This window comes from Rhipicephalus microplus, unplaced genomic scaffold (assembly GCF_043290135.1).
Source record: "Rhipicephalus microplus isolate Deutch F79 unplaced genomic scaffold, USDA_Rmic scaffold_13, whole genome shotgun sequence".
In the NCBI taxonomy this organism is placed as follows: domain Eukaryota; kingdom Metazoa; phylum Arthropoda; class Arachnida; order Ixodida; family Ixodidae; genus Rhipicephalus; species Rhipicephalus microplus.
In genome coordinates this window covers 1,050,825-1,122,913 of record NW_027464586.1, presented here as the reverse complement: position 1 = coordinate 1,122,913, position 72,089 = coordinate 1,050,825, and the positions used below count along the sequence as shown (strand labels likewise).

At 52.6% G+C, this 72,089-nt stretch overlaps 5 non-coding genes across 5 annotated transcripts; all 5 read right to left on the bottom strand.

Moving 5' to 3' along the window:
- Positions 1 to 35,252: 35,252 nt before the first annotated feature.
- On the bottom strand, positions 35,253 to 35,326 carry TRNAN-GUU (transfer RNA asparagine (anticodon GUU)). Its single transcript has one exon. It is a non-coding gene; the product is annotated as a tRNA-Asn (tRNA).
- Positions 35,327 to 36,574: 1,248 nt separating this feature from the next.
- TRNAN-GUU (transfer RNA asparagine (anticodon GUU)) lies at positions 36,575 to 36,648 on the bottom strand. The gene has a single exon. It is a non-coding gene; the product is annotated as a tRNA-Asn (tRNA).
- A 2,584-nt stretch (positions 36,649 to 39,232) lies between these two features.
- TRNAN-GUU (transfer RNA asparagine (anticodon GUU)) lies at positions 39,233 to 39,306 on the bottom strand. Its single transcript has one exon. It is a non-coding gene; the product is annotated as a tRNA-Asn (tRNA).
- Positions 39,307 to 42,182: 2,876 nt separating this feature from the next.
- TRNAN-GUU (transfer RNA asparagine (anticodon GUU)) lies at positions 42,183 to 42,256 on the bottom strand. The gene has a single exon. It is a non-coding gene; the product is annotated as a tRNA-Asn (tRNA).
- A 1,249-nt stretch (positions 42,257 to 43,505) lies between these two features.
- Positions 43,506 to 43,579, bottom strand: TRNAN-GUU (transfer RNA asparagine (anticodon GUU)). The gene has a single exon. It is a non-coding gene; the product is annotated as a tRNA-Asn (tRNA).
- Between the last annotated feature and the right edge of the window lie 28,510 nt (positions 43,580 to 72,089).

Sequence of the window (72,089 nt, the reverse complement as noted above, 5' to 3'; positions counted from 1 at the left end):
CAGAACATATCTTCAAAGCTATCAGCCCAAACAAAAAAAGCGCCATACCACCACCGGGTGGGCTCGAACCTCCGACCTGTTGGTTAACAGCCGATCGCGCTAGCCAATTGCGCCATGGAGACAGTCCTGCTCCACACTCACCACCATCACAACATATCTTCAAAGCTATCAGCCCAAAGAAAAAAAAGCGCCGCACCACCACGAGGTTGGCTCGAACCTCCAACTTTTCGGTTAACAGCCGATCGCGCTAGCCAATTGCGCCACGGAGACAGTCCTGCTCCACTCTCACCACCATAAGAACATATCTTTAAAGCTATCAGCCCAAAGAAAAAAAAGCGCCGCACCACCACCGGGTGGGCTCGAACCTCCGACCTTTTGGTTAACAGCCGCTCGCGCTAGCCAATTGCGCCACGGAGACAGTCGTGCTCCACTCTCACCACCGTCAGAACATTTCTTCAGAGCTATCACCCCAAAGAAAAAAAAAGCGCCGCACCACCACCAGGTGGGCTCGAACATCCAACCTTTCGGTTAACAGCCGATCGCGCTAGCCAATTGCGCCACGAAGACAGTCCTGCTCCACTCTCATCACCATCTGAACATATGTTCAAAATTTATACCGCAAAGAAAAAAGCAACACACCACTCTCGGGAGGGCTCGAAACTCCAACCTTTCCGTTAACAGCCGATCGCGCTAGCCAATTGCGCCACGGGGACCGTCCTGCTCCACTCTCACCACCGTCAGACCATTTCTTCAGAGCAATCACCCCAAAGAAAAAAAAAGCACCGCACCACCACCAGGTGGGCTCGAACCTCCGAACTTTCGGTTAACAGCCGATCGCGCTAGCCCATTGCGCCACGGGGACAGTCTTGCTCCACTCTCACCACCATCAGAACATATCTTCAAAGCTATCAGCCCAAAGAAAAAAAAAGCGCCGCACCACCATCAGGTGGGCTCGAACATCCAACCTTTCGGTTAACAGCCGATTGCGCTAGCCAATTGCCCCACGGAGACAGTCGTGCTCCACTCTCACCATCATCAGAACATATCTTCAAAGCTATCAGCGCAAAGAAAAAAAGCGCTTTACCACCACCGCGTGGGCTCGAACCTCCAACCTTTTGGTTAACAGCCGATCGCGCTAGCCCATTGCGCCACGGGGACAGTCTTGCTCCACTCTCACCACCATCAGAACATATCTTCAAAGCTATCAGCGCAAAGAAAAAAGCAACACACCACTAAGGGAGGGCTCGAAACTCCAACCTTTCGGTCAACAGCTGATCGCGCTAGCCGATTGCGCCACGGAGACAGTCTTGCTCCCCTCTCACCACCATCAGAACATATCTTCAAAGCTATCAGCCCAAAGAAAAAAAGCACCGCACCACCACCGGTTGTGCTCGAACCTCCAACCTTTCGGTTAACAGCCGATCGCGCTAGCCTATTGCGCCACGCAGACAGTCGTGCTCTACTCTGACCACCATCAGAACATATCTTCAAAGCTATCAGCGCAAAGAAAAAAAGCAAAACAACACTCCCGGGAGAGCTCGAACCTCAAACGTTTCGGTTTACAGCCGATCGCGCTGGTCAATTGCGCCACGGAGGCAGTCCTGCTCCACTCTCACCACAATTAGAACATATCTTCAAAGCTATCAGCCGAAAGAAAAAAAAGCGCCGCACCACCACCGGGTGGGCTCGAACCTCCAACCTTTCGGTTAACAGCCGATCGCGCTAGCCAATTGCGCCACGGAGACAATCGTGCTCCACCCTCACCACCATCAGAACATATCTTCAAAGCTATCAGCGCAAAGAAAAAAGCAACACACCCCACCCGGGAGGGCTACAACCTCCAACTTTTTGGTTAACAGCCGATCGCGCTAGCCAATTGCGCCACGGGGACCGTCCTGCTCCACTCTCACCACCGTCACACCATTTCTTCAGAGCTATCACCCCAAAGAATAAAAAGCGCCGCACCACCACCGGGTGGGCTCGAACCTCCACCCTTTCGGTTAACAGCCGATCGCGCTAGCCAATTGCGCCACGGAGACAGGCCTGCTCCACTCTCACCACCATCAGAACATATCTTCAAAGCTATCAGCCCAAAAAAAAGCGCCATACCACCACCGGGTTGGCTCGAACCTCCGACCTTTTGGTTAACAGCCGATCGCGCTAGCCAATTGCACCATGGAGACAGTCCTGCTCCACTCTCACCACCATCAGAACATTTCTTCAAAGCTATCAGCACAAAGAAAAAAGCAACACACCTCTCCCGAGAGGGCTCGAAACTCCAACCTTTCGGTTATCAGCCGATCGCGCTAGCCAATTGCGCCACGGAGACAGTCCTGCTCCACTCTCACCACCATCAGAACATATCTTCAAAGCTATCAGCCCAAACAAAAAAAGCGCCATACCACCACCGGGTGGGCTCAAACCTCCGACCTGTTGGTGAACAGCCGATCGCGCTAGCCAATTGCACCATGGAGACAGTCCTGCTCCACTCTCACCACCATCAGAACATATCTTCAAAGCTATCAGCCCAAAGAAAAAAAAGCGCCGCACCACCACGAGGTTGGCTCGAACCTCCAACATTTCGGTTAACAGCCGATCGCGCTAGCCAATTGCGCCACGGAGACAGTCCTGCTCCACTCTCACCACCATAAGAACATATCTTTCAAGCTATCAGCCCAAAGAAAAAAAAGCGCCGCACCACCACCGGGTGGGCTCGAACCTCCGACCTTTTGGTTAACAGCCGCTCGCGCTAGCCAATTGCGCCACGGAGACAGTCCTGCTCCACCCTCACCACCATAAGAACATATCTACAAAGCTATCAGCCCAAAGAAAAAAAAGCGCCATACCACCACCGGGTGGGCTCGAACCTCCGACCTTTTGGTTAACAGCCGATCGCGCTAGCCAATTGCGCCATGGAGACAGTCCTGCTCTACTCTCACCACCATCAGAACATATCTTCAAAGCTATCAGCCCATAAAAAAAAAAAGCGCCGCACCACCACCGGTTGGGCTCGAGCCTCCAAACTTTCGGTTAACAGCCGATCGCGCTAGCCAATTGCGCCACGAAGACAGTCCTGCTCCACTCTCATCAACATCTGAACATATCTTCAAAATTAATTCCGCAAAGAAAAAAGCAACACACCACTCTGGGGAGGGCTCGAAACTCCAACCTTTCGGTTAACAGCCGATCGCGCTAGCCAATTGCGCCACGGGGACCGTCCTGCTCCACTCTCACCACCGTCAGACCATTTCTTCAGAGCTATCACCCCAAAGAAAAAAAAGCGCCGCACCACCACCGGGTGGGCTCGAACCTCCGACCTTTCGGTTAACAGCCGATCGCGCTAGCCAATTGCGCCACGGAGACAGTCCTGCTCTACTCTCACCACCATCAGACCATATCTCCAAAGCTATCAGCGCAAAGAAAAAAAAGCGTCGCACCACCGCCGGGTGGGCTCGAAACTCAAACCTTTCGGTTAACAGCCGATCGCGCTAGCCAATTGCGCCACGGAGACAGTCCTGCTCTACTCTCACCACCATCTCAACATATCTTCAAAGCTATCAGCCCAAAGAAAAAAAAGCGCCGCACCACCGCCGGGTGGGCTCGAAACTCCAATCTTTCGGTTATCAGCCGATCGCGCTAGCCAATTGCGCCACGGAGACAGTCCTGCTCCACTCTCACCACCATCAGAACATATCTTGAAAGCTATCAGCCCAAACAAAAAAAGCGCCATACCACCACCGGGTGGGCTCGAACCTCCGACCTTTTGGTTAACAGCCGATCGCGCTAGCCAATTGCGCCATGGAGACAGTCCTGCTCTACTCTCACCACCATCAGAACATATCTTCAAAGCTATCAGCCCACAGAAAAAAAAGCGCTGCACAACCACCGGGTAGTCTCGAACCTCTAACTTTTCGGTTAACAGCCGATCGCGCTAGCCAATTGCGCCACGGAGACAGTCCTGCTCCACTCTCACCACCATAAGAACATATCTTCAAAGCTATCAGCCCAAAGATAAAACAGCGCCGCTGCACCACCGGGTGGGCTCGAACCTCCGACCTTTTGGGTAACAGCCGATCGCGCTAGCCAAATGCGCCACGGAGACAGTCCTGCTCCACCCTCACCACCATAAGAACATATCTTCAAAGCTATCAGCCCAAAGAAAAAAAAGCGCCGCACCACCATCGGGTGGGCTCGAACATCCAACCTTTCGGTTAACAGCCGATCGCGCTAGCCAATTGCCCCACGGAGACAGTCGTGCTCCACTCTCACCACCGTCAGAACATTTCTTCAGAGCTATCACCCCAAAGAAAAAAAAAGCGCCGCACCACCACCGGTTGGGCTCGAACCTCCAACCTTTCGGTTAACAGCCGATCGCGCTAGCCAATTGCGCCACGAAGACAGTCCTGCTCCACTCTCATCACCATCTGAACATATCTTCAAAGCTATTACCGCAAAGAAAAAAGCAACACACCACTCCCGGGAGGGCTCGAAACTCCAACCTTTCGGTTAACAGCCGATCGCGCTAGCCCATTGCGCTACGGAGGCAGTCTTGCTCCACTCTCACCATCATCAGAACATATCTTCAAAGCTATCAGCGCAAAGAAAAAAAGCGCTGCACCACCACCAGGTGGGCTCGAACCTCCAACCTTTCGGTTAACAGCCGATCGCGCTAGCCAATTGCGCCACGGAGACAGTCCTGCTCTACTCTCACCACCATCAGAACATATCTCCAAAGCTATCAGCGCAAAGAAAAAAAAGCGTCGCACCACCGCCGGGTGGGCTCGAAACTCCAACCTTTCGGTTATCAGCCGATCGCGCTAGCCAATTGCGCCACGGAGACAGTCCTGCTCCACTCTCACCACCATCAGAACATATCTTCAAAGCTATCAGCGCAAAGAAAAAAGCAACACACCACTAAGGGAGGGCTCGAAACTCCAACCTTTCGGTCAACAGCTGATCGCGCTAGCCGATTGCGCCACGGAGACAGTCTTGCTCCCCTCCCACCACCATCAGAACATATCTTCAAAGCTATCAGCCCAAAGAAAAAAAGCACCGCACCACCACCGGATGTGCTCGAACCTCCAACCTTTCGGTTAACAGCCGATCGCGCTAGCCAATTGCCCCATGGAGACAGTCCTGCTCCACTCTCCACCACCATCAAAACATATCTTCAAAGCTATCAGCCCAAAGAAAAAAAAGCGCCGCACCACCACCGGGTGTGCTCGAACCTCCAACTTTTGGGTAACAGCCGATCACGCTAGCCAATTGCGCCACGGAGACAGTCGTGCTCCACTCTCACCACCATCAAACATATCTTCAAAGCTATCAGCCCACAGAAAAAAAGCGCCGCACCACCACCGTGTGGGCTCGAACCTCCAACCTTTCGGTTAACAGCCGATCGCTCAAGCCAATTGCGCCACGGAGACAGTCCTGCTCCACTCTCACCACCATCAGAACATATATATCTTCAAAGCTATCAGCCCAAAGAAAAAAAAGCACCGCACCACCACCGGGTGGGCTCGAACCTCCAACCGTTCGGTTAACGGCCAATCGCGCCAGCCAATGGCACCACGGAGACAGTCCTGCTCCACTCTCACCACCATCAGAACATATCTTCAAAGCTATCAGCACAAAGAAAAAAAGCGCCCCAGCGTCACCGGGTGGGCTTGAACTTCCAACCTTTTGGTTAACAGCCGATCGCGCTAGCCAACTGCGCCAAGGAGACAGTCGTGCTCCACTCTCACCACCATCTGAACATATCTTCAAAGCTATCAGCGCAAAGAAAAAAGCAACACACCACTCCAGGGAGGGCTCGAAACTCCAAGCTTTCGGTTAACAGCCGATCGCGCTAGCCAATTGCGCCACGGAGACAGTCCTGCTCTACTCTCACCACCATCAGAACATATCTTCAAAGCTATCAGCCCAAAGAAAAAAAAGCGCCGCACCACCACCGGGTGGGCTCGAAACTCCAACCTTTCGGTTAACAGCCGATCGCGCTAGCCAATTGCGCCATGGAGACAGTCCTGCTCCCCTCTTACCACCATCAGAACATATCTTCAAAGCTATCAGCCCAAAAAAAAAAGCGGCATACCACCACAGGGTGGGCTCGAACTACCAACTTTTCGGTTAACAGCCGATCACGCTAGCCGATTGCGCCACGGAGAAAATTCTTCTCCACTCTCACCACCATCAGAACATATCTACAAAGCTATCAGACAAAAGAAAAAAAAGCGCCGCACCACCACCGGGTGGGCTCGAACCTCCAACTTTTCGGATAACAGCCGATAACGCTAGCCAATTGCGCCACGGAGACAGTCCTGCTTCACTCTCACCACCGTCAGAACATTTCTTCAGAGCTATCACCCCAAAGAAAAAAAAGCGCCGCACCACCATCGGTTGGGCTCGAACCTCCAACCTTTCGGTTAACAGCCGTTCGCGCTAGCCAATTGCGCCACGAAGACAGTCCTGCTCTACTCTCACCACCATCAGAACATATCTTCAAAGCTATTACCGCAAAGAAAAAAAGCAACACACCACTCCCGGGAGGGCTCGAAACTCCAACCTTTCGGTTAACAGCCGATCGCGCTAGCCCATTGCGCCACGGAAGCAGTCTTGCTCCACTCTCACCATCATCAGAACATATCTTCAAAGCTGTCAGCGCAAAGAAAAAAAAGCGCTGCACCACCACCGGGTGGGCTCGAACCTCCAACCTTTCAGTTAACAGCCGATCGCGCTAGCCCATTGCGCCACGGAGACAGTCTTGCCCCACTCTCACCACCATCAGAACATATCCTAAAAGCTATCAGCGCAAAGAAAAAAGCAACACACCACTCCCGGGAGGGCTCGAAACTCCAACCTTTCGGTCAAGAGCCGATCGCGCTAGCCCAATGCGCCACGGAGACAGTCTTGCCCCCCTCTCACCACCATCAGAACATATCTTCAAAGCTATCAGCCCAAAGAAAAAAAAAGCACCGCACCACCACCGGGTGGGCTCGAACCTCCAACCTTTCGGTTAACAGCCGATCGCGCTAGCCAATTTCGCCACGGAGACAGTCCTGCTCTACTCTCACCACCATCAGAACATATCTTCAAAGCTATCAGCCCAAAGAAAAAAAAGCGTCGCACCACCGCCAGGTGGGCTCGAAACTCCAACCTTTCGGTTAACAGCCGATCGCGCTAGCCAATTGCACCACGGAGACAGTCCTGCTCCAATCTCACCACCATCAGAACATATCTTCAAAGCTATCAGCCCAAAAAAAACCGCCATACCACCACCGGGTTGGCTCGAACCTCCGACCTTTTGGTTAACAGCCGATCGCGCTAGCCAATTGCGCCATGGAGACAGTCCTGCTCCACTCTCACCACCATCAGAACATATCTTCAAAGCTATCAGCACAAAGAAAAAAGCAACACACCTCTCTCGAGAAGGCTCGAAACTCCAACCTTTCGGTTAACAGCCGATCGCGCTAGCCAATTGCGCCACGGAGACAGTCCTGCTCTACTCTCACCACCATCAGAACATATCTTTAAAGCTATCAGCCCAAAGAAAAAAAAGCGCCGCACCACCGCCGGGTGGGCTCGAAACTCCAACCTTTCGGTTAACAGCCGATCGCGCTAGCCAATTGCGCCACGGAGACACTCCTGCTCCACTCTCACCACCATCAGAACATATTGCCGCGCGCTTGATCTGCCAGCGCAAAAGAGGCAGACGAAGTGGCAGTTCCCCTCGTGCCATTGTTCTGTTTTTGGCTGCGCTGAGCCGACCGCTCTTCGGACTTTTGTGAGGACGCCTTAAAAACGTCTCCTGTCTTTTTAACGTGACATTTTAATGGTGGAGGTGCTGGGTAACCTCACCTATGCAACAGACTCCTTCTAGCAGCCGGTACGTGACCCAAAACCCAGAGCTTACGCCGGTACACCGTTTCAGTCGGAGGATTCGAGGACTGTCCCCCGAGTTTGTGCCTCACAGTACAAGTACGTCGACTGGTATGGAGAATACTGTTGCTGTCACCGCTTCCCCTGCCGCTGGAGCCGCCGCTGCTCCAACCGCTGCACCCGCAGCTGCACCCACTCATTACACGCTGCAAAAACCACGTGTTCCGAGTCCCTTCCGTGGTGGCCTCTATGAAGATGTGGAAGATTGGCTGGCTGAGTACGAGTACGTAGCGGATTTCAACGGGTGGGACGAAGTAGCGAAGCTCAAGAATGTGTACTTTAGTCTTCTGGATGGTGCTCGCACATGGTTCCAGAACCGCAAGGGCCTCCTAACGTCGTGGCATGAGTTCTGTCACAGGCTCCGCGAAACGTACTCGAGTCTCGATCGTCGAGAGCGCGCTGAAAGGGCCCTCCAGTCCCGCATGCAGATGCCTAATGAAGGTGTGGCTACATACGTGGAGGATATGGTTCATCTGTTCACTCGCGCCGATCCAACCATGCCGGAAGACAAGAAGCTGCGACACTTGATGCGAGGTGTGAAAGAGCAGCTCTTCGCTGGACTCATTCGTAGTCCGCCTAGAACGGTTGCGGAGTTCCTCACTGAAGCCGTCGCCATGGAAAAGGCGCTGCAGCAGCGGAACCAGTACGATCGGCAAGTGAATGCTACCTATACCACCGGGCTAGGCTCGTTCCCGACCGACGTGGGAGCGCTTCGCGAGCTGATACGTTCGGTTGTTCGCGACGAGCTGCAGCAGCTGCAACAGCTGAACCAGGCGCAGCAGCAGCCTTCCACGAATTGCATCGCCACCATCATACGTGACGAAGTTCAGCATGCGCTCGGCACACCTCGTCGCGAGACACCAACGCAGGTTGCTGCACCACTTCAGGCGTTCGCAACTTCAAGTGAACCTCTAGGGGTGACCTACGCAGACGTATTGAGACGCACCGTTCCGTCGTCCACGACACCATCCCCAGTGAGTGGTTTCCAGCGCACCACTTATACCGACACGTTCGAACACAACGCACCTGCACCAGTCCCACTACCAGCCGCAACCCCGTACGCCACACTGCAGTCCGCACAGGTGGTCCCTTATTTTGCAGACACTCGACCCGTCATGCGTAAATCCGACATATGGCGCATGCCCGACCGACGACCGCTTTGCTACCACTGCGGTGAAGCGGGTCACCTCTACCGAGACTGCCAGTACCGCCGACTTGGGCTGCAGGGTTTTCCTGCCAATTCACCCCGCCCCCGGTTTGGACAGAGACCACCAGAAATTGAAGATTTTATCGCTCGGCAGAACGTCCCACTCAGGCGTCAGTCGCGCTCACCGTCACCGCGGTCGTCGTCTTATTCAGGCAACGGAAATCGAAGGCCGCAAGGACGGTCTCCGAGCCCCCGCCTGGAAAACTAACGCCAGCGACCTTTCGAGGCGAGGCCGCTGATTCTCGACGTGATGAAGACCTCGCCCTCCAATCGACGCGACATCGGACCAACGGAAATTCGACTACGCCGGCGCCTGTATCCCAGCTGAGCGACTTTTCAATGGACATACCTGTGATGCTCGACGGTCGCAATTTAACTGCCTTAATAGACACTGGTGCTGACTACTCGATTATTAGCGGACAATTGGCACGTACCTTGAAGAAAGTGATAATGCCTTGGACAGGATCGCATGTACGTACAGCTGGCGGACATGTTGTAACGCCGGTTGGTTTGTGCACGTCCAGGCTACAAATACGAGGCTGCACGTTTTTGGTCAGCTCCATCGTGCTACGTGACTGCTCCCGCGAATTAATTCTCGGCCTCGATTTTCTTCGGGAATATGGCGCCGTAATCGACCTACGGCGACGCTGCATTTCCTTTTCGACAGTCAACGCTACGTCAAGGGACTCCAACCGCCGTACAACCGCCCTCCGTGTTTCCGACGACAGTGTCACAATACCACCTCGTGCAAGTATCCTAATTCAGGTGACTTCCGAAGGAACCAGTGACGGTGAAACAGTGGCAGAGTGCAACGTCTCCCTGCTGCTGGCGCTTGGAATTTCTGTGGCACGAGGCATCATTGACATTCGGAACGGTACAGCCGAGGTCATGATTACAAATTTCACCAATGAGCATCGTCACCTTTTCCGGGGCACTGCGGTCGCCTACGCTGAAGCCTTGGAGGACGTCATTGAGTGTTTTGCCTGTGAAGACAGTAGCCGCGATGGACAAACCGTAATAGATGTTGACATGAACAGTGCACTGCCGGAAGAGAACCAGAGGGCCTTGCGAGAGCTATTGTTTGAATTCAGGGCGTGCTTTGCTCAGTCGTCTAAAGTGAGTCAGACGCCAATTACACAGCACAGGATAATCACTTACGACGACGCAAGACCTATTCACCAACAGCCATACCGCGTCTCGCCGACAGAACGCGCAGCTATCAAGCAGCAAGTGAAAGAAATGATCGACGACGGCGTTATCCAGCCTTCGAACAGTCCCTGGTCCTCACCGGTCGTTCTGGTTAAGAAGAAGGACGGTACGCTTCGCTTCTGTGTAGATTACAGAAAGCTCAACAACGTCACAAAAAAAGATGTTTATCCGCTGCCGCGTATTGATGACTCGCTTGACCGACTACGACGAGCGAAGTATTTTTCTTCCCTGGATTTAAAGAGTGGCTACTGGCAAATTGAGGTTGATGAGCGCGACCGTGAAAAAACCGCCTTTGTCACGCCGGATGGCCTCTACGAATTTCGGGTGCTACCGTTCGGACTCTGCTCTGCGCCAGCTACCTTCCAACGCATGATGGACACTGTGTTGACTGACTTAAAATGGCAAAGCTGCCTTGTGTACTTGGATGATGTGGTCGTGTTTTCAACCAGCTTCTCCGAACATCTGAAGCGACTACGACAGGTACTTGAGGCGATTCGGACGGCTAACCTTACGTTAAAGCCGCAAAAATGCCATTTCGGTTACGAAGAACTAAAGTTCCTTGGACATGTCGTAAGCGCAGAAGGCGTCCGTCCTGACCCTGAGAAAACCGCCGCTGTCGCAGCCTTCCCGACTCCTGCCGATAAGAAAAGTGTGCGGCGGTTTCTTGGTCTATGCGCGTACTACCGGCGCTTTATAGGCAATTTTTCGAAAATTGCCGAACCATTAACTAGACTCACTAGAGACGATACGCCGTTCGTTTGGAGTGCTGAACAAGAATCAGCATTCACAGAGCTTCGGCTTCGCCTGGCATCACCACCTGTTCTTGGACATTTCGACGAGGAAGCCGAAACAGAAATTCATACCGACGCCAGTAACGTCGGTCTGGGCGCGGTACTCGTCCAACGGCAGGAGGGAATTGAAAAGGTTATCGCCTACGCAAGCCGAACCCTAACACGCCCGGAGTCAAACTACAGTACCACGGAGAAGGAGTGCCTTGCTGTCGTGTGGGCAATTGCTAAGTTTCGACCTTACCTTTACGGCCGTCCATTCAGAGTAGTGACGGATCATCACTCGCTGTGCTGGCTTGCGAACCTCAGAGACCCCTCCGGACGACTGGCAAGGTGGAGCCTACGTCTGCAGGAGTACGACGTCACTATCGTGTACAAGTCCGGTCGTGCACACGAAGATGCGGACACGTTGTCACGCGCGCCAGTTGAGCCTGCCGCTCAGAGCTTCGAAGAGGACTGCCCTTTCCTTGGCTCCGTAAGCGTAACAGACTTGGCTTTACGGCAGCGAGCAGATGCTCAATTGCGACCTATCATTGAACATCTAGAGGGCCGCAACGTATCACTGCCCCAGCATATAACTCGCGGATTGTCATCCTTCTGCTTACGACAGGGCGTGTTGTACAAGAAGAACGCAGCCGCCAGCAACAAAACTTACCTGTTGGTCGTCCCCGCAGAGCTGCGTGAGGAAATTCTATTTGCCTGCCACAACGAGCCTCCATCGGGCCATCTGGGCATCACCCGAACCATCGCTAGGGTACGAAAGTCTTACTACTGGCCGAAACTTGCCGCTTGCGTTAAACAGTACGTTCAAGCCTGCCGCGAATGCCAGCGCCGAAAATCCCCATCTGTTAAGCCTGCGGGATTACTTCACCCTATCGAGCCACCCAGAACACCCTTCGATCAAGTCGGCATGGACCTCCTGGGTCCGTTTCCCTTGTCATCTTCCGGCAACAAGTGGATAATCGTCGCTACAGATTATCTAACCCGCTATGCTGAAACTAAGGCGCTTCCTAAAAGCACGGCTTGTGAAGTTGCTCAGTTTTTCATCGAGAGAATTGTATTACGCCACGGTGCTCCATCCTGTGTCATCACAGACCGAGGAACAGCGTTTACAGCAAGGCTCCTTGAACAAGTTTTTCAGTTAAGTTACTCCACGCATCGCAAGACAACAGCGTATCACCCTCAGACAAATGGACTGACCGAGCGGCTTAACAAAACGATGACTGATATGCTGTCTATGTACATAGACGTACAGCACAAGACGTGGGATGAAATACTGCCTTACGTAACATTCGCGTATAATACCGCTACGCAAGAGACCACACGATTCACTCCGTTTCGTCTTCTATACGGTCGGGACGTTCAGACGATGTTGGACGCAATGCTCCCATGCGACATTGACAACATCGAGGATCTCGACGAAGATGCTGAGTGTTTCGTGCAACGAGCCGAGGAAGCACGTCAACTAGCCCGCGTAAACATCAAGAAACAACAAGGCGTCGATGCACAGCGCTACAACCGCTGCCACAGACAAGTCGATTATAAACCAGGTGACCAGGTGTTAGTTTGGACCCCTGTGCGCTGCAAAGGTCTCTCTGAGAAGCTTCTCAGTCGGTATTTTGGCCCGTACAAAGTGCTACGACAAGTGAGCGACGTCAATTACGAAGTCCTTCCGGACGGAAGCCAACCACCCCGACGCCGACAGCTACGACCCGAGATTGTGCACGTGGTGCGGTTAAAACCGTACCACACACTGTGACAATGTCTTTTTTTTTACGATACACGCTTCGTTTAGCATCGAGGCGATGCTCTTCAGGGAGGAGGGGCAGTGCCGCGCGCTTGATCTGCCAGCGCAAAAGAGGCAGACGAAGTGGCAGTTCCCCTCGTGCCATTGTTCTGTTTTTGGCTGCGCTGAGCCGACCGCTCTTCGGACTTTTGTGAGGACGCCTTAAAAACGTCTCCTGTCTTTTTAACGTGACAATATCTTCAAAGCTATCAGCCCAAACAAAAAAAGCGCCATACCACCACCGGGTGGGCTCGAACCTCTGACCTTTTGGTTAAAAGCCGATCGCGCTAGCCAATTGCGCCATGGAGACAGTCCTGCTCCACTCTCACCACCATCAGAACATATCTTCAAAGCTATGAGCCCAAAGAAAAAAAGCGCCGCACCACCACGAGGTGGGCTCGAACCTCCAACTTTTCGGTTAACAGCCGATCACGCTAGCCAATTGCGCCATGGAGACCGTCATGCTCCACTCTCACCACCATCAGAACATATCTTCAAAGCTATCAGCCCACAGAAAAAAAATTCGCCGCACAACCACCGGGTAGGCTCGAACCTCCAACTTTTCGGTTAACAGCCGATCGCGCTAGCCAATTGCGCCACGGAGACAGTCGTGCTCGACTCTCAACACCGTCAGAACATTTCTTCAGAGCTATCACCCCAAAGAAAAAAAAGCACCGCACCACCACCGGTTGGGCTCGAACCTCCAACCTTTCGGTTAACAGCCGATCGCGCTAGCCAATTGCGCCACGAAGACAGTCCTGCTCCACTCTCATCACCATCTGAACAAATCTTCAAAGCTATTACCGCAAAGAAAAAAGCAACACACCACTCCCGGGAGGGCTCGAAACTCCAACCTTTCGGTTAACAGCCGATCGCGCTAGCCAATTGCGCCACGGGGTCCGTCCTGCTCCACTCTCACCACCGTCAGACCATTTCTTCAGAGCTATCACCCCAAAGAAAAAAAAGTGCCGCACCACCACCGGGTGGGCTCGAACCTCCGACCTTTCGGTTAACAGCCGATCGCGCTAGCCAATTGCGCCATGGAGACAGTCCTGCTCTACTCTTACCACCATCAGAACATATCTTCAAAGCTATCAGCCCAAAGAAAAAAAAGCGTCGCACCACCACCAGGTGGGCTCGAAACTCCAACCTTTCGGGTAACAGCCGATCGCGCTAGCCAATTGCGCCACTGAGACAGTCCTGCTCTACTCTCACCACCATCAGAACATATCTTCAAAGCTATCAGCCCAAAGAAAAAAAAGCGCCGCACCACCGCCGGGTGGGCTCGAAACTCCAACCTTTCGGTTAACAGCCGATCGCGCTGGCCAATTGCGCCACGGAGACAGTCCTGCTCCACTCTTACCACCATCAGAACATATCTTCAAAGCTATCAGCACAAACAAAAACAGCGCCATACCACCACCGGGTGGGCTCGAACCTCCGACCTTTTGGTTAACAGCCGATCGCGCTAGCCAATCGCGCCATGGAGACAGTCGTGCTCCACTCTCACCACCATCAGAACATATCTTCAAAGCTATCAGCCCAAAGAAAAAAAAGCGCCGCACCACCCCGAGGTGGGATTGAACCTCCAACTTTTCGGTTAACAGCCGATCACGCTAGCCAATTGCGCCATGGAGACAGTCATGCTCCACTCTCACCACCATCAGAACATATCTTCAAAGCCATCAGCCCACAGAAAAAAAAGCGCCGCACAACCACCGGGTAGGCTCGAAGCTCCAACTTTTCGGTTAACAGCCAATCGCGCTAGCCAATTTCGCCACGGAGACAGTCCTGCTCCACTCTCACCACCATAAGAACATATCTTCAAAGCTATCAGCCCAAAGAAAAAAAAGCGCCACACCACCATCGGGTGGGCTCGAACATCCAACCTTTCGGTTAACAGCCGATCGCGCTAGCCAATTGCGCCACGGAGACAGTCCTGCTCCACTCTCACCACCATCAGAACATATCTTCAAAGCTATCAGCCCAAACAAAAAAGCGCCATACCACCACCGGGTGGGCTCGAACCTCCGACCTGTTGGTTAACAGCCGATCGCGCTAGCCAATTGCACCATGGAGACAGTCCTGCTCCACTCTCACCACCATCAGAACATATCTTCAAAGCTATCAGCCCAAAGAAAAAAAAGCGCCGCACCACCACGAGGTTGGCTCGAACCTCCAACATTTCGGTTAACAGCCGATCGCGCTAGCCAATTGCGCCACGGAGACAGTCCTGCTCCACTCTCACCACCATAAGAACATATCTTTAGAGCTATCAGCCCAAAGAAAAAAAAGCGCCGCACCACCACCGGGTGGGCTCGAACCTCCGACCTTTTGGTTAACAGCCGCTCGCGCTAGCCAATTGCGCCACGGAGACAGTCCTGCTCCACCCTCACCACCATAAGAACATATCTACAAAGCTATCAGCCCAAAGAAAAAAAAGCGCCGCACCACCATCAGTGGGCTCGAACATCTAACCTTTCGGTTAACAGCCGATCGCGCTAGCCAATTGCCCTACGGAGACTGTCGGGCTCCACTCTCACCACCGTCAGAACATTTCTTCAGAGCTATCACCCCAAAGAAAAAAAAAGCGCCGCACCACCACCGGTTGGGCTCGAGCCTCCAAACTTTCGGTTAACAGCCGATCGCGCTAGCCAATTGCGCCACGAAGACAGTCCTGCTCCACTCTCATCAACATCTGAACATATCTTCAAAATTAATACCGCAAAGAAAAAAGCAACACACCACTCTCGGGAGGGCTCGAAACTCCAACCTTTCGGTTAACAGCCGATCGCGCTATCCAATTGCGCCACGGGGACCGTCCTGCTCCACTCTCACCACCGTCAGACCATTTCTTCAGAGCTATCACCCCAAAGAAAAAAAAGCGCCGCACCACCACCGGGTGGGCTCGAACCTCCGACCTTTCGGTTAACAGCCGATCGCGCTAGCCAATCGCGCCACGGAGACAGTCCTGCTCTACTCTCACCACCATCAGAACATATCTCCAAAGCTATCAGCCCAAAGAACAAAAAGCGCCGCACCACCGCCGGGTGGGCTCGAAACTCCAACCTTTCGGTTATCAGCCGATCGCGCTAGCCAATTGCGCCACGGAGACAGTCCTGCTCCACTCTCACCACCATCAGAACATATCTTGAAAGCTATCAGCCCAAACAAAAAAAGCGCCATACCACCACCGGGTGGGCTCGAACCTCCGACCTTTTGGTTAACAGCCGATCGCGCTAGCCAATTGCGCCATGGAGACAGTCCTGCTCTACTCTCACCACCATCAGAACATATCTTCAAAGCTATCAGCCCAAAGAAAAAAAACGCCGCACCACCACGAGGTGGGCTCGAACCTCCAACTTTTCGGTTAACAGCCGATCACGCTAGCCGATTGCGCCACGGAGAGAATTCTGCTCCACTCTCACCACCATCAGAACATATCTACAAAGCTATCAGACAAAAGAAAAAAAGCGCCGCACCACCACCGGGTGGGCTCGAACCTCCAACTTTTCGGATAACAGCCGATAACAGTAGCCAATTGCGCCACGGAGACAGTCCTGCTTCACTCTCACCACCGTCAGAACATTTCTTCAGAGCTATCACCCCAAAGAAAAAAAAGCGCCGCACCACCATCGGTTGGGCTCGAACCTCCAACCTTTCGGTTAACAGCCGATCGCGCTAGCCAATTGCGCCACGAAGACAGTCCTGCTCCACTCTCACCACCATCAGAACATATCTTCAAAGCTATTACCGCAAAGAAAAAAAGCAACACACCACTCCCGGGAGGGCTCGAAACTCCAACCTTTCGGTTAACAGCCGATCGCGCTAGCCCATTGCGCCACGGAAGCAGTCTTGCTCCACTCTCACCATCATCAGAACATATCTTCAAAGCTGTCAGCGCAAAGAAAAAAAAGCGCTGCACCACCACCGGGTGGGCTCGAACCTCCAACCTTTCAGTTAACAGCCGATCGCGCTAGCCCATTGCGCCACGGAGACAGTCTTGCCCCACTCTCACCACCATCAGAACATATCCTAAAAGCTATCAGCGCAAAGAAAAAAGCAACACACCACTCCCGGGAGGGCTCGAAACTCCAACCTTTCGGTCAACAGCCGATCGCGCTAGCCCAATGCGCCACGGAGACAGTCTTGCCCCCCTCTCACCACCATCAGAACATATCTTCAAAGCTATCAGCCCAAAGAAAAAAAAGCACCGCACCACCACCGGGTGGGCTCGAACCTCCAACCTTTCGGTTAACAGCCGATCGCGCTAGCCAATTTCGCCACGGAGACAGTCCTGCTCTACTCTCACCGCCATCAGAACATATCTTCAAAGCTATCAGCCCAAAGAAAAAAAAGCGTCGCACCACCGCCGGGTGGGCTCGAAACTCCAACCTTTCGGTTAACAGCCGATCGCGCTAGCCAATTGCACCACGGAGACAGTCCTGCTCCAATCTCACCACCATCAGAACATATCTTCAAAGCTATCAGCCCAAAAAAAAACCGCCATACCACCACCGGGTAGGCTCGAACCTCCAACTTTTCGGTTAACAGCCGATCGCGCTAGCCAATTGCGCCACGGAGACAGTCGTGCTCGACTCTCAACACCGTCAGAACATTTCTTCAGAGCTATCACCCCAAAGAAAAAAAAGCACCGCACCACCACCGGTTGGGCTCGAACCTCCAACCTTTCGGTTAACAGCCGATCGCGCTAGCCAATTGCGCCACGAAGACAGTCCTGCTCCACTCTCATCACCATCTGAACAAATCTTCAAAGCTATTACCGCAAAGAAAAAAGCAACACACCACTCCCGGGAGGGCTCGAAACTCCAACCTTTCGGTTAACAGCCGATCGCGCTAGCCAATTGCGCCACGGGGTCCGTCCTGCGCCACTCTCACCACCGTCAGACCATTTCTTCAGAGCTATCACCCCAAAGAAAAAAAAGTGCCGCACCACCACCGGGTGGGCTCGAACCTCCGACCTTTCGGTTAACAGCCGATCGCGCTAGCCAATTGCGCCATGGAGACAGTCCTGCTCTACTCTTACCACCATCAGAACATATCTTCAAAGCTATCAGCCCAAAGAAAAAAAAGCGTCGCACCACCACCAGGTGGGCTCGAAACTCCAACCTTTCGGGTAACAGCCGATCGCGCTAGCCAATTGCGCCACTGAGACAGTCCTGCTCTACTCTCACCACCATCAGAACATATCTTCAAAGCTATCAGCCCAAAGAAAAAAAAGCGCCGCACCACCGCCGGGTGGGCTCGAAACTCCAACCTTTCGGTTAACAGCCGATCGCGCTGGCCAATTGCGCCACGGAGACAGTCCTGCTCCACTCTTACCACCATCAGAACATATCTTCAAAGCTATCAGCACAAACAAAAACAGCGCCATACCACCACCGGGTGGGCTCGAACCTCCGACCTTTTGGTTAACAGCCGATCGCGCTAGCCAATCGCGCCATGGAGACAGTCGTGCTCCACTCTCACCACCATCAGAACATATCTTCAAAGCTATCAGCCCAAAGAAAAAAAAGCGCCGCACCACCCCGAGGTGGGATTGAACCTCCAACTTTTCGGTTAACAGCCGATCACGCTAGCCAATTGCGCCATGGAGACAGTCATGCTCCACTCTCACCACCATCAGAACATATCTTCAAAGCCATCAGCCCACAGAAAAAAAAGCGCCGCACAACCACCGGGTAGGCTCGAAGCTCCAACTTTTCGGTTAACAGCCAATCGCGCTAGCCAATTTCGCCACGGAGACAGTCCTGCTCCACTCTCACCACCATAAGAACATATCTTCAAAGCTATCAGCCCAAAGAAAAAAAAGCGCCACACCACCATCGGGTGGGCTCGAACATCCAACCTTTCGGTTAACAGCCGATCGCGCTAGCCAATTGCGCCACGGAGACAGTCCTGCTCCACTCTCACCACCATCAGAACATATCTTCAAAGCTATCAGCCCAAACAAAAAAGCGCCATACCACCACCGGGTGGGCTCGAACCTCCGACCTGTTGGTTAACAGCCGATCGCGCTAGCCAATTGCACCATGGAGACAGTCCTGCTCCACTCTCACCACCATCAGAACATATCTTCAAAGCTATCAGCCCAAAGAAAAAAAAGCGCCGCACCACCACGAGGTTGGCTCGAACCTCCAACATTTCGGTTAACAGCCGATCGCGCTAGCCAATTGCGCCACGGAGACAGTCCTGCTCCACTCTCACCACCATAAGAACATATCTTTAGAGCTATCAGCCCAAAGAAAAAAAAGCGCCGCACCACCACCGGGTGGGCTCGAACCTCCGACCTTTTGGTTAACAGCCGCTCGCGCTAGCCAATTGCGCCACGGAGACAGTCCTGCTCCACCCTCACCACCATAAGAACATATCTACAAAGCTATCAGCCCAAAGAAAAAAAAGCGCCGCACCACCATCAGGTGGGCTCGAACATCTAACCTTTCGGTTAACAGCCGATCGCGCTAGCCAATTGCCCTACGGAGACTGTCGGGCTCCACTCTCACCACCGTCAGAACATTTCTTCAGAGCTATCACCCCAAAGAAAAAAAAAGCGCCGCACCACCACCGGTTGGGCTCGAGCCTCCAAACTTTCGGTTAACAGCCGATCGCGCTAGCCAATTGCGCCACGAAGACAGTCCTGCTCCACTCTCATCAACATCTGAACATATCTTCAAAATTAATACCGCAAAGAAAAAAGCAACACACCACTCTCGGGAGGGCTCGAAACTCCAACCTTTCGGTTAACAGCCGATCGCGCTATCCAATTGCGCCACGGGGACCGTCCTGCTCCACTCTCACCACCGTCAGACCATTTCTTCAGAGCTATCACCCCAAAGAAAAAAAAGCGCCGCACCACCACCGGGTGGGCTCGAACCTCCGACCTTTCGGTTAACAGCCGATCGCGCTAGCCAATCGCGCCACGGAGACAGTCCTGCTCTACTCTCACCACCATCAGAACATATCTCCAAAGCTATCAGCCCAAAGAACAAAAAGCGCCGCACCACCGCCGGGTGGGCTCGAAACTCCAACCTTTCGGTTATCAGCCGATCGCGCTAGCCAATTGCGCCACGGAGACAGTCCTGCTCCACTCTCACCACCATCAGAACATATCTTGAAAGCTATCAGCCCAAACAAAAAAAGCGCCATACCACCACCGGGTGGGCTCGAACCTCCGACCTTTTGGTTAACAGCCGATCGCGCTAGCCAATTGCGCCATGGAGACAGTCCTGCTCTACTCTCACCACCATCAGAACATATCTTCAAAGCTATCAGCCCAAAGAAAAAAAACGCCGCACCACCACGAGGTGGGCTCGAACCTCCAACTTTTCGGTTAACAGCCGATCACGCTAGCCGATTGCGCCACGGAGAGAATTCTGCTCCACTCTCACCACCATCAGAACATATCTACAAAGCTATCAGACAAAAGAAAAAAAGCGCCGCACCACCACCGGGTGGGCTCGAACCTCCAACTTTTCGGATAACAGCCGATAACAGTAGCCAATTGCGCCACGGAGACAGTCCTGCTTCACTCTCACCACCGTCAGAACATTTCTTCAGAGCTATCACCCCAAAGAAAAAAAAGCGCCGCACCACCATCGGTTGGGCTCGAACCTCCAACCTTTCGGTTAACAGCCGATCGCGCTAGCCAATTGCGCCACGAAGACAGTCCTGCTCCACTCTCACCACCATCAGAACATATCTTCAAAGCTATTACCGCAAAGAAAAAAAGCAACACACCACTCCCGGGAGGGCTCGAAACTCCAACCTTTCGGTTAACAGCCGATCGCGCTAGCCCATTGCGCCACGGAAGCAGTCTTGCTCCACTCTCACCATCATCAGAACATATCTTCAAAGCTGTCAGCGCAAAGAAAAAAAAGCGCTGCACCACCACCGGGTGGGCTCGAACCTCCAACCTTTCAGTTAACAGCCGATCGCGCTAGCCCATTGCGCCACGGAGACAGTCTTGCCCCACTCTCACCACCATCAGAACATATCCTAAAAGCTATCAGCGCAAAGAAAAAAGCAACACACCACTCCCGGGAGGGCTCGAAACTCCAACCTTTCGGTCAACAGCCGATCGCGCTAGCCCAATGCGCCACGGAGACAGTCTTGCCCCCCTCTCACCACCATCAGAACATATCTTCAAAGCTATCAGCCCAAAGAAAAAAAAGCACCGCACCACCACCGGGTGGGCTCGAACCTCCAACCTTTCGGTTAACAGCCGATCGCGCTAGCCAATTTCGCCACGGAGACAGTCCTGCTCTACTCTCACCGCCATCAGAACATATCTTCAAAGCTATCAGCCCAAAGAAAAAAAAGCGTCGCACCACCGCCGGGTGGGCTCGAAACTCCAACCTTTCGGTTAACAGCCGATCGCGCTAGCCAATTGCACCACGGAGACAGTCCTGCTCCAATCTCACCACCATCAGAACATATCTTCAAAGCTATCAGCCCAAAAAAAACCGCCATACCACCACCGGGTTGGCTCGAACCTCCGACCTTTTGGTTAACAGCCGATCGCGCTAGCCAATTGCGCCATGGAGACAGTCCTGCTCCACTCTCACCACCATCAGAACATATCTTCAAAGCTATCAGCACAAAGAAAAAAGCAACACACCTCTCTCGAGAAGGCTCGAAACTCCAACCTTTCGGTTAACAGCCGATCGCTCTAGCCAATTGCGCCACGGAGACAGTCCTGCTCTACTCTCACCACCATCAGAACATATCTTTAAAGCTATCAGCCCAAAGAAAAAAAAGCGCCGCACCACCGCCGGGTGGGCTCGAAACTCCAACCTTTCGGTTAACAGCCGATCGCGCTAGCCAATTGCGCCACGGAGACACTCCTGCTCCACTCTCACCACCATCAGAACATATCTTCAAAGCTATCAGCCCAAACAAAAAAAGCGCCATACCACCACCGGGTGGGCTCGAACCTCTGACCTTTTGGTTAAAAGCCGATCGCGCTAGCCAATTGCGCCATGGAGACAGTCCTGCTCCACTCTCACCACCATCAGAACATATCTTCAAAGCTATGAGCCCAAAGAAAAAAAAGCGCCGCACCACCACGAGGTGGGCTCGAACCTCCAACTTTTCGGTTAACAGCCGATCACGCTAGCCAATTGCGCCATGGAGACCGTCATGCTCCACTCTCACCACTATCAGAACATATCTTCAAAGCTATCAGCCCACAGAAAAAAAATTCGCCGCACAACCACCGGGTAGGCTCGAACCTCCAATTTTTCGGTTAACAGCCGATCGCGCTAGCCAATTGCGCCACGGAGACAGTCGTGCTCGACTCTCACCACCGTCAGAACATTTCTTCAGAGCTATCACCCCAAAGAAAAAAAAAGCACCGCACCACCACCGGTTGGGCTCGAACCTCCAACCTTTCGGTTAACAGCCGATCGCGCTAGCCAATTGCGCAACGAAGACAGTCCTGCTCCACTCTCATCACCATCTGAACATATCTTCAAAGCTATTACCGCAAAGAAAAAAGCAACACACCACTCCCGGGAGGGCTCGAAACTCCAACCTTTCGGTTAACAGCCGATCGCGCTAGCCAATTGCGCCACGGGGTCCGTCCTGCTCCACTCTCACCACCGTCAGACCATTTCTTCAGAGCTATCACCCCAAAGAAAAAAAAGTGCCGCACCACCACCGGGTGGGCTCGAACCTCCGACCTTTCGGTTAACAGCCGATCGCGCTAGCCAATTGCGCCATGGAGACAGTCCTGCTCTACTCTTACCACCATCAGAACATATCTTCAAAGCTATCAGCCCAAAGAAAAAAAAGCGTCGCACCACCACCAGGTGGGCTCGAAACTCCAACCTTTCGGGTAACAGCCGATCGCGCTAGCCAATTGCGCCACGGAGACAGTCCTGCTCCACTCTCACCACCATCAGAACATATCTTCAAAGCTATCAGCCCAAAAAAAGCGCCATACCACCACCGGGTTGGCTCGAACCTCCGACCTTTTGGTTAACAGCCGATCGCGCTAGCCAATTGCGCCATGGAGACAGTCCTGCTCCACTCTCACCACCATCAGAACATATCTTCAAAGCTATCAGCACAAAGAAAAAAGCAACACACCTCTCCCGAGAGGGCTCGAAACTCTAACCTTTCAGTTAACAGCCGATCGCGCTAGCCAATTGCGCCACTGAGACAGTCCTGCTCTACTCTCACCACCATCAGAACATATCTTCAAAGCTATCAGCCCAAAGAAAAAAAGCTCCGCACCACCGCCGGGTGGGCTCGAAACTCCAACCTTTCGGTTAACAGCCGATCGCGCTAGCCAATTGCGCCACGGAGACAGTCCTGCTCCACTCTTACCACCATCAGAACATATCTTCAAAGCTATCAGCACAAACAAAAACAGCGCCATACCACCACCGGGTGGGCTCGAACCTCCTACCTTTTGGCTAACAGCCGATCGCGCTAGCCAATCGCGCCATGGAGATAGTCGTGCTCCACTCTCACCACCATCAGAACATATCTTCAAAGCTATCAGCCCAAAGAAAAAAAAGCGCCGCACCACCCCGAGGTGGGATTGAACCTCCAACTTTTCGGTTAACAGCCGATCACGCTAGCCAATTGCGCCATGGAGACAGTCATGCTCCACTCTCACCACCATCAGAACATATCTTCAAAGCCATCAGCCCACAGAAAAAAAAGCGCCGCACAACCACCGGGTAGGCTCGAACCTCCAACTTTTCGGTTAACAGCCGATCGCGCTAGCCAATTGCGCCACGGAGACAGTCCTGCTCCACTCTCACCACCATAAGAACATATCTTCAAAGCTATCAGCCCAAAGAAAAAAAAGCGCCACACCACCATCGGGTGGGCTCGAACATCCAACCTTTCGGTTAACAGCCGATCGCGCTAGCCAATTGCCCCACGGAGACAGTCGTGCTCCACTCTCACCACCGTCAGAACATTTCTTCAGAGCTATCACCCCAAAGAAAAAAAAAGCGCTGCACCACCACCGGTTGGGCTCGAACCTCCAACCTTTCGGTTAACAGCCGATCGCGCTAGCCAATTGCGCCACGAAGACAGTCCTGCTCCACTCTCACCACCATCAGAACATATCTTCAAAGCTATCAGCCCAAAGAAAAAAAAGCGCCGCACCACCACGAGGTTGGCTCGAACCTCCAACATTTCGGTTAACAGCCGATCGCGCTAGCCAATTGCGCCACGGAGACAGTCCTGCTCCACTCTCACCACCATAAGAAGATATCTTTAAAGCTATCAGCCCAAAGAAAAAAAAGCGCTGCACCACCACCGGGTGGGCTCGAACCTCCGACCTTTTGGTTAACAGCCGCTCGCGCTAGCCAATTGCGCCACGGAGACAGTCCTGCTCCACCCTCACCACCATAAGAACATATCTACAAAGCTATCAGCCCAAAGAAAAAAAAGCACCGCACCACCATCAGGTGGGCTCGAACATCCAACCTTTCGGTTAACATCCGATCGCGCTAGCCAATTGCCCCACGGAGACCGTCGGGCTCCACTCTCACCACCATCAGAACATTTCTTCAGAGCTATCACCCCAAAGAAAAAAAAAGGGCCGCACCACCACCGGTTGGGCTCGAGCCTCCAAACTTTCGGTTAACAGCCGATCGCGCTAGCCAATTGCGCCACGAAGACAGTCCTGCTCCACTCTCATCAACATCTGAACATATCTTCAAAACTAATACCGCAAAGAAAAAACAACACACCACTCTCGGGAGGGCTCGAAACTCCAACCTTTCGGTTAACAGCCGATCGCGCTAGCCAATTGCGCCACGGGGGCCGTCCTGCTCCACTCTCACCACCGTCAGACCATTTCTTCAGAGCTATCACCCCAAAGAAAAAAAAGCGCCGCACCACCACCGGGTGGGCTCGAACCTCCGACCTTTCGGTTAACAGCCGATTGCGCTAGCCAATTGCGCCACGGAGACAGTCCTGCTCTACTCTCACCACCATCAGAACATATCTCCAAAGCTATCAGCGCAAAGAAAAAAAAGCGTCGCACCACCGCCGGGTGGGCTCGAAACTCAAACCTTTCGGTTAACAGCCGATCGCGCTAGCCAATTGCGCCACGGAGACAGTCCTGCTCTACTCTCACCACCATCTGAACATATCTTCAAAGCTATCAGCCCAAAGAACAAAAAGCGCCGCACCACCGCCGGGTGGGCTCGAAACTCCAACCTTTCGGTTATCAGCCGATAGCGCTAGCCAATTGCGCCACGGAGACAGTCCTGCTCCACTCTCACCACCATCAGAACATATCTTCAAAGCTATCAGTCCAAAGAAAAAAAAGCGCCGCACCACCACGAGGTGGGCTCGAACCTCCAACTTTTCGGTTAACAGCCGATCACGCTAGCCAATTGCGCCATGAAGACAGCCATGCTCCACTCTCACCACCATCAGAACATATCTTCAAAGCTATCAGCCCACAGAAAAAAAAGCGCCGCACCACCACCGGTTGGGCTCGAACCTCCAACCTTTCGGTTAACAGCCGATCGCGCTAGCCAATTGCGCCACGGAGACAGTCCTGCTCGACTCTCACCACCATCTGAACATATCTTCAAAGCTATCAGCCCAAAGAAAAAAAAGCGCCGCACCACCGCCGGGTGGGCTCGAAACTCCAACCTTTCGGTTATCAGCCGATCGCGCTAGCCAATTGCGCCACGGAGACAGTCCTGCTCCACTCTCACCACCATCAGAACATATCTTCAAAGCTATCAGCGCAAAGAAAAAAGCAACACACCATTAAGGGAGGGCTCGAAACTCCAACCTTTCGGTCAACAGCTGATCGCGCTAGCCGATTGCGCCACGGAGACAGTCTTGCTCCCCTCTCACCACCATCAGAACATATCTTCAAAGCTATCAGCCCAAAGAAAAAAAGCACCGCACCACCACCGGATGTGCTCGAACCTCCAACCTTTCGGTTAACAGCCGATCGCGCTAGCCAATTGCCCCATGGAGACAGTCCTGCTCCGCTCTCCACCACCATCAAAACATATCTTCAAAGCTATCAGCCCAAAGAAAAAAAAGCGCCGCACCACCACCGGGTGTGCTCGAACCTCCAACTTTTTGGTTAACAGCCGATCGCGCTAGCCAACTGCGCCAAGGAGACAGTCGTGCTCCACTCTCACCACCATCTGAACATATCTTCAAAGCTATCAGCGCAAAGAAAAAAGCAACACACCACTCCAGGGAGGGCTCGAAACTCCAAGATTTCGGTTAACAGCCGATTGCGCTAGCCAATTGCGCCACGGAGACAGTCCTGCTCTACTCTCACCACCATCAGAACATATCTTCAAAGCTATCAGCCCAAAGAAAAAAAAGCGCCGCACCACCACCGGGTGGGCTCGAAACTCCAACCTTTCGGTTAACAGCCGATCGCGCTAGCCAATTGCGCCATGGAGACAGTCCTGCTCCACTCTCACCACCATCAGAACATATCTTCAAAGCTATCAGCCCAAAGAAAAGAAGCGGCATACCACCACAGGGTGGGCTCGAACTACCAACTTTTCGGTTAACAGCCGATCACGCTAGCCGATTGCGCCACGGAGAGAATTCTGCTCCACTCTCACCACCATCAGAACATATCTACAAAGCTATCAGACAAAAGAAAAAAAAGCGCCGCACCACCACCGGGTGGGCTCGAACCTCCAACTTTTCGGATAACAGCCGATAACGCTAGCCAATTGCGCCACGGAGACAGTCCTGCTTCACTCTCACCACCGTCACAACATTTCTTCAGAGCTATCACCCCAAAGAAAAAAAAGCGCCGCACCACCATCGGTTGGGCTCGAACCTCAAACCTTTCGGTTAACAGCCGATCGCGCTAGCCAATTGCGCCACGAAGACAGTCCTGCTCCACTCTCACCACCATCAGAACATATCTTCAAAGCTATTACCGCAAAAAAAAAGCAACACACCACTCCCGGGAGGGCTCGAAACTCCAACCTTTCGGTTAACAGCCGATCGCGCTAGCCCATTGCGCCACGGAAGCAGTCTTGCTGCACTCTCACCATCATCAGAACATACCTTCAAAGCTGTCAGCGCAAAGAAAAAAAAGCGCTGCACCACCACCGGGTGGGCTCGAACCTCCAACCTTTCAGTTAACAGCCGATCGCGCTAGCCCATTGCGCCACGGAGACAGTCTTGCCCCACTCTCACCACCATCAGAACATATCCTAAAATGCAGAAGCGTACGCATTTGGGCTGGTTGGTTCATGTTCACAGAAGTTAAAAAACAGCGCTAAAAAGACGGGACAAGAAAAGAAAGGACAACAGGACAGGGCGCTGACTAGCAACCAAATATGTTTATTTCTTCAGTCAGCATACATATATACCACCGCACTATCGCAAAAAACAGCCTACGCAGCGGCATGTGAGCCTGCGCAGAGGCATTCCAAAAAATTAGTTTGACAGAAAATTGATTTCCTTCGGAAGGAGGGAAATGGAAGGGAGGCTAACACATGCTTCACCACTGTTATGAATGTGAAAAGCTTCCGAAATGAGACGTGCACGTTCATCGTGGTAGTATGATAAGAAAATGGTATCTTTAAAAGATGGGTGGCAACCGCAGTTGTTACAGTGAAGGGAAAGCTGACTATCTGTAGCGCGATTATGAACTTTGTTTGAATGCTCGCGCAAGCGGTCATTAGCACAACGGCCCGTTTGCCCTATATAACACCGACCACAGGAAAGAGGAATCTTGTAGACAACGCCATGACGACATTTCACAAACTTGTGCCTGTGCTTCTTAGTACATCCTTTTTTGTACGGTGCCTCACGATTAACATGCTGGCATAAGCTGCCTAGCTTATTTTGGGCAGAAAATAGCAGCTTAATGCCTGCCCTGGCAACAACTTTTTTTAAATTGTGCGCTACCTTGTGCACATAGGGGATAACTGCTACGCTTTTTAGCCGGCTATTTTCAGACTGCACAGTGGCCGGGCGCTTGTCCTTACAGACTGCTACTAGGCTTTCAGCAATACTAGTCAAAAGCGTTGCAGGAAAACCTGCAAGCTTCAGGCGGTCAACTTGCGAAAAGAAACACTTTTCAACTTGGTGGTCACAGGACCTGTAGAGCGCCGCCTTCATGCAAGCTCTTGCAATGCCACGTTTAACAATTTTTGAGTGCGCCGAAGAAAAGGGAAGAAGGGCCTTTTTTGACCTGGGTGCGTAACCCCAACACACGTGGCTGTTTGAGAACGACAGTTCTAAGTCTAAAAAGCGCTCCCTCAGGAAGAAGTGTGTACTGAAGTAGGCTATTGCATAGACAGATTCGGGGTTCTTAAGTTCCAAAACGCCTGTGGAATCACTGTCCATCGGTTTTTAGCACTTTTAAAGTTTTATATGCAATCGACCTTCATCTGCCTGGATGATAAGCTTTTTATACAACGTAAAGGAGTGTGCATAGGGTCTTGCATCGCCCCCATTCTGAGTGACCTTTTATTGGCTAGCTTTGACCGCAATCTAGAGAGCAAGCTAGATCAGACGAGCACGGTAAAAGTGATGCGCTACGTGGATGATTTTTTAATTTTTTACCGCACTAACCCACCTGACGCGCAGCCTGCTGCTTCTAAAATAATTGACGTGTTCCGCGCAGAATTAAGTTCTTTTGAATTGAAGACTGAGCATCCTTCAAATAACAAACTACGCTTTTTAGACTTAGAACTGTCGTTCTCAAACAGCCACGTGTGTTGGGGTTACGCACCCAGGTCAAAAAAGGCCCTTCTTCCCTTTTCTTCGGCGCACTCAAAAATTGTTAAACGTGGCATTGCAAGAGCTTGCATGAAGGCGGCGCTCTACAGGTCCTGTGACCACCAAGTTGAAAAGTGTTTCTTTTCGCAAGTTGACCGCCTGAAGCTTGCAGGTTTTCCTGCAACGCTTTTGACTAGTATTGCTGAAAGCCTAGTAGCAGTCTGTAAGGACAAGCGCCCGGCCACTGTGCAGTCTGAAAATAGCCGGCTAAAAAGCGTAGCAGTTATCCCCTATGTGCACAAGGTAGCGCACAATTTAAAAAAAGTTGTTGCCAGGGCAGGCATTAAGCTGCTATTTTCTGCCCAAAATAAGCTAGGCAGCTTATGCCAGCATGTTAATCGTGAGGCACCGTACAAAAAAGGATGTACTAAGAAGCACAGGCACAAGTTTGTGAAATGTCGTCATGGCGTTGTCTACAAGATTCCTCTTTCCTGTGGTCGGTGTTATATAGGGCAAACGGGCCGTTGTGCTAATGACCGCTTGCGCGAGCATTCAAACAAAGTTCATAATCGCGCTACAGATAGTCAGCTTTCCCTTCACTGTAACAACTGCGGTTGCCACCCATCTTTTAAAGATACCATTTTCTTATCATACTACCACGATGAACGTGCACGTCTCATTTCGGAAGCTTTTCACATTCATAACAGTGGTGAAGCATGTGTTAGCCTCCCTTCCATTTCCCTCCTTCCGAAGGAAATCAATTTTCTGTCAAACTAATTTTTTGGAATGCCTCTGCGCAGGCTCACATGCCGCTGCGTAGGCTGTTTTTTGCGATAGTGCGGTGGTATATATGTATGCTGACTGAAGAAATAAACATATTTGGTTGCTAGTCAGCGCCCTGTCCTGTTGTCCTTTCTTTTCTTGTCCCGTCTTTTTAGCGCTGTTTTTTAACTTCTGTGAATATCCTAAAAGCTATCAGCGCAAAGAAAAAAGCAACACACCACTCCCGGGAGGGCTCGAAACTCCAACATTTCGGTCAACAGCCGATCGCGCTAGCCAATTGCACCACGGAGACAGTCCTGCTCCAATCTCACCACCATCAGAACATATCTTCAAAGCTATCAGCCCAAAAAAAACCGCCATACCACCACCGGGTTGGCTCGAACCTCCGACCTTTTGGTTAACAGCCGATCGCGCTAGCCAATTGCGCCATGGAGACAGTCCTGCTCCACTCTCACCACCATCAGAACATATCTTCAAAGCTATCAGCACAAAGAAAAAAGCAACACACCTCTCTCGAGAAGGCTCGAAACTCCAACCTTTCGGTTAACAGCCGATCGCGCTAGCCAATTGCGCCACGGAGACAGTCCTGCTCTACTCTCACCACCATCAGAACATATCTTTAAAGCTATCAGCCCAAAGAAAAAAAAGCGCCGCACCACCACCGGGTGGGCTCGAAACTCCAACCTTTCGGTTAACAGCCGATCGCGCTAGCCAATTGCGCCACGGAGACACTCCTGCTCCACTCTCACCACCATCAGAACATATCTTCAAAGCTATCAGCCCAAACAAAAAAAGCGCCATACCACCACCGGGTGGGCTCGAACCTCTGACCTTTTGGTTAAAAGCCGATCGCGCTAGCCAATTGCGCCATGGAGACAGTCCTGCTCCACTCTCACCACCATCAGAACATATCTTCAAAGCTATGAGCCCAAAGAAAAAAAAGCGCCGCACCACCACGAGGTGGGCTCGAACCTCCAACTTTTCGGTTAACAGCCGATCACGCTAGCCAATTGCGCCATGGAGACCGTCATGCTCCACTCTCACCACTATCAAAACATATCTTCAAAGCTATCAGCCCACAGAAAAAAAATTCGCCGCACAACCACCGGGTAGGCTCGAACCTCCAACCTTTCGGTTAACAGCCGATCGCGCTAGCCAATTGCGCCACGGGGTCCGTCCTGCTCCACTCTCACCACCGTCAGACCATTTCTTCAGAGCTATCACCCCAAAGAAAAAAAAGTGCCGCACCACCACCGGGTGGGCTCGAACCTCCGACCTTTCGGTTAACAGCCGATCGCGCTAGCCAATTGCGCCATGGAGACAGTCCTGCTCTACTCTTACCACCATCAGAACATATCATCAAAGCTATCAGCCCAAAGAAAAAAAAGCGTCGCACCACCACCAGGTGGGCTCGAAACTCCAACCTTTCGGGTAACAGCCGATCGCGCTAGCCAATTGCGCCACGGAGACAGTCCTGCTCAACTCTCACCACCATCAGAACATATCTTCAAAGCTATCAGCCCAAAAAAAGCGCCATACCACCACCGGGTTGGCTCGAACCTCCGACCTTTTGGTTAACAGCCGATCGCGCTAGCCAATTGCGCCATGGAGACAGTCGTGCTCCACTCTCACCACAATCAGAACATATCTTCAAAGCTATCAGCACAAAGAAAAAAGCAACACACCTCTCCCGAGAGGGCTCGAAACTCTAACCTTTCAGTTAACAGCCGATCGCGCTAGCCAATTGCGCCACTGAGACAGTCCTGCTCTACTCTCACCACCATCAGAACATATCTTCAAAGCTATCAGCCCAAAGAAAAAAAGCGCCGCACCGTCGCCGGGTGGGCTCGAAACTCCAACCTTTTGGTTAACAGCCGATCGCGCTAGCCAATCGCGCCATGGAGACAGTCGTGCTCCACTCTCACCACCATCAGAACATATCTTCAAAGCTATCAGCCTAAAGAAAAAAAAGCGCCGCACCACCCCGAGGTGGGATTGAACCTCCAACTTTTCGGTTAACAGCCGATCACGCTAGCCAATTGCGCCATGGAGACAGTCATGCTCCACTCTGACCACCATCAGAACATATCTTCAAAACCATCAGCCCACAGAAAAAAAAGCGCCGCACAACCACCGGGTAGGCTCGAACCTCCAACTTTTCGGTTAACAGCCGATCGCGCTAGCCAATTGCGCCACGGAGACAGTCCTGCTCCACTCTCACCACCATAAGAACATATCTTCAAAGCTATCAGCCCAAAGAAAAAAAGCGCCACACCACCATCGGGTGGGCTCGAACATCCAACCTTTCGGTTAACAGCCGATCGCGCTAGCCAATTGCCCCACGGAGACAGTCGTGCTCCACTCTCACCACCGTCAGAACATTTCTTCAGAGCTATCACCCCAAAGAAAAAAAAGCGCTGCACCACCACCGGTTGGGCTCGAACCTCCAACCTTTCGGTTAACAGCCGATCGCGCTAGCCAATTGCGCCACGAAGACAGTCCTGCTCCACTCTCACCACCATCAGAACATATCTTCAAAGCTATCAGCCCAAAGAAAAAAAAGCGCCGCACCACCACGAGGTTGGCTCGAACCTCCAACATTTCGGTTAACAGCCGATCGCGCTAGCCAATTGCGCCACGGAGACAGTCCTGCTCCACTCTCACCACCATAAGAACATATCTTTAAAGCTATCAGCCCAAAGAAAATAAAGCGCCGCACCACCACCGGGTGGGCTCGAACCTCCGACCTTTTGGTTAACAGCCGCTCGCGCTAGCCAATTGCGCCACGGAGACAGTCCTGCTCCACCCTCACCACCATAAGAACATATCTACAAAGCTATCAGCCCAAAGAAAAAAAAGCGCCGCACCACCATCAGGTGGGCTCGAACATCCAACCTTTCGGTTAACATCCGATCGCGCTAGCCAATTGCCCCACGGAGACCGTCGGGCTCCACTCTCACCACCATCAGAACATTTCTTCAGAGCTATCAGCGCAAAGAAAAAAAGCGCTGCACCACCACCAGGTGGGCTCGAACCTCCAACGTTTAGGTTAACAGCTGATCGCGCTAGCCGATTGCGCCACGGAGACAGTCTTGCTCCCCTCTCACCACCATCAGAACATATCTTCAAAGCTATCAGCCCAAAGAAAAAAAGCACCGCACCACCACCGGATGTGCTCGAACCTCCAACTTTTCGGTTAACAGCCGATCGCGCTAGCCAATTGCCCCATGGAGACAGTCCTGCTCCGCTCTCCACCACCATCAAAACATATCTTCAAAGCTATCAGCCCAAAGAAAAAAAAGTGCCGTACCACCACCGGGTGTGCTCGAACCTCCAACTTTTCGGTTAACAGCCGATCACGCTAGCCAATTGCGCCACGGAGACAGTCGTGCTCCACTCTCACCACCATCAGAACATATCTTCAAAGCTATCAGCCCACAGAAAAAAAGCGCCGCACCACCACCGTGTGGGCTCGAACCTCCAACCTTTCGGTTAACAGCCGATCGCCCAAGCCAATTGCGCCACGGAGACAGTCCTGCTCCACTCTCACCACCATCAGAACATATATATCTTCAAAGCTATCAGCCCAAACAAAAAAAAGCACCGCACCACCACCGGGTGGGCTCGAACCTCCAACCTTTCGGTTAACGGCCAATCGCGCCAGCCAATGGCACCACGGAGACAGTCCTGCTCCACTCTCACCACCATCAGAACATATCTTCAAAGCTATCAGCACAAATAAAAAAGCGCCGCACCACCACGAGGTTGGCTCGAACCTCCAACATTTCGGTTAACAGCCGATCGCGCTAGCCAAATGCGCCACGGAGACAGTCCTGCTCCACTCTCACCACCATAAGAACATATCTTTAAAGCTATCAGCCCAAAGAAAAAAAAGCGCCGCACCACCACCGGGTGGGCTCGAACCTCCGACCTTTTGGTTAACAGCCGCTCGCGCTAGCCAATTGCGCCACGGAGACAGTCCTGCTCCACCCTCACCACCATAAGAACATATCTACAAAGCTATCAGCCCAAAGAAAAAAAAGCGCCGCACCACCATCAGGTGGGCTCGAACATCCAACCTTTCGGTTAACATCCGATCGCGCTAGCCAATTGCCCGACGGAGACCGTCGGGCTCCACTCTCACCACCATCAGAACATTTCTTCAGAGCTATCAGCGCAAAGAAAAAAAGCGCTGCACCACCACCAGGTGGGCTCGAACCTCCAACCTTTCGGTTAACAGCTGATCGCGCTAGCCGATTGCGCCACGGAGACAGTCTTGCTCCCCTCTCACCACCATCAGAACATATCTTCAAAGCTATCAGCCCAAAGAAAAAAAGCACCGCACCACCACCGGATGTGCTCGAACCTCCAACCTTTCGGTTAACAGCCGATCGCGCTAGCCAATTGCCCCATGGAGACAGTCCTGCTCCGCTCTCCACCACCATCAAAACATATCTTCAAAGCTATCAGCCCAAAGAAAAAAAAGCGCCGTACCACCACCGGGTGTGCTCGAACCTCCAACTTTTCGGTAAACAGCCGATCACGCTAGCCAATTGCGCCACGGAGACAGTCGTGCTCCACTCTCACCACCATCAGAACATATCTTCAAAGCTATCAGCCCACAGAAAAAAAGCGCCGCACCACCACCGTGTGGGCTCGAACCTCCAACCTTTCGGTTAACAGCCGATCGCCCAAGCCAATTGCGCCACGGAGACAGTCCTGCTCCACTCTCACCACCATCAGAACATATATATCTTCAAAGCTATCAGCCCAAACAAAAAAAAGCACCGCACCACCACCGGGTGGGCTCGAACCTCCAACCTTTCGGTTAACGGCCAATCGCGCCAGCCAATGGCACCACGGAGACAGTCCTGCTCCACTCTCACCACCATCAGAACATATCTTCAAAGCTATCAGCACAAATAAAAAAAGCGCCCCAGCGTCACCGGGTGGTCTCGAACTTCCAAACTTTTGGTTAACAGCCGATCGCGCTAGCCAACTGCGCCAAGGAGACAGTCGTGCTCCACTCTCACCACCATCTGAACATATCTTCAAAGCTATCAGCGCAAGGAAAAAAGCAAACACCACTCCAGGGAGGGCTCGAAACTCCAGGCTTTCGGTTAACAGCCGATCGCGCTAGCCAATTGCGCCACGGAGACAGTCCTGCTCTACTCTCACCACCATCAGAACATATCTTCAAAGCTATCAGCCCAAAGAAAAAAAAGCGCCGCGCCACCACCGGTTGGGCTCGAAACTCCAACCTTTCGGTTAACAGCCGATCGCGCTAGCCAATTGCGCCATGGAGACAGTCCTGCTCCACTCTCACCACCATCAGAACATATCTTCAAAGCTATCAGCCCAAAGAAAAAAAAGCGGCATACCACCACAGGGTGGGCTCGAACTACCAACTTTTCGGTTAACAGCCGATCACGCTAGCCGATTGCGCCACGGAGAGAATTCTGCTCCACTCTCACCACCATCAGAACATATCTACAAAGCTATCAGACAAAAGAAAAAAAAGCGCCGCACCACCACCGGGTGGGCTCGAACCTCCAACTTTTCGGATAACAGCCGATAACGCTAGCCAATTGCGCCACGGAGACAGTCCTGCTTCACTCTCACCACCGTCAGAACATTTCTTCAGAGCTATCACCCCAAAGAAAAAAAAGCGCCGCACCACCATCGGTTGGGCTCGAACCTCCAACCTTTCGGTTAACAGCCGATCACGCTAGCCAATTGCGCCACGGAGACAGTCGTGCTCCACTCTCACCACCATCAGAACATATCTTCAAAGCTATTACCGCAAAGAAAAAAAGCAACACACCACTCCCGGGAGGGCTCGAAACTCCAACCTATCGGTTAACAGCCGATCGCGCTAGCCCATTGCGCCACGGAAGCAGTCTTGCTCCACTCTCACCATCATCAGAACATATCTTCAAAGCTGTCAGCGCAAAGAAAAAAAAGCGCTGCACCACCACCGGGTGGGCTCGAACCTCCAACCTTTCAGTTAACAGCCGATCGCGCTAGCCCATTGCGCCAAGGAGACAGTCTTGCCCCACTCTCACCACCATCAGAACATATCCTAAAAGCTATCAGCGCCAAGAAAAAAGCAACACACCACTCCAGGGAGGGTTCGAAACTCCAACCTTTTGGTCAACAGCCGATCGCGCTAGCCCAATGCGCCACGGAGACAGTCTTGCCCCCCTCTCACCACCATCAGAACATATCTTCAAAGCTATCAGCCCAAAGAAAAAAAAGCACCGCACCACCACCGGGTGGGCTCGAACCTCCAACCTTTCGGTTAACAGCCGATCGCGCTAGCCAATTTCGCCACGGAGACAGTCCTGCTCTACTCTCACCACCATCAGAACATATCTTCAAAGCTATCAGCCCAAAGAAAAAAAGCGTCGCACCACCGCCGGGTGGGCTCAAAACTCCAACCTTTCGGTTAACAGCCGATCGCGCTAGCCAATTGCACCACGGAGACAGTCCTGCTCCAATCTGACCAGCATCAGAACATATCTTCAAAGCTATCAGCCCAAAAAAAACCGCCATACCACCACCGGGTTGGCTCGAACCTCCGACCTTTTGGTTAACAGCCGATCGCGCTAGCCAATTGCGCCATGGAGACAGTCCTGCTCCACTCTCACCACCATCAGAACATATCTTCAAAGCTATCAGCACAAAGAAAAAAGCAACACACCTCTCTCGAGAAGGCTCGAAACTCCAACCTTTCGGTTAACAGCCGATCGCGCTAGCCAATTGCGCCACGGAGACAGTCCTGCTCTACTCTCACCACCATCAGAACATATCTTTAAAGCTATCAGCCAAAAGAAAAAAAAGCGCCGCACCACCGCCGGGTGGGCTCGAAACTCCAACCTTTCGGTTAACGGCCGATCGCGCTAGCCAATTGCGCCACGGAGACAGTCCTGCTTCACTCTCACCACCGTCAGAACATTTCTTCAGAGCTATCACCCCAAAGAAAAAAAAGCGCCGCACCACCATCGGTTGGGCTCGAACCTCCAACCTTTCGGTTAACAGCCGATCGCGCTAGCCAATTGCGCCACGAAGACAATCCTGCTCCACTCTCACCACCATCAGAACATATCTTCAAAGCTATTACCGCAAAGAAAAAAAGCAACACACCACTCCCGGGAGGGCTCGAAACTCCAACCTATCGGTTAACAGCCGATCGCGCTAGCCCATTGCGCCACGGAAGCAGTCTTGCTCCACTCTCACCATCATCAGAACATATCTTCAAAGCTGTCAGCGCAAAGAAAAAAAAGCGCTGCACCACCACCGGGTGGGCTCGAACCTCCAACTTTTCAGTTAACAGCCGATCGCGCTAGCCCATTGCGCCAAGGAGACAGTCTTGCCCCACTCTCACCACCATCAGAACATATCCTAAAAGCTATCAGCGCCAAGAAAAAAGCAACACACCACTCCAGGGAGGGTTCGAAACTCCAACCTTTCGGTCAACAGCCGATCGCGCTAGCCCAATGCGCCACGGAGACAGTCTTGCCCCCCTCTCACCACCATCAGAACATATCTTCAAAGCTATCAGCCCAAAGAAAAAAAAGCACCGCACCACCACCGGGTGGGCTCGAACCTCCAACCTTTCGGTTAACAGCCGATCGCGCTAGCCAATTTCGCCACGGAGACAGTCCTGCTCTACTCTCACCACCATCAGAACATATCTTCAAAGCTATCAGCCCAAAGAAAAAAAAGCGTCGCACCACCGCCGGGTGGGCTCGAAACTCCAACCTTTCGGTTAACAGCCGATCGCGCTAGCCAATTGCACCACGGAGACAGTCCTGCTCCAATCTGACCACCATCAGAACATATCTTCAAAGCTATCAGCCCAAAAAAAAAAAGCGCCGCACCACCACCGGGTGGGCTCGAACCTCCGACCTTTTGGTTAACAGCCGCTCGCGCTAGCCAATTGCGCCACGGAGACAGTCCTGCTCCACCCTCACCACCATAAGAACATATCTACAAAGCTATCAGCCCAAAGAAAAAAAAGCGCCGCACCACCATCAGGTGGGCTCGAACATCCAACCTTTCGGTTAACATCCGATCGCGCTAGCCAATTGCCCCACGGAGACCGTCGGGCTCCACTCTCACCACCATCAGAACATTTCTTCAGAGCTATCAGCGCAAAGAAAAAAAGCGCTGCACCACCACCAGGTGGGCTCGAACCTCCAACCTTTCGGTTAACAGCTGATCGCGCTAGCCGATTGCGCCACGGAGACAGTCTTGCTCCCCTCTCACCACCATCAGAACTTATCTTCAAAGCTATCAGCCCAAAGAAAAAAAGCACCGCACCACCACCGGATGTGCTCGAACCTCCAACCTTTCGGTTAACAGCCGATCGCGCTAGCCAATTGCCCCATGGAGACAGTCCTGCTCCGCTCTCCACCACCATCAAAACATATCTTCAAAGCTATCAGCCCAAAGAAAAAAAAGCGCCGTACCACCACCGGGTGTGCTCGAACCTCCAACTTTTCGGTTAACAGCCGATCACGCTAGCCAATTGCGCCACGGAGACAGTCGTGCTCCACTCTCACCACCATCAGAACATATCTTCAAAGCTATCAGCCCACAGAAAAAAAGCGCCGCACCACCACCGTGTGGGCTCGAACCTCAAACCTTTCGGTTAACAGCCGATCGCCCAAGCCAATTGCGCCACGGAGACAGTCCTGCTCCACTCTCACCACCATCAGAACATATATATCTTCAAAGCTATCAGCCCAAACAAAAAAAAGCACCGCACCACCACCGGGTGGGCTCGAACCTCCAACCTTTCGGTTAACGGCCAATCGCGCCAGCCAATGGCACCACGGAGACAGTCCTGCTCCACTCTCACCACCATCAGAACATATCTTCAAAGCTATCAGCACAAATAAAAAAAGCGCCCCAGCGTCACCGGGTGGTCTCGAACTTCCAACCTTTTGGTTAACAGCCGATCGCGCTAGCCAGCTGCGCCAAGGAGACAGTCGTGCTCCACTCTCACCACCATCTGAACATATCTTCAAAGCTATCAGCGCAAGGAAAAAAGCAAACACCACTCCAGGGAGGGCTCGAAACTCCAGGCTTTCGGTTAACAGCCGATCGCGCTAGCCAATTGCGCCACGGAGACAGTCCTGCTCTACTCTCACCACCATCAGAACATATCTTCAAAGCTATCAGCCCAAAGAAAAAAAAGCGCCGCGCCACCACAGGTTGGGCTCGAAACTCCAGCCTTTCGGTTAACAGCCGATCGCGCTAGCCAATTGCGCCATGGAGACAGTCCTGCTCCACTCTCACCACCATCAGAACATATCTTCAAAGCTATCAGCCCAAAGAAAAAAAGCGGCATACCACCACAGGGTGGGCTCGAACTACCAACTTTTCGGTTAACAGCCGATCACGCTAGCCGATTGCGCCACGGAGAGAATTCTGCTCCACTCTCACCACCATCAGAACATATCTACAAAGCTATCAGACAAAAGAAAAAAAAAGCGCCGCACCACCACCGGGTGGGCTCGAACCTCCAACTTTTCGGATAACAGCCGATAACGCTAGCCAATTGCGCCACGGAGACAGTCCTGCTTCACTCTCACCACCGTCAGAACATTTCTTCAGAGCTATCACCCCAAAGAAAAAAAAGCGCCGCACCACCATCGGTTGGGCTCGAACCTCCAACCTTTCGGTTAACAGCCGATCGCGCTAGCCAATTGCGCCACGAAGACAATCCTGCTCCACTCTCACCACCATCAGAACATATCTTCAAAGCTATTACCGCAAAGAAAAAAAGCAACACACCACTCCCGGGAGGGCTCGAAACTCCAACCTATCGGTTAACAGCCGATCGCGCTAGCCCATTGCGCCACGGAAGCAGTCTTGCTCCACTCTCACCATCATCAGAACATATCTTCAAAGCTGTCAGCGCAAAGAAAAAAAAGCGCTGCACCACCACCGGGTGGGCTCGAACCTCCAACCTTTCAGTTAACAGCCGATCGCGCTAGCCCATTGCGCCAAGGAGACAGTCTTGCCCCACTCTCACCACCATCAGAACATATCCTAAAAGCTATCAGCGCCAAGAAAAAAGCAACACACCACTCCAGGGAGGGTTCGAAACTCCAACCTTTCGGTCAACAGCCGATCGCGCTAGCCCAATGCGCCACGGAGACAGTCTTGCCCCCCTCTCACCACCATCAGAACATATCTTCAAAGCTATCAGCCCAAAGAAAAAAAAGCACCGCACCACCACCGGGTGGGCTCGAACCTCCAACCTTTCGGTTAACAGCCGATCGCGCTAGCCAATTTCGCCACGGAGACAGTCCTGCTCTACTCTCACCACCATCAGAACATATCTTCAAAGCTATCAGCCCAAAGAAAAAAAAGCGTCGCACCACCGCCGGGTGGGCTCAAAACTCCAACCTTTCGGTTAACAGCCGATCGCGCTAGCCAATTGCACCACGGAGACAGTCCTGCTCCAATCTGACCACCATCAGAACATATCTTCAAAGCTATCAGCCCAAAAAAAACCGCCATACCACCACCGGGTTGGCTCGAACCTCCGACCTTTTGGTTAACAGCCGATCGCGCTAGCCAATTGCGCCATGGAGACAGTCCTGCTCCACTCTCACCACCATCAGAACATATCTTCAAAGCTATCAGCCCAAAGAAAAAAAAGCGCCGCACCACCACGAGGTTGGCTCGAACCTCCAACATTTCGGTTAACAGCCGATCGCGCTAGCCAATTGCGCCACGGAGACAGTCCTGCTCCACTCTCACCACCATAAGAACATATCTTTAAAGCTATCAGCCCAAAGAAAAAAAAGCGCCGCACCACCACCGGGTGGGCTCGAACCTCCGACCTTTTGGTTAACAGCCGCTCGCGCTAGCCAATTGCGCCACGGAGACAGTCCTGCTCCACCCTCACCACCATAAGAACATATCTACAAAGCTATCAGCCCAAAGAAAAAAAAGCGCCGCACCACCATCAGGTGGGCTCGAACATCCAACCTTTCGGTTAACATCCGATCGCGCTAGCCAATTGCCCCACGGAGACCGTCGGGCTCCACTCTCATCACCATCAGAACATTTCTTCAGAGCTATCAGCGCAAAGAAAAAAAGCGCTGCACCACCACCAGGTGGGCTCGAACCTCCAACCTTTCGGTTAACAGCTGATCGCGCTAGCCGATTGCGCCACGGAGACAGTCTTGCTCCCCTCTCACCACCATCAGAACTTATCTTCAAAGCTATCAGCCCAAAGAAAAAAAGCACCGCACCACCACCGGATGTGCTCGAACCTCCAACCTTTCGGTTAACAGCCGATCGCGCTAGCCAATTGCCCCATGGAGACAGTCCTGCTCCGCTCTCCACCACCATCAAAACATATCTTCAAAGCTATCAGCCCAAAGAAAAAAAAGCGCCGTACCACCACCGGGTGTGCTCGAACCTCCAACTTTTCGGTTAACAGCCGATCACGCTAGCCAATTGCGCCACGGAGACAGTCGTGCTCCACTCTCACCACCATCAGAACATATCTTCAAAGCTATCAGCCCACAGAAAAAAAGCGCCGCACCACCACCGTGTGGGCTCGAACCTCCAACCTTTCGGTTAACAGCCGATCGCCCAAGCCAATTGCGCCACGGAGACAGTCCTGCTCCACTCTCACCACCATCAGAACATATATATCTTCAAAGCTATCAGCCCAAACAAAAAAAAGCACCGCACCACCACCGGGTGGGCTCGAACCTCCAACCTTTCGGTTAACGGCCAATCGCGCCAGCCAATGGCACCACGGAGACAGTCCTGCTCCACTCTCACCACCATCAGAACATATCTTCAAAGCTATCAGCACAAATAAAAAAAGCGCCCCAGCGTCACCGGGTGGTCTCGAACTTCCAACCTTTTGGTTAACAGCCGATCGCGCTAGCCAGCTGCGCCAAGGAGACAGTCGTGCTCCACTCTCACCACCATCTGAACATATCTTCAAAGCTATCAGCGCAAGGAAAAAAGCAAACACCACTCCAGGGAGGGCTCGAAACTCCAGGCTTTCGGTTAACAGCCGATCGCGCTAGCCAATTGCGCCACGGAGACAGTCCTGCTCTACTCTCACCACCATCAGAACATATCTTCAAAGCTATCAGCCCAAAGAAAAAAAAGCGCCGCGCCACCACCGGTTGGGCTCGAAACTCCAGCCTTTCGGTTAACAGCCGATCGCGCTAGCCAATTGCGCCATGGAGACAGTCCTGCTCCACTCTCACCACCATCAGAACATATCTTCAAAGCTATCAGCCCAAAGAAAAAAAGCGGCATACCACCACAGGGTGGGCTCGAACTACCAACTTTTCGGTTAACAGCCGATCACGCTAGCCGATTGCGCCACGGAGAGAATTCTGCTCCACTCTCACCACCATCAGAACATATCTACAAAGCTATCAGACAAAAGAAAAATAAACGCCGCACCACCACCGGGTGGGCTCGAACCTCCAACTTTTCGGATAACAGCCGATAACGCTAGCCAATTGCGCCACGGAGACAGTCCTGCTTCACTCTCACCACCGTCAGAACATTTCTTCAGAGCTATCACCCCAAAGAAAAAAAAGCGCCGCACCACCATCGGTTGGGCTCGAACCTCCAACCTTTCGGTTAACAGCCGATCGCGCTAGCCAATTGCGCCACGAAGACAATCCTGCTCCACTCTCACCACCATCAGAACATATCTTCAAAGCTATTACCGCAAAGAAAAAAAGCAACACACCACTCCCGGGAGGGCTCGAAACTCCAACCTATCGGTTAACAGCCGATCGCGCTAGCCCATTGCGCCACGGAAGCAGTCTTGCTCCACTCTCACCATCATCAGAACATATCTTCAAAGCTGTCAGCGCAAAGAAAAAAAAGCGCTGCACCACCACCGGGTGGGCTCGAACCTCCAACCTTTCAGTTAACAGCCGATCGCGCTAGCCCATTGCGCCAAGGAGACAGTCTTGCCCCACTCTCACCACCATCAGAACATATCCTAAAAGCTATCAGCGCCAAGAAAAAAGCAACACACCACTCCAGGGAGGGTTCGAAACTCCAACCTTTCGGTCAACAGCCGATCGCGCTAGCCCAATGCGCCACGGAGACAGTCTTGCCCCCCTCTCACCACCATCAGAACATATCTTCAAAGCTATCAGCCCAAAGAAAAAAAAGCACCGCACCACCACCGGGTGGGCTCGAACCTCCAACCTTTCGGTTAACAGCCGATCGCGCTAGCCAATTTCGCCACGGAGACAGTCCTGCTCTACTCTCACCACCATCAGAACATATCTTCAAAGCTATCAGCCCAAAGAAAAAAAAGCGTCGCACCACCGCCGGGTGGGCTCAAAACTCCAACCTTTCGGTTAACAGCCGATCGCGCTAGCCAATTGCACCACGGAGACAGTCCTGCTCCAATCTGACCACCATCAGAACATATCTTCAAAGCTATCAGCCCAAAAAAAACCGCCATACCACCACCGGGTTGGCTCGAACCTCCGACCTTTTGGTTAACAGCCGATCGCGCTAGCCAATTGCGCCATGGAGACAGTCCTGCTCCACTCTCACCACCATCAGAACATATCTTCAAAGCTATCAGCACAAAGAAAAAAGCAACACACCTCTCTCGAGAAGGCTCGAAACTCCAACCTTTCGGTTAACAGCCGATCGCGCTAGCCAATTGCGCCACGGAGACAGTCCTGCTCTACTCTCACCACCATCAGAACATATCTTTAAAGCTATCAGCCAAAAGAAAAAAAAGCGCCGCACCACCGCCGGGTGGGCTCGAAACTCCAACCTTTCGGTTAACGGCCGATCGCGCTAGCCAATTGCGCCACCGAGACAGTCCTGCTTCACTCTCACCACCGTCAGAACATTTCTTCAGAGCTATCACCCCAAAGAAAAAAAAGCGCCGCACCACCATCGGTTGGGCTCGAACCTCCAACCTTTCGGTTAACAGCCGATCGCGCTAGCCAATTGCGCCACGAAGACAATCCTGCTCCACTCTCACCACCATCAGAACATATCTTCAAAGCTATTACCGCAAAGAAAAAAAGCAACACACCACTCCCGGGAGGGCTCGAAACTCCAACCTATCGGTTAACAGCCGATCGCGCTAGCCCATTGCGCCACGGAAGCAGTCTTGCTCCACTCTCACCATCATCAGAACATATCTTCAAAGCTGTCAGCGCAAAGAAAAAAAAGCGCTGCACCACCACCGGGTGGGCTCGAACCTCCAACCTTTCAGTTAACAGCCGATCGCGCTAGCCCATTGCGCCAAGGAGACAGTCTTGCCCCACTCTCACCACCATCAGAACATATCCTAAAAGCTATCAGCGCCAAGAAAAAAGCAACACACCACTCCAGGGAGGGTTCGAAACTCCAACCTTTCGGTCAACAGCCGATCGCGCTAGCCCAATGCGCCACGGAGACAGTCTTGCCCCCCTCTCACCACCATCAGAACATATCTTCAAAGCTATCAGCCCAAAGAAAAAAAAGCACCGCACCACCACCGGGTGGGCTCGAACCTCCAACCTTTCGGTTAACAGCCGATCGCGCTAGCCAATTTCGCCACGGAGACAGTCCTGCTCTACTCTCACCACCATCAGAACATATCTTCAAAGCTATCAGCCCAAAGAAAAAAAAGCGTCGCACCACCGCCGGGTGGGCTCGAAACTCCAACCTTTCGGTTAACAGCCGATCGCGCTAGCCAATTGCACCACGGAGACAGTCCTGCTCCAATCTGACCACCATCAGAACATATCTTCAAAGCTATCAGCCCAAAAAAAACCGCCATACCACCACCGGGTTGGCTCGAACCTCCGACCTTTTGGTTAACAGCCGATCGCGCTAGCCAATTGCGCCATGGAGACAGTCCTGCTCCACTCTCACCACCATCAGAACATATCTTCAAAGCTATCAGCACAAAGAAAAAAGCAACACACCTCTCTCGAGAAGGCTCGAAACTCCAACCTTTCGGTTAACAGCCGATCGCGCTAGCCAATTGCGCCACGGAGACAGTCCTGCTCTACTCTCACCACCATCAGAACATATCTTTAAAGCTATCAGCCAAAAGAAAAAAAAGCGCCGCACCACCGCCGGGTGGGCTCGAAACTCCAACCTTTCGGTTAACGGCCGATCGCGCTAGCCAATTGCGCCACGGAGACACTCCTGCTCCACTCTCACCACCATCAGAACATATCTTCAAAGCTATCAGCCCAAACAAAAAAAGCGCCATACCACCACCGGGTGGGCTCGAACCTCTGACCTTTTGGTTAAAAGCCGATCGCGCTAGCCAATTGCGCCATGGAGACAGTCCTGCTCCACTCTCACCACCATCAGAACATATCTTCAAAGCTATGAGCCCAAAGAAAAAAAAGCGCCGCACCACCACGAGGTGGGCTCGAACCTCCAACTTTTCGGTTAACAGCCGATCACGCTAGCCAATTGCGCCATGGAGACCGTCATGCTCCACTCTCACCACCATCAGAACATATCTTCAAAGCTATCAGCCCACAGAAAAAAAATTCGCCGCACAACCACCGGGTAGGCTCGAACCTCCAACTTTTCGGTTAACAGCCGATCGCGCTAGCCAATTGCGCCACGGAGACAGTCGTGCTCGACTCTCACCACCGTCAGAACATTTCTTCAGAGCTATCACCCCAAAGGAAAAAAAGCACCGCACCACCACCGGTTGGGCTCGAACCTCCAACCTTTCGGTTAACAGCCGATCGCGCTAGCCAATTGCGCCACGATGACAGTCCTGCTCCACTCTCATCACCATCTGAACATATCTTCAAAGCTATTACCGCAAAGAAAAAAGCAACACACCACTCCCGGGAGGGCTCGAAACTCCAACCTTTCGGTTAACAGCCGATCGCGCTAGCCAATTGCGCCACGGGGTCCGTCCTGCTCCACTCTTACCACCGTCAGACCATTTCTTCAGAGCTATCACCCCAAAGAAAAAAAAGTGCCGCACCACCACCGGGTGGGCTCGAACCTCCGACCTTTCGGTTAACAGCCGATCGCGCTAGCCAATTGGGCCATGGAGACAGTCCTGCTCTACTCTTACCACCATCAGAACATATCTTCAAAGCTATCAGCCCAAAGAAAAAAAAGCGTCGCACCACCACCAGGTGGGCTCGAAACTCCAACCTTTCGGGTAACAGCCGATCGCGCTAGCCAATTGCGCCACGGAGACAGTCCTGCTCCACTCTCACCACCATCAGAACATATCTTCAAAGCTATCAGCAGAAAGAAAAAAGCAACACACCTCTCCCAAGAGGGCTCGAAACTCTAACCTTTCAGTTAACAGCCGATCGCGCTAGCCAATTGCGCCACTGAGACAGTCCTGCTCTACTCTCACCACCATCAGAACATATCTTCAAAGCTATCAGCCCAAAGAAAAAAAAGCGCCGCACCACCGCCGGGTGGGCTCGAAACTCAAACCTTTCGGTTAACAGCCGATCGCGCTAGCCAATTGTGCCACGGAGACAGTCCTGCTCCACTCTCACCACCATCAGAACATATCTTCAAAGCTATCAGCACAAACAAAAACAGCGCCATACCACCACCGGGTGGGCTCGAACCTCCGACCTTTTGGTTAACAGCCGATCGCGCTAGCCAATCGCGCCATGGAGACAGTCGTGCTCCACTCTCACCACCATCAGAACATATCTTCAAAGCTATCAGCCCAAAGAAAAAAAAAGCGCCGCACCACCCCGAGGTGGGATTGAACCTCCAACTTTTCGGTTAACAGCCGATCACGCTAGCCAATTGCGCCATGGAGACAGTCATGCTCCACTCTCACCACCATCAGAACATATCTTCAAAGCCATCAGCCCACAGAAAAAAAAGCGCCGCACAAGCACCGGGTAGGCTCGAACCTCCAACTTTTCGGTTAACAGCCGATCGCGCTAGCCAATTGCGCCACGGAGACAGTCCTGCTCCACTCTCACCACCATAAGAACATATCTTCAAAGCTATCAGCCCAAAGAAAAAAAAGCGCCACACCACCATCGGGTGGGCTCGAACATCCAACCTTTCGGTTAACAGCCAATCGCGCTAGCCAATTGCCCCACGGAGACAGTCGTGCTCCACTCTCACCACCGTCAGAACATTTCTTCAGAGCTATCACCCCAAAGAAAAAAAAAGCGCTGCACCACCACCGGTTGGGCTCGAACCTCCAACCTTTCGGTTAACAGCCGATCGCGCTAGCCAATTGCGCCACGAAGACAGTCCTGCTCCACTCTCATCACCATGTGAACATATCTTCAAATCTTACAGTCCGTAGAAAAAAAAGCGCCACACCACCACCGGGTGGGCTCAAACCTCCGACCTTTTGGTTAACAGCCGATCGCGCTAGCCAACTGCGCCATGGAGACAGTCCTGCTCCACTCTCCACCACCATCAAAACATATCTTCAAAGCTATCAGCCCAAAGAAAAAAAAGCGCCGCACCACCACCGGTTGGGCTCGAACCTCCAACTTTTCGGTTAACAGCCGATCACGCTAGCGAATTGCGCCACGGAGACAGTCGTGCTCCACTCTCACCACAATCAGAACATATCTTCAAAGCTATCAGCCCACAGAAAAAAAAGCACCGCACTACCACCGGGTGGGCTCGAACCTCCAACCTTTCGGTTAACGGCCAATCGCGCCAGCCAATTGCGCCACGGAGACAGTCCTGCTCCACTCTCACCACCATCAGAACATATCTTCAAAGCTAACAGCACAAAGAAAAAAAGCGCCCCAGCATCACCGGGTGGGCTCGAACTTCCAACCTTTCGGTTAACAGCCGATCGCGCTAGCCAACTGCGCCAAGGAGACAGTCGTGCTCCACTCTCACCACCATCAGAACATATCTTCAAAGCTATCAGCGCAAAGAAAAAAGCAACACACCACTCCAGGGAGGGCTCGAAACCCCAACCTTTTGGTTAACAGCCGATCGCGCTAGCCAATTGCTCCACGGAGACAGTCCTGCTCTACTCTCACCACCATAAGAACATATCTTCAAGGCTATCAGCCCAAAGAAAAAAAAGCGCCATACCACCACCGGGTGGGCTCGAACCTCCAACCTTTTGGTTAACAGACGATCGCGCTAGCCAATTGCGCCATAGAGACAGTACTGCTCCACTCTCACAACCATCAGAACATATCTTCAAAGCTATCAGCCCAAAGAAAAAAAAGCGCCGCACCACCACCGGGTCAGCTCGAACTACAAACTTTTCGGTTAACAGCCGATCACGCTAGCCAATTGCACCACGGAGACAGTCCTGCTCCACTCTCACCACCATCAGAACATATCTTCAAAGCTATCAGCCAAAAGAAAAAAAAGCGCCGCACCACCACCGGGTGGGCTCGAAACAAACTCCAACCTTTCGTTTAACTGCCGATCGCGCTAGCCAATGGCGCCACTGAGACAGTCCTGCTCCACTCTTTTCACCATTAGAACATATCTTCAAAGCTATGAGCCCAAAGAAAAAAAAGCGCCACACCACCAATGGGTGGGCTCGAACCTCCAACTTGCCGGTTAACAGCCGATCACGCTAGCCAATTGCGCCACGGAGACAGTCCTGCTCCACTCTCACCACCATCAGAACATATCTTCATAGCTATCAGCCCACAGAAAAAAAAGCTCCGCACCACCACCGAGAGAGCTCGAACCTCCAACTTTTCGGGTAACAGCAGATCGCGCTAGCCAATTGCGCCACGGAGACAGTCCTTCTCCACTCTCACCACCGTCAGAACATTTCTTCAGAGCTATAAGCCCAAAGAAAAAAAAAGCGCCGCACCACCACCGGGTGGGCTCGAACCTCCAACCTTTCGGTTAACAGCCGATTGCGCTGGCCAATTGCGCCACGCAGACAGTCCTGCTCCACTCTCACCAAAATTAGAACATATCTTCAGAGCTCTCACCCCAAAGAAAAAAAAAGCGCCGCACCACCACCGGGTGGGCTCGAACCAAAACCTTTCGGTTAACAGCCGATCGCGCTAGCCAATTGCCCCACGGAGACAGTCGTGCTCCACTCTCACCACCGTCAGAACATTTCTTCAGAGCTATCACCCAAAAAAAAAACTGCCGCACCACCACCGGGTGGGCTCGAACCTCCAACCTTTCGGTTAACAGCCGATCGCGCTAGCCAATTGCGCCACGAAGACAGTCCTGGTCCACTCTCACCACCATCAGAACATATCTTCAAAGCTATTACCGCAAAGAAAAAAGCAACACACCACAACCGGGTGGGCTCGAACCTCCAACCTTTCGGTTAACAGCCAATCGCGCCAGCCAATTGCGCCACGGAGACAGTCCTGCTCCACTCTCACCACCATCAGAACATATCTTCAAAGCTATCAGCACAAAGAAAAAAAAGCGCCCCACCATCACCGGGTGGGCTCGAACTTCCAACCTTTCGGTTAACAGCCGATCGCGCTAGCCAACTGCGCCACGGAGACAGTCGTGCTCCCCTCTCACCACCTTCAGAACATATCTTCAATGCTATCAGCGCAAAGAAAAAAGCAACACACCACTTCAGGGAGGGCTCGAAACTCCAACCTTTCGGTTAACAGCCGATCGCGCTAGCCAATTGCGCCACGGAGACAGTCCTGCTCTACTCTCGCCTTCATCAGAACATATCTTCAAAGCTATCAGCCCAAAGAAAAAAAAGCGCCATACTATCACCGGGTGGGCTCGAACCTCCGACCTTTTGGTTAACAGCCGATCGCGCTAGCCAATTGCGCCATGGAGACAGTCCTGCTCCACTCTCACCACCATAAGAACATATCTTCAAAGCTATCAGCCCAAAGAAAAAAAAGCGCCGCACCACCACCGGTTGGGCTCGAACTACCAACTTTTCGGTTAACAGCCGATCACGCTAGCCAATTGCGCCACGGAGACAGTCCTGCTTCACTCTCACCACCATCAGAACATATCTTCAAAGCTATCAGCCCAAACAAAAAAAAAGCGCCGCACCACCACCGGGTGGGCTCGAACCTCCAACTTTTCGGTTAACAGCCGATCACGCTAGCCAATCGCGCCACGGAGACAGTCCTGCTTCACTCTCACCACCATCATAACATATCTTCAAAGCTATCAGCCCAAAGAAAAAAAGCGCCGCACCACCACCGGGTGGGCTCGAAACTCCAACTTTTTGGGTAACAGCCGATCGCGCTAGCCAATTGCGCCACGGAAACAGTCCTGCTCCACTCTCACCACCGTTAGAACATTTCTTCAGAGCTATCAGCCCAAAGAAAAAAAAAGCGCCGCACCACCACCGGGTGGGCTCGAACCTCCAACCTTTCGATTAACAGCCGATCGCGCTAGCCAATTGCCCCACGGAGACAGTCGTGCTCCACTTTCACCACCGTCACAACATTTCTTCAGAGCTATCACCCCAAAGAAAAAAAAGCGCCGCACCACCACCGGTTGGGCTCGAAACTCCAACCTTTCGGTTAACAGCCGATCGCGCTAGCCAATTGCGCCACGAAGACGGTCCTGCTCCACTCTCACCAACATCAGAACATATCTTCAAAGCTATTACCGCAAAGAAAAAAGCAACACACCACTCCCGTGAGGGCTCGAAACTCCAACCTTTCGGTTAACAGCCGATCGCGCTAGCCAATTGCGCCACGGAGACAGTCGTGCTCCACTCTCACCACCATCAGAACATATCTTCAGAGCTATAACCCCAAAGAAAAAAAAGCGCCGCACCACCACCGGGTGGGCTAGAACCTCCAACCTTTCGGTTAACAGCCGATCGCGCTAGCCAATCGCCCCACGGAGACAGTCGTGCTCCACTCTCCCCACCGTCAGAACATTTCTTCAGAGCTAACACCCCAAAGAAAAAAAAGTGCCGCACCACCACCGGTTGGGCTCGAACCTCCAACCTTTCGGTTAACAGCCGATCGCGCTAGCCAATTGCGCCACGAGGACAGTCGTGCTCCCCTCTCACCACCATCAGAACATATCTTCAAAGCTATCAGCCCAAAGAAAAAAAAGCGCCGCACCACCACCGGGTGGGCTCGAACCTCCAACTTTTCGGTTAACAGCCGATCACGCTAGCCGATCACGCCACGGAGACAGTCCTGCTCCACTCTCACCACCATCATAACATATCTTCAAAGCTATCAGCCCAAAGAAAAAAAGCGCCGCACCACCACCGGGTGGGCTCGAAACTCCAACCTTTCGGTTAACTGTCGATCGTGCTAGCCAATGGCGCCACGGAGACAGTCCTGCTTCACTCTTACCACCATTAGAACATATCATCAAAGCTATCAGCCCACAGAAAAAAAAGTGCCGCACCATCACCGGGAGAGCTCGAACCTCCAACTTTTTGGGTAACAGCCGATCGCGCTAGCCAATTGCGCCACGGAAACAGTCCTGCTCCACTCTCACCACCGTTAGAACATTTCTTCAGAGCTATCAGCCCAAAGAAAAAAAAAGCGCCGCACCACCACCGGGTGGGCTCGAACCTCCAACCTTTCGATTAACAGCCGATCGCGCTAGCCAATTGCCCCACGGAGTCAGTGTTGCTCCACTTTCACCACCGTCACAACATTTCTTCAGAGCTATCACCCCAAAGAAAAAAAAGCGCCGCACCACCACCGGTTGGGCTCGCACCTCCAACCTTTCGGTTAACAGCCGATCGCGCTAGCCAATTGCGCCGCGAAGACAGCCCTGCTCCACTCTCACCACCATCAGAAAATATCTTCAAAGCTATTACCGCAAAGAAAAAAGCAACACACCACTCCAGGGAGGGCTCGAAACCCCAACCTTTTGGTTAACAGCCGATCGCGCTAGCCAATTGCGCCACGGAGACAGTCCTGCTCTACTCTCACCACCATAAGAACATATCTTCAAGGCTATCAGCCCAAAGAAAAAAAGCGCCATACCACCACCGGGTGGGCTCGAACCTCCAACCTTTTGGTTAACAGACGATCGCGCTAGCCAATTGCGCCATAGAGACAGTACTGCTCCACTCTCACAACCATCAGAACATATCTTCAAAGCTATCAGCCCAAAGAAAAAAAAGCGCCGCACCACCACCGGGTCAGCTCGAACTACAAACTTTTCGGTTAACAGCCGATCACGCTAGCCAATTGCGCCACGGAGACAGTCCTGCTCCACTCTCACCACCATCAGAACATATCTTCAAAGCTATCAGCCAAAAGAAAAAAAAGCGCCGCACCACCACCGGGTGGGCTCGAAACAAACTCCAACCTTTCGTTTAACTGCCGATCGCGCTAGCCAATGGCGCCACTGAGACAGTCCTGCTCCACTCTTTTCACCATTAGAACATATCTTCAAAGCTATGAGCCCAAAGAAAAAAAAGCGCCACACCACCAATGGGTGGGCTCGAACCTCCAACTTGCCGGTTAACAGCCGATCACGCTAGCCAATTGCGCCACGGAGACAGTCCTGCTCCACTCTCACCACCATCAGAACATATCTTCATAGCTATCAGCCCACAGAAAAAAAAGCTCCGCACCACCACCGAGAGAGCTCGAACCTCCAACTTTTCGGGTAACAGCAGATCGCGCTAGCCAATTGCGCCACGGAGACAGTCCTTCTCCACTCTCACCACCGTCAGAACATTTCTTCAGAGCTATAAGCCCAAAGAAAAAAAAAGCGCCGCACCACCACCGGGTGGGCTCGAACCTCCAACCTTTCGGTTAACAGCCGATTGCGCTGGCCAATTGCGCCACGCAGACAGTCCTGCTCCACTCTCACCAAAATTAGAACATATCTTCAGAGCTCTCACCCCAAAGAAAAAAAAAGCGCCGCACCACCACCGGGTGGGCTCGAACCAAAACCTTTCGGTTAACAGCCGATCGCGCTAGCCAATTGCCCCACGGAGACAGTCGTGCTCCACTCTCACCACCGTCAGAACATTTCTTCAGAGCTATCACCCAAAAAAAAACTGCCGCACCACCACCGGGTGGGCTCGAACCTCCAACCTTTCGGTTAACAGCCGATCGCGCTAGCCAATTGCGCCACGAAGACAGTCCTGGTCCACTCTCACCACCATCAGAACATATCTTCAAAGCTATTACCGCAAAGAAAAAAGCAACACACCACAACCGGGTGGGCTCGAACCTCCAACCTTTCGGTTAACAGCCAATCGCGCCAGCCAATTGCGCCACGGAGACAGTCCTGCTCCACTCTCACCACCATCAGAACATATCTTCAAAGCTATCAGCACAAAGAAAAAAAAGCGCCCCACCATCACCGGGTGGGCTCGAACTTCCAACCTTTCGGTTAACAGCCGATCGCGCTAGCCAACTGCGCCACGGAGACAGTCGTGCTCCCCTCTCACCACCATCAGAACATATCTTCAATGCTATCAGCGCAAAGAAAAAAGCAACACACCACTTCAGGGAGGGCTCGAAACTCCAACCTTTCGGTTAACAGCCGATCGCGCTAGCCAATTGCGCCACGGAGACAGTCCTGCTCTACTCTCGCCTTCATCAGAACATATCTTCAAAGCTATCAGCCCATAGAAAAAAAAGCGCCATACTATCACCGGGTGGGCTCGAACCTCCGACCTTTTGGTTAAGAGCCGATCGCGCTAGCCAATTGCGCCATGGAGACAGTCCTGCTCCACTCTCACCACCATAAGAACATATCTTCAAAGCTATCAGCCCAAAGAAAAAAAAGCGCCGCACCACCACCGGGTGGGCTCGAACTACCAACTTTTCGGTTAACAGCCGATCACGCTAGCCAATTGCGCCACGGAGACAGTCCTGCTTCACTCTCACCACCATCAGAACATATCTTCAAAGCTATCAGCCCAAACAAAAAAAAAAGCGCCGCACCACCACCGGGTGGGCTCGAACCTCCAACTTTTCGGTTAACAGCCGATCACGCTAGCCAATCGCGCCACGGAGACAGTCCTGCTTCACTCTCACCACCATCATAACATATCTTCAAAGCTATCAGCCCAAAAAAAAGCGCCGCACCACCACCGGGTGGGCTCGAAACTCCAACTTTTTGGGTAACAGCCGATCGCGCTAGCCAATTGCGCCACGGAAACAGTCCTGCTCCACTCTCACCACCGTTAGAACATTTCTTCAGAGCTATCAGCCCAAAGAAAAAAAAAGCGCCGCACCACCACCGGGTGGGCTCGAACCTCCAACCTTTCGATTAACAGCCGATCGCGCTAGCCAATTGCCCCACGGAGTCAGTCGTGCTCCACTTTCACCACCGTCACAACATTTCTTCAGAGCTATCACCCCAAAGAAAAAAAAGCGCCGCACCACCACCGGTTGGGCTCGCACCTCCAACATTTCGCTTAACAGCCGATCGCGCTAGCCAATTGCGCCACGAAGACAGCCCTGCTCCACTCTCACCACCATCAGAAAATATCTTCAAAGCTATTACCGCAAAAAAAAAAGCAACACACCACTCCCGGGAGGGCTCGAAACTCCAACCTTTCGGTTAACAGCCGATCGCGCTAGCCAATTGCGCCACCGAGACAGTCGTGCTCCACTCTCACCACCATCAGAACATATCTTCAAAGCTATCAGCGCAACGAAAAAAGCAAAGTACCACTCCTGGGAGGGCTCGAACCTCCAACTTTTCGGTTAACAGCCGATCGCCCTGGCCAATGGCGCCACGCAGACAGTCCTGCTCCACTCTCACTATAATTAGAACATATCTTCAGAGCTATCACCCCAAAGAAAAAAAAAGCGCCGTACCACCACCGGGTGGGCTTGAACTACCAACCTTTCGGTTAACAGCCGATCGCGCTAGCCAATTGCCCCACGGAGACAGTCGTGCTCCACTCTCCCCACCGTCAGAACATTTCTTCAGAGCTAACAACCCAAAGAAAAAAAAGTGCCGCACCACCACCGGTTGGGCTCGAACCTTCAACCTTTCGGTTAACAGCCGATCGCGCTAGCCAATCGCGCCACGAAGACAGTCGTGCTCCACTCTCACCACCATCAGAACATATCTTCAAAGCTATCAGCGCAAAGAAAAAAGCAACACACCACTCCCGGGAGGGCTCAAAACTCCAACCTTTCGGTTACCAGCCGATCACGCTAGCCCATTGCGCCACGGAGGTAGTCTTGCTCCACTCTCACCATCATCAGAACATATCTTCAAAGCTATCAGCGCAAAGAAAAAAAAGCGCTGCACCACCACTGGGTGGGCTCGAACCTCCAACCTTTCGTTTAACAGCCGATCGCACTAGCCCATTGCGCCACGGAGACAGTCTTGCTCCACTCTCACCACCAGCAGAACATATCTTCAAAGCTATCAGCGCAAAGAAAAAAAAGCGCCGCACCACCACCGGGTAGGCTCGAACCTCCAACCTTTCGGTTAACAGCCAATCGCGCAAGCCAATTGCGCCACGGAGACAGTCCTGCTCCCTCTCACCACCATCAGAACATATCTTCAAAGCTATCAGCCCAAAGAAAAAAAACCACCGCACCACCACCGGGTCGGCTCGAACCTCAAACCTTTCGGTTAACAGCCAATCGCGCTAGCCAATAGCGCCACGGAGACAGTCCTGCTCCACTCTCACCACCATCAGAACATATCTTCAAAGCTATTACCGCAAAGAAAAAAGCAACACACCACTCCCGTGAGGGCTCGAAACTCCAACCTTTCGGTTAACAGCCGATCGCGCTAGCCAATTGCGCCACGGAGACAGTCGTGCTCCACTCTCACCACCATCAGAACATATCTTCAGAGCTATAACCCCAAAGAAAAAAAAGCGCCGCACCACCACCGGGTGGGCTAGAACCTCCAACCTTTCGGTTAACAGCCGATCGCGCTAGCCAATCGCCCCACGGAGACAGTCGTGCTCCACTCTCCCCACCGTCAGAACATTTCTTCAGAGCTAACACCCCAAAGAAAAAAAAGTGCCGCACCACCACCGGTTGGGCTCGAACCTCCAACCTTTCGGTTAACAGCCGATCGCGCTAGCCAATTGCGCCACGAGGACAGTCGTGCTCCCCTCTCACCACCATCAGAACATATCTTCAAAGCTATCAGCCCAAAGAAAAAAAAGCGCCGCACCACCACCGGGTGGGCTCGAACCTCCAACTTTTCGGTTAACAGCCGATCACGCTAGCCGATCACGCCACGGAGACAGTCCTGCTCCACTCTCACCACCATCATAACATATCTTCAAAGCTATCAGCCCAAAGAAAAAAAGCGCCGCACCACCACCGGGTGGGCTCGAAACTCCAACCTTTCGGTTAACTGTCGATCGTGCTAGCCAATTGCGCCACGAAGACAGCCCTGCTCCACTCTCACCACCGTTAGAACATTTCTTCAGAGCTATCAGCCCAAAGAAAAAAAAAGCGCCGCACCACCACCGGGTGGGCTCGAAACTCCAACCTTTCGGTTAACTGTCGATCGTGCTAGCCAATGGCGCCACGGAGACAGTCCTGCTTCACTCTTACCACCATTAGAACATATCATCAAAGCTATCAGCCCACAGAAAAAAAAGTGCCGCACCATCACCGGGAGAGCTCGAACCTCCAACTTTTTGGGTAACAGCCGATCGCGCTAGCCAATTGCGCCACGGAAACAGTCCTGCTCCACTCTCACCACCGTTAGAACATTTCTTCAGAGCTATCAGCCCAAAGAAAAAAAAAGCGCCGCACCACCACCGGGTGGGCTCGAACCTCCAACCTTTCGATTAACAGCCGATCGCGCTAGCCAATTGCCCCACGGAGTCAGTCGTGCTCCACTTTCACCACCGTCACAACATTTCTTCAGAGCTATCACCCCAAAGAAAAAAAAGCGCCGCACCACCACCGGTTGGGCTCGCACCTCCAACCTTTCGGTTAACAGCCGATCGCGCTAGCCAATTGCGCCACGAAGACAGCCCTGCTCCACTCTCACCACCATCAGAAAATATCTTCAAAGCTATTACCGCAAAGAAAAAAGCAACACACCACTCCAGGGAGGGCTCGAAACCCCAACCTTTTGGTTAACAGCCGATCGCGCTAGCCAATTGCGCCACGGAGACAGTCCTGCTCTACTCTCACCACCATAAGAACATATCTTCAAGGCTATCAGCCCAAAGAAAAAAAGCGCCATACCACCACCGGGTGGGCTCGAACCTCCAACCTTTTGGTTAACAGACGATCGCGCTAGCCAATTGCGCCATAGAGACAGTACTGCTCCACTCTCACAACCATCAGAACATATCTTCAAAGCTATCAGCCCAAAGAAAAAAAAGCGCCGCACCACCACCGGGTCAGCTCGAACTACAAACTTTTCGGTTAACAGCCGATCACGCTAGCCAATTGCGCCACGGAGACAGTCCTGCTCCACTCTCACCACCATCAGAACATATCTTCAAAGCTATCAGCCAAAAGAAAAAAAAGCGCCGCACCACCACCGGGTGGGCTCGAAACAAACTCCAACCTTTCGTTTAACTGCCGATCGCGCTAGCCAATGGCGCCACTGAGACAGTCCTGCTCCACTCTTTTCACCATTAGAACATATCTTCAAAGCTATGAGCCCAAAGAAAAAAAAGCGCCACACCACCAATGGGTGGGCTCGAACCTCCAACTTGCCGGTTAACAGCCGATCACGCTAGCCAATTGCGCCACGGAGACAGTCCTGCTCCACTCTCACCACCATCAGAACATATCTTCATAGCTATCAGCCCACAGAAAAAAAAGCTCCGCACCACCACCGAGAGAGCTCGAACCTCCAACTTTTCGGGTAACAGCAGATCGCGCTAGCCAATTGCGCCACGGAGACAGTCCTTCTCCACTCTCACCACCGTCAGAACATTTCTTCAGAGCTATAAGCCCAAAGAAAAAAAAAGCGCCGCACCACCACCGGGTGGGCTCGAACCTCCAACCTTTCGGTTAACAGCCGATTGCGCTGGCCAATTGCGCCACGCAGACAGTCCTGCTCCACTCTCACCAAAATTAGAACATATCTTCAGAGCTCTCACCCCAAAGAAAAAAAAAGCGCCGTACCACCACCGGGTGGGCTCGAACCAAAACCTTTCGGTTAACAGCCGATCGCGCTAGCCAATTGCCCCACGGAGACAGTCGTGCTCCACTCTCACCACCGTCAGAACATTTCTTCAGAGCTATCACCCAAAAAAAAAACTGCCGCACCACCACCGGGTGGGCTCGAACCTCCAACCTTTCGGTTAACAGCCGATCGCGCTAGCCAATTGCGCCACGAAGACAGTCCTGGTCCACTCTCACCACCATCAGAACATATCTTCAAAGCTATTACCGCAAAGAAAAAAGCAACACACCACAACCGGGTGGGCTCGAACCTCCAACCTTTCGGTTAACAGCCAATCGCGCCAGCCAATTGCGCCACGGAGACAGTCCTGCTCCACTCTCACCACCATCAGAACATATCTTCAAAGCTATCAGCACAAAGAAAAAAAAGCGCCCCACCATCACCGGGTGGGCTCGAACTTCCAACCTTTAGGTTAACAGCCGATCGCGCTAGCCAACTGCGCCACGGAGACAGTCGTGCTCCCCTCTCACCACCATCAGAACATATCTTCAATGCTATCAGCGCAAAGAAAAAAGCAACACACCACTTCAGGGAGGGCTCGAAACTCCAACCTTTCGGTTAACAGCCGATCGCGCTAGCCAATTGCGCCACGGAGACAGTCCTGCTCTACTCTCGCCTTCATCAGAACATATCTTCAAAGCTATCAGCCCAAAGAAAAAAAAGCGCCATACTATCACCGGGTGGGCTCGAACCTCCGACCTTTTGGTTAAGAGCCGATCGCGCTAGCCAATTGCGCCATGGAGACAGTCCTGCTCCACTCTCACCACCATAAGAACATATCTTCAAAGCTATCAGCCCAAAGAAAAAAAAGCGCCGCACCACCACCGGGTGGGCTCGAACTACCAACTTTTCGGTTAACAGCCGATCACGCTAGCCAATTGCGCCACGGAGACAGTCCTGCTTCACTCTCACCACCATCAGAACATATCTTCAAAGCTATCAGCCCAAACAAAAAAAAAGCGCCGCACCACCACCGGGTGGGCTCGAACCTCCAACTTTTCGGTTAACAGCCGATCACGCTAGCCAATCGCGCCACGGAGACAGTCCTGCTTCACTCTCACCACCATCATAACATATCTTCAAAGCTATCAGCCCAAAAAAAAAGCGCCGCACCACCACCGGGTGGGCTCGAAACTCCAACTTTTTGGGTAACAGCCGATCGCGCTAGCCAATTGCGCCACGGAAACAGTCCTGCTCCACTCTCACCACCGTTAGAACATTTCTTCAGAGCTATCAGCCCAAAGAAAAAAAAAGCGCCGCACCACCACCGGGTGGGCTCGAACCTCCAACCTTTTGATTAACAGCCGATCGCGCTAGCCAATTGCCCCACGGAGTCAGTCGTGCTCCACTTTCACCACCGTCACAACATTTCTTCAGAGCTATCACCCCAAAGAAAAAAAAGCGCCGCACCACCACCGGTTGGGCTCGCACCTCCAACATTTCGGTTAACAGCCGATCGCGCTAGCCAATTGCGCCACGAAGACAGCCCTGCTCCACTCTCACCACCATCAGAAAATATCTTCAAAGCTATTACCGCAAAGAAAAAAGCAACACACCACTCCCGGGAGGGCTCGAAACTCCAACCTTTCGGTTAACAGCCGATCGCGCTAGCCAATTGCGCCACCGAGACAGTCGTGCTCCACTCTCACCACCATCAGAACATATCTTCAAAGCTATCAGCGCAACGAAAAAAGCAAAGTACCACTCCTGGGAGGGCTCGAACCTCCAACTTTTCGGTTAACAGCCGATCGCCCTGGCCAATGGCGCCACGCAGACAGTCCTGCTCCACTCTCACTATAATTAGAACATATCTTCAGAGCTATCACCCCAAAGAAAAAAAAAGCGCCGTACCACCACCGGGTGGGCTTGAACTACCAACCTTTCGGTTAACAGCCGATCGCGCTAGCCAATTGCCCCACGGAGACAGTCGTGCTCCACTCTCCCCACCGTCAGAACATTTCTTCAGAGCTAACAACCCAAAGAAAAAAAAGTGCCGCACCACCACCGGTTGGGCTCGAACCTTCAACCTTTCGGTTAACAGCCGATCGCGCTAGCCAATTGCGCCACGAAGACAGTCATGCTCCACTCTCACCACCATCAGAACATATCTTCAAAGCTATCAGCGCAAAGAAAAAAGCAACACACCACTCCCGGGAGGGCTCAAAACTCCAACCTTTCGGTTACCAGCCGATCACGCTAGCCCATTGCGCCACGGAGGTAGTCTTGCTCCACTCTCACCATCATCAGAACATATCTTCAAAGCTATCAGCGCAAAGAAAAAAAAGCGCTGCACCACCACTGGGTGGGCTCGAACCTCCAACCTTTCGTTTAACAGCCGATCGCACTAGCCCATTGCGCCACGGAGACAGTCTTGCTCCACTCTCACCACCAGCAGAACATATCTTCAAAGCTATCAGCGCAAAGAAAAAAAAGCGCCGCACCACCACCGGGTAGGCTCGAACCTCCAACCTTTCGGTTAACAGCCAATCGCGCAAGCCAATTGCGCCACGGAGACAGTCCTGCTCCCTCTCACCACCATCAGAACATATCTTCAAAGCTATCAGCCCAAAGAAAAAAAACCACCGCACCACCACCGGGTCGGCTCGAACCTCAAACCTTTCGGTTAACAGCCAATCGCGCTAGCCAATAGCGCCACGGAGACAGTCCTGCTCCACTCTCACCACCATCAGAACATATCTTCAAAGCTATCAGCACAAAGAAAAAAAGCGCCGCACCACCACCGGGTGGACTCGAACCTCCAACCTTTCGGTTAACAGCCGATCGCGCTGGCCAATTGCGCCACGGAGACAGTCGTGCTCCACTCTCACCACCATCAGAACATATCTTCAAAGCTATCAGCGCAAAGAAAAAAGCAACACACCACTCCCGGCAGGGCTCGAAACTCCAACCTTTCGGTTAACAGCCGATCGCTCTAGCATATTGCGCCACGGAGACAGTCCTGCTCTACTCTCACCACCATCAGAACATATCTTCAAAGCTATCAGCCCAAAGAAAAAAAAGCGCCGTCGAAACTCCAACCTTTCGGTTAACAGCCGATCGCGCTAGCCAATAGCGCCACGGAGACAGTCCAGCTCCACTCTCACCACCATCAGAACATATCTTCAAAGCTATCAGCCCAAAGAAAAAAAAGCGCCGTACCACCACCGGGTGGTCTCGAACCTCCGACCTTTTGGTTAACAGCCGATCGCGCTAGCCAATTGCGCCATGGAGACAGTCCTGCTCCACTCTCACCACCATCAGAACATATCTTCAAAGCTATCAGCCCAAAGAAAAAAAAGAGCCTCACCACCACCGGGTGGGCTCGAACCTCCAACTTTTCGGTTAACAGCCGATCACGCTAGCCAATTGCGCCACGAAGACAGTCCTGCTCCACTCTCACCACCATCAGAACATATCTTCAAAGCTATCAGCCCACAGAAAAAAAGCGCCGCACAACCACCGGGTAGGCTCGAACCTCCAACTTTTCGGTTAACAGCCGATCACGCTAGCCAATTGCGCCACGGAGACAGTCCTGCTCCACTCTCATCACCATAAGAACATATCTTCAAAGCTATCAGCCCACAGAAAAAAAGCGCCGCACAACCACCGGGTGGGCTCCAACCTCCAACTTTTCGGTTAACAGCCGATCGCGCTAGCCAATTGCGCCACAGAGACAGTCCTGCTCCACTCTCACCACCATAAGAACATATCTTCAAAGCTATCAGCCCACAGAAAAAAAGCGCCGCACAACCACCGGGTAGGCTCGAACCTCCATCTTTTCGGTTAACAGCCGATCACGCTAGCCCATTGCGCCACGGAGACAGTCCTGCTCCACTCTCACCACCATCAGAACATATCTTCAAAGCTATCAGCCCACAGAAAAAAAGCGCCGCACAACCACCGGGTAGGCTCGAACCTCCAACTTTTCGGTTAACAGCCGATCACGCTAGCCAATTGCCCCACGGAGACAGTCGTGCTCCACTCTCACCACCGTCAGAACATTTCTTCAGAGCTATCACCCCAAAGAAAAAAAAGCGCCGCACCACCACCGGGTTGGCTCGAACCTCCAACCTTTCGGTTAACAGCCGATCGCACTAGCCAATTGCGCCTCGAAGACAGTCCTGCTCCACTCTCACCACCATCAGAACATATCTTCAAAGCTATTACCGCAAAGAAAAAAGCAACACACCACTCCCGGGAGGGCTCGAAACTCCAACCTTTCGGTTAACAGCCGATCGCGCTAGCCCATTGCGCCCCGGAGGCAGTCTCGCTCCACTCTCACCATCATCAGAACATATCTTCAAAGCTATCAGTGCAAAGAAAAAAAAGCGCTGCATCACCACCGGGTGGGCTCGAACCTCCAACCTTTTGGTTAACAGCCGATCACGCTAGCCCATTGCGCCACGGAGACAGTCCTGCACCACTCTCACCATCATCAGAACATATCTTCAAAGCTATCAGCGCAAAGAAAAAAAAGCGCTGCACCACCACTGGGTGGGCTCGAACCTCCAACCTTTCGTTTAACAGCCGATCGCACTAGCCCATTGCGCCACGGAGACAGTCTTGCTCCACTCTCACCACCATCAGAACATATCTTCAAAGCTATCAGCGCAAAGAAAAAAGCAACACACCACTCCCGGGAGGGCTCGAAACTCCAACCTTTCGGTCAACGGCCGATCGCGCTAGCCCATTGCGGCACGGAGACAGTCTTGCTCTCTCTCACCACCATCAAAACATATCTTTAAAGCTATCAGCCCAAAGAAAAAAAAGCACCGCACCACGACCGGGTGGGCTCGAACCTCCAACTTTTCGGTTAACAGCCGATCGCGCTGGCCAATTGCGCCACAGAGACAGTCCTGCTCCACTCTCACCACAATTAGAACATATCTTCAAAGCTATTAGCCCAAAGAAAAAAAAAGCGCTGCACCACCACCGGGTGGGCTCGAACCTCCAACCTTTCGGTTAACAGCAGATCGCGCTAGCCAATTGCGCCACGGAGACAATCGTGCTCCACTCTCACCACCAGCAGAACATATCTTCAAAGCTATCAGCGCAAAGAAAAAAAAGCGCCGCACCACCACCGGGTAGGCTCGAACCTCCAACCTTTCGGTTAACAGCCGATCGCGCAAGCCAATTGCGCCACGGAGACAGTCCTGCTCCCTCTCACCACCATCAGAACATATCTTCAAAGCTATCAGCCCAAAGAAAAAAAACCACCGCACCACCACCGGGTGGGCTCGAACCTCCAACCTTTCGTTTAACAGCCAATCGCGCTAGCCAATAGCGCCACGGAGACAGTCCTGCTCCACTCTCACCACCATCAGAACATATCTTCAAAGCTATCAGCACAAAGAAAAAAAGCGCCGCACCACCACCGGGTGGACTCGAACCTCCAACCTTTCGGTTAACAGCCGATCGCGCTGGCCAATTGCGCCACGGAGACAGTCGTGCTCCACTCTCACCACCATCAGAACATATCTTCAAAGCTATCAGCACAAAGAAAAAAGCAACACACCACTCCCGGCAGGGCTCGAAACTCCAACCTTTCGGTTAACAGCCGATCGCTCTAGCATATTGCGCCACGGAGACAGTCCTGCTCTACTCTCACCACCATCAGAACATATCTTCAAAGCTATCAGCCCAAAGAAAAAAAAGCGCCGCACCACCGCCGGGTGGGCTCGAAACTCCAACCTTTCGGTTAACAGCCGATCGCGCTAGCCAATAGCGCCACGGAGACAGTCCTGCTCCACTCTCACCACCATCAGAACATATCTTCAAAGCTATCAGCCCAAAGAAAAAAAAGCGCCATACCACCACCGGGTGGGCTCGAACCTCCGACCTTTTGGTTAACAGCCGATCGCGCTAGCCAATTGCGCCATGGAGACAGTCCTGCTCCACTCTCACCACCATCAGAACATATCTTCAAAGCTATCAGCCCAAAGAAAAAAAAGCACCACACCACCACCGGGTGGGCTCGAACCTCCAACTTTTCGGTTAACAGCCGATCACGCTAGCCAATTGCGCCACGAAGACAGTCCTGCTCCACTCTCACCACCATCAGAACATATCTTCAAAGCTATCAGCCCACAGAAAAAAAGCGCCGCACAACCACCGGGTAGGCTCGAACCTCCAACTTTTCGGTTAACAGCCGATCACGCTAGCCAATTGCGCCACGGAGACAGTCCTGCTCCACTCTCACCACCATAAGAACATATCTTCAAAGCTATCAGCCCACAGAAAAAAAGCGCCGCACAACCACCGGGTGGGCTCCAGCCTCCAACTTTTCGGTTAAAAGCCGATCGCGCTAGCCAATTGCGCCACAGAGACAGTCCTGCTCCACTCTCACCACCATAAGAACATATCTTCAAAGCTATCAGCCCACAGAAAAAAAGCGCCGCACAACCACCGGGTAGGCTCGAACCTCCAACTTTTCGGTTAACAGCCGATCACGCTAGCCAATTGCCCCACGGAGACAGTCATGCTCCACTCTCACCACCGTCAGAACATTTCTTCAGAGCTATCACCCCAAAGAAAAAAAAAGCGCCGCACCACCACCGGGTTGGCTCGAACCTCCAACCTTTCGGTTAACAGCCGATCGCACTAGCCAATTGCGCCTCAAAGACAGTCCTGCTCCACTCTCACCACCATCAGAACATATCTTCAAAGCTATTACCGCAAAGAAAAAAGCAACACACCACTCCCGGGAGGGCTCGAAACTCCAACCTTTCGGTTAACAGCCGATCGCGCTAGCCCATTGCGCCCCGGAGGCAGTCTCGCTCCACTCTCACCATCATCAGAACATATCTTCAAAGCTATCAGCGCAAAGAAAAAAAAGCGCTGCATCACCACCGGGTGGGCTCGAACCTCCAACCTTTCGGTTAACAGCCGATCGCGCTAGCCCATTGCGCCACGGAGACAGTCTTGCTCCAAACTCACCACCATCAGAACATATCTTCAAAGCTATCAGCGCAAAGAGAAAAGCAACACACCACTACCGGGAGGGCTCGAAACTCCAACATTTCGGTCAACAGCCGATCGCGCTAGACAATTGCGCCACGGAGACAGTCCTGCTCCACTTTCACCACCATCAGAACATATCTTCAAAGCTATCAGCCCAAAGAAAAAAAAGCGCCATACCACCACCGGGTGGGCTCGAACCTCCAAACTTTTGGTTAAATGCCGATCGCGCTAGCCAACTGCGCCATGGAGACAGTCCTGCTCCACTCTCACCACCATCAGAACATATCTTCAAAGCTATCAGCCCAAAGAAAAAAAGCGCCGCACCACCACCGGGTGGGCTCGAACCTCCAACTATTCGGTTAACAGCCGATCACGCTAGCCAATTGCGCCACGGAGACAGTCCTGCACCACTCTCACCACCATCAGAACATATCTTCAAAGCCATCAGCCCACAGAAAAAAAGCGCCACACAACCACCGCGTAGGTTCGAACTTCCAACTTTTCGGTTAACAGCCGTTGCGCTAGCCAATTGCGCCACGGAGACTGTCCTCTCCACTCTCACCACCTTCAGAACATATCTTCAAAGCTATCAGCCCAAAAAAAAGCGCCATACCGCCACCAGGTGGGCTCGAACCTCCGACCTTTTGGTTAACAGCCGATCGCGCTAGCCAATTGCGCCATGGAGACAGTCCTGCTCCACTCTAACCACCATAAGAACATATCTTCAAAGCTATCAGCGCAAAGAAAAAAGCAACACACCCCACCAGGGAGGGCTCGAACCTCCAACTTTTCGGTTAACAGCCGATCGCGCTAGCCAATTGCACCACGCGGACCGTCCTGCTCCACTCTCACCACCGTCAGACCATTTCTTCAGAGCTATCACCCCAAAGAAAAAAAAGCGCCGCACCACCACCGGGTGGGCTCGAACCTCCAACCTTTCGGTTAACAGCCGCTCGCGCTAGCCAATTGCGCCACGGAGACAGTCCTGCTCTACTCTCACCACCACCAGAACATATCTTCAAACTATCAGCCCAAAGAAAAAAAGCGCCGCACCACCGCCGGGTGGGCTGGAAACTCCAACCTTTCAGTTAAAAGCCGATCGCGCTAGCCAATTGCGCCACGGAGACAGTCCTGCTCCACTCTCACCACCATCAGGACATATCTTCAAAGCTATCAGCCCAAAGAAAAAAAAAGCGCCATACCGCCACCAGGTGGGCTCGAACCTCCGACCTTTTGGTTAACAGCCGATCGCGCTAGCCAATTGCGTCTTAGAGACAGTCCTGCTCCACTCTCACCACCATCAGAACATATCTTCAAAGCTATCAGCGCAAAGAAAAAAGCTACACACCACTCCCGGGAGGGCTCGAAACTCCAACCTTTCGGTTACAACCGATCGCGCTAGCCAATTGCGCCACGGAGACAGTCCTGCTCTACTCTCAGCACCATCAGAACATATCTTCAAAGCTATCAGCCCAAAGAAAAAAAAAGCGCCGCACCACCACCGGGTGGGCTCAAACCTCCAACTTTTCGGTTAACAGCCGATCGCGCTAGCCGATTGCGCCACGGAGACAGTCGTGCTCCACTCTCACCACCGTCAGAACATTGCTTCAGAGCTATCACCCCAAAGAAAAAAAAAGCGCCGCACCACCACCGGTTGGGCTCGAGCCTCCAAACTTTCGGTTAACAGCCGATCGCGCTAGCCAATTGCGCTACGAAGATAGTCCTGCTCCACTCTCACCACCATCAGAACATATCTTCAAAGCTATTACCGCAAAGAAAAAAGCAACACACCACTCCCGGGAAGGCTCGAAACTCCAACCTTTCGGTTAACAGCTGATCGCGCTAGCCCATTGCGCCACGGAGGCAGTCTTTCTCCACTCTCACCATCATCAGAAGATATCTTCAAAGCTATCAGCGCAAAGAAAAAAAAGCGCTGCACCACCACCGGGTGGGCTCGAACCTCCAACCTTTCGGTCAACAGCCGATCGCGCTAGCCCATTGCGCCATGGAGACAGTCCTGCTCCACTCTCACCACCATCAGAACATATCTTCAAAGCTATCAGCGCAAAGAAAAAAGCTACACACCACTCCCGGGAGGGCTCGAAACTCCAACCTTTCGGTTACAACCGATCGCGCTAGCCAATTGCGCCACGGAGACAGTCCTGCTCTACTCTCAGCACCATCAGAACATATCTTCAAAGCTATCAGCCCAAAGAAAAAAAAAGCGCCGCACCACCACCGGGTGGGCTCGAAACTCCAACCTTTCGGTTAACAGCCGATCGCGCTAGCCAATTGCGCCACGGAGACAGTCCTGCTCCACTCTCACCACCATAAGAACATATCTTCAAAGCTATCAGCCCAAAGACAAAAAAGTGCCGCACCACCACCGGGTGGGCTCGAACCTCCGACCTTTTGGTTAACAGCCGATCGCGCTAGCCAATTGCGCCACAGAGACAGTCCTGCTCCACTCTCACCACCATCAGAACATATCTTCAAAGCTATCAGCCCAAAGAAAAAAAAGCGCCGCACCACCACCGGGTGGGCTCGAACCTCCACCTTTTCGATTACCAGCCGATGACGCTAGCCAATTGCGCCACGGAGACAGTCCTGCTCCACTCTCACCACCATCAGAACATATCTTCAAAGCTATCAGCCCACAGAAAAAAGCGCCGCACAACCACCGGGTAGGCTCGAACCTCCAACTTTTCGGTTAACAGCCGATCGCGCTAGCCAATTGCGCCACGGAGACAGTCCTGCTCCACTCTCACCACCATCAGAACATATCTTCAAAGCTATCAGCCCAAAGAAAAAAAAGCGCCATACCACCACCGGGTGGGCTCGAACCTCCGACCTTTTGGTTAACAGCCGATCGCGCTAGCCAATTGCGCCACGGAGACAGTCCTGCTCCCCTCTCACCACCATCAGAACATATCTTCAAAGCTATAGGCCCAAAGAAAAAAAAAAGCACCGCACCACCACCGGGTGGGCTCGAACCTCCAACTTTTCGGTTAACAGCCGATCGCGCTAGCCAATTGCGCCACGGAGACAGTCGTGCTCCGCTCTCACCACCGTCAGAACAATGCTTCAGAGCTATCACCCCAAAGAAAAAAAAGCGCCGCACCACCACCGGTTGGGCTCGAACCTCCAACCTTTCGGTTAACAGCCGATCGCGCTAGCCAATTGCGCCACGAAGATAGTCCTGCTCCACTCTCACCACCATCAGAACATATCTTCAAAGCTATTACCGCAAAGAAAAAAGCAACACACCACTCCCGGGAGGGCTCGAAACTCCAACCTTTCGGTTAACAGCTGATCGCGCTAGCCCAATGCGCCCCGGAGGCAGTCTTGCTCCACTCTCACCATCATCAGAACATATCTTCAAAGCTATCAGCGCAAAGAAAAAAAAGCGGTGCACCACCACCGGGTGGGCTCGAACCTCCAACCTTTCGGTCAACAGCCGATCGCGCTAGCCCATTGCGCCATGGAGACAGTCTTGCTCCACTCTCACCACCATCAGAACGTATCTTCAAAGCTATCAGCGCAAAGAAAAAAGCAACACACCACTCCCGGAAGGGCTCGAAATTCCAACCTTTCGGTCAACAGCCGATCGCGCTAGCCAATTGCGCCACGGAGACAGTCCTGCTCTACTCTCACCACCATCAGAACATATCTTCAAAGCTATCAGCCCAAAGAAAAAAAAGCGCCATACCACCACCGGGTGGGCTCGAACCTCCGACCTTTTGGTTAACAGCCGATCGCGCTAGCCAATTGCGCCATGGAGACAGTCCTGCTCCACTCTCACCACCATCAGAACATATCTTCAAAGCTATCAGCCCAAAGAAAAAAAGCGCCGCACCACCACCGGGTGGGCTCGAACCTCCAACTTTTCAGTTAACAGCCGATCGCGCTAGCCAATTGCGCCACGGAGACAGTCCTGCTGCACTCTCACCACCATCAGAACATATCTTCAAAGCTATCAGCGCAAAAAAAAGCAACACACCACTCCCGGGAGGGCTCGAAACTCCAACCTTTCGGTCAACAGCCGATCGCGCTAGCCCATTGCGCCACGGAGACAGTCTTGCTCCCCTCTCACCGCCATCAGAACATATCTTCAAAGCTATCAGCCGAAAGAAAAAAAAGCGCCATACCACCACCGGGTGGGCTCGAACCTCCGACCTTTTGGTTAGCAGCCGATCGCGCTAGCCAATTGCGCCATGGAGACAGTCCTGCTCCACTCTAACCACCATCTGAACATATCTTCAAAGCTATCAGCCCAAAGAAAAAAAAGCGCCGCACCACCACCGGGTGGGCTCGAACCTCCAACTTTTCGGTTAACAGTCGATCACGCTAGCCAATTGCGCCACGGAGACAGTCCTGCTATACTCTCACCACCATCAGAACATATCTTCAAAGCTATCAGCGCAAAGAAAAAAGCAACACACCACTCCCGGAAGGGCTCGAAACTCCAACCTTTCGGTTAACAGCCGATCGCGCTAGCCGATTGCGCCACGGAGACAGTCCTGCTCTACTCTCACCACCATCAGAACATATCTTCAAAGCTATCAGCCCAAAGAAAAAAAAGCGCCGCACCACCACCGGGTGGGCTCGAACCTCCACCTTTTCGATTACCAGCCGATGACGCTAGCCAATTGCGCCACGGAGACAGTCCTGCTCCACTCTCACCACCATCAGAACATATCTTCAAAGCTATCAGCCCACAGAAAAAAGCGCCGCACAACCACCGGGTAGGCTCGAACCTCCAACTTTTCGGTTAACAGCCGATCGCGCTAGCCAATTGCGCCACGGAGACAGTCCTGCTCCACTCTCACCACCATCAGAACATATCTTCAAAGCTATCAGCCCAAAGAAAAAAAAGCGCCATACCACCACCGGGTGGGCTCGAACCTCCGACCTTTTGGTTAACAGCCGATCGCGCTAGCCAATTGCGCCACGGAGACAGTCCTGCTCCCCTCTCACCACCATCAGAACATATCTTCAAAGCTATCAGCGCAAAAAAAAGCAACACACCACTCCCGGGAGGGCTCGAAACTCCAACCTTTCGGTCAACAGCCGATCGCGCTAGCCCATTGCGCCACGGAGACAGTCTTGCTCCCCTCTCACCGCCATCAGAACATATCTTCAAAGCTATCAGCCGAAAGAAAAAAAAGCGCCATACCACCACCGGGTGGGCTCGAACCTCCGACCTTTTGGTTAGCAGCCGATCGCGCTAGCCAATTGCGCCATGGAGACAGTCCTGCTCCACTCTAACCACCATCTGAACATATCTTCAAAGCTATCAGCCGAAAGAAAAAAAAGCGCCGCACCACCACCGGGTGGGCTCGAACCTCCAACTTTTCGGTTAACAGTCGATCACGCTAGCCAATTGCGCCACGGAGACAGTCCTGCTATACTCTCACCACCATCAGAACATATCTTCAAAGCTATCAGCGCAAAGAAAAAAGCAACACACCACTCCCGGAAGGGCTCGAAACTCCAACCTTTCGGTTAACAGCCGATCGCGCTAGCCGATTGCGCCACGGAGACAGTCCTGCTCTACTCTCACCACCATCAGAACATATCTTCAAAGCTATCAGCCGAAAGAAAAAAAAGCGCCGCACCACCACCGGGTGGGCTCGAACCTCCAACTTTTCGGTTAACAGTCGATCACGCTAGCCAATTGCGCCACGGAGACAGTCCTGCTATACTCTCACCACCATCAGAACATATCTTCAAAGCTATCAGCGCAAAGAAAAAAGCAACACACCACTCCCGGAAGGGCTCGAAACTCCAACCTTTCGGTTAACAGCCGATCGCGCTAGCCGATTGCGCCACGGAGACAGTCCTGCTCTACTCTCACCACCATCAGAACATATCTTCAAAGCTATCAGCCCAAAGAAAAAAAAGCGCCATACCACCACCGGGTGGGCTCGAACCTCCGACCTTTTGGTTAACAGCCGATCGCGCTAGCCAATTGCGCCATGGAGACAGTCCTGCTCCACTCACACCACCATCAGAACATATCTTCAAAGCTATCAGCCCAAAGAAAAAAAAGCGCCGCACCACCACCGGGTGGGCTCGAACCTCCAACTTTTCAGTTAAGAGCCGATCGCGCTAGCCAATTGCGCCACGGAGACAGTCCTGCTCCACTCTCACCACCATCAGAACATATCTTCAAAGCTATCAGCGCAAAAAAAAGCAACACACCACTCCCGGGAGGGCTCGAAACTCCAACCTTTCGGTCAACAGCCGATCGCACTAGCCCATTGCGCCACGGAGACAGTCTTGCTCCCCTCTCACCGCCATCAGAACATATCTTCAAAGCTATCAGCCCAAAGAAAAAAAAGCGCCATACCACCACCGGGTGGGCTCGAACCTCCGACCTTTGGTTAGCAGCCGATCGCGCTAGCCAATTGCGCCATGGAGACAGTCCTGCTCCACTCTAACCACCATCTGAACATATCTTCAAAGCTATCAGCCCAAAGAAAAAAAAGCGCCGCACCACCACCGGGTGGGCTCGAACCTCCAACTTTTCGGTTAACAGTCGATCACGCTAGCCAATTGCGCCACGGAGACAGTCCTGCTATACTCTCACCACCATCAGAACATATCTTCAAAGCTATCAGCGCAAAAAAAAAGCAACACACCACTCCCGGAAGGGCTCGAAACTCCAACCTTTCGGTTAACAGCCGATCGCGCTAGCCGATTGCGCCACGGAGACAGTCCTGCTCTACTCTCACCACCATCAGAACAAATCTTCAAAGCTATCAGCCCAAAGAAAAAAAAGCGCCGCACCACCGCCGGGTGGGCTCGAAACTCCAACCGTTCGGTTAACAGCCGATCGCGCTAGCCAATTGCGCCACGGAGACAGTCGTGCTCCACTCTCACCACCATCAGAACATATCTTCAAAGCTATCAGCGCAAAGAAAAAAGCAAAACACCACTCCCGGGAGGGCTCGAACCTCCAACTTTTCGGTTAACAGCAGATCGCGCTGGCCAATGGCGCCACGGAGACATTCCTGCTCCACTCACCGCAATTAGAACATATCTTCAAAGCTATCAGCCCAAAGAAAAAAAAAGCGCCGCACCACCACCGGGTGGGCTCGAACCACCAACCTTTCGGTTAACAGCACATCGCGCTAGCCAATTGCGCCACGGAGACAATTGTGCTCCACTCTCACCACCATCAGAACATACCTTCAAAGCTATCAGCGCAAAGAAAAATTCAACACACCCCACCTGGGAGGGCTCGAACCTCCAACTTTTCGGTTAACAGCCGATCGCGCTAGCCAATTGCGCCACGGGGACCGTCCTGCTCCACTGTCACCACCGTCAGACCATTTCTTCAGAGCTATCACCCCAAAGAAAAAAAAAGCGCCGCACCACCACCGGGGGTGCTCGAACCTCCAACCTTTCGGTTAACAGCCGATTGCGCTAGCCAATTGCCCCACGAAGACAGTCGTGCTCCAATCTCACCACCGTCAGAACATTTCTTCAGAGCTATCACCCCAAAGAAAAAAAAAGCGCCCACCACCACCGGTTGGGCTCAAACCTCCAACCTTTCGGTTAACAGCCGATCGCGCTAGCCAATTGCGCCACGGAGACAGTCCTGCTCTACTCTCACCACCATCAGAACATATCTTCAAAGCTATCAGCCCAAAGAGAAAAAAGCGCCACACCA